The sequence below is a fragment of the Poecile atricapillus genome, chromosome 1, assembly GCF_030490865.1.
Source record: "Poecile atricapillus isolate bPoeAtr1 chromosome 1, bPoeAtr1.hap1, whole genome shotgun sequence".
Classification (NCBI taxonomy): domain Eukaryota; kingdom Metazoa; phylum Chordata; class Aves; order Passeriformes; family Paridae; genus Poecile; species Poecile atricapillus.
The window spans coordinates 78,754,540-78,815,487 of NC_081249.1; the positions used below are offsets into that span (position 1 = coordinate 78,754,540).

At 40.7% G+C, this 60,948-nt stretch overlaps 4 protein-coding genes across 5 annotated transcripts; 1 reads left to right on the forward strand and 3 right to left on the reverse strand.

The window, feature by feature from the left end:
• Positions 1 to 21,653: 21,653 nt before the first annotated feature.
• On the reverse strand, positions 21,654 to 26,186 carry FUT4 (fucosyltransferase 4). The gene has a single exon (XM_058849287.1). It carries the CDS (start codon positions 26,182 to 26,184, stop codon positions 24,973 to 24,975), a length of 1,212 nt encoding a protein of 403 aa, XP_058705270.1. The 5' UTR covers positions 26,185 to 26,186; the 3' UTR covers positions 21,654 to 24,972.
• A 6,620-nt stretch (positions 26,187 to 32,806) lies between these two features.
• C1H11orf97 (chromosome 1 C11orf97 homolog) lies at positions 32,807 to 37,644 on the reverse strand. The gene is made up of 4 exons (XM_058826570.1): positions 37,047 to 37,644; positions 36,420 to 36,524; positions 34,672 to 34,797; positions 32,807 to 32,940 (listed from the first exon to the last, which is right to left on the reverse strand). Exons 1-4 carry the CDS (start codon positions 37,120 to 37,122, stop codon positions 32,933 to 32,935), a joined length of 315 nt encoding a protein of 104 aa, XP_058682553.1. The 5' UTR covers positions 37,123 to 37,644; the 3' UTR covers positions 32,807 to 32,932.
• A 747-nt stretch (positions 37,645 to 38,391) lies between these two features.
• ANKRD49 (ankyrin repeat domain 49) lies at positions 38,392 to 40,626 on the reverse strand. The gene is made up of 3 exons (XM_058860520.1): positions 40,546 to 40,626; positions 39,786 to 40,056; positions 38,392 to 39,333 (listed from the first exon to the last, which is right to left on the reverse strand). Exons 2-3 carry the CDS (start codon positions 40,041 to 40,043, stop codon positions 38,875 to 38,877), a joined length of 717 nt encoding a protein of 238 aa, XP_058716503.1. The 5' UTR covers positions 40,044 to 40,056; positions 40,546 to 40,626; the 3' UTR covers positions 38,392 to 38,874.
• A 17-nt stretch (positions 40,627 to 40,643) lies between these two features.
• MRE11 (MRE11 homolog, double strand break repair nuclease) lies at positions 40,644 to 60,545 on the forward strand. Of its 2 annotated transcripts, XM_058860501.1 has the most exons (19): positions 40,644 to 40,868; positions 41,363 to 41,495; positions 43,892 to 44,052; positions 44,636 to 44,723; positions 45,633 to 45,774; positions 47,183 to 47,297; positions 47,841 to 48,026; positions 48,500 to 48,671; positions 49,374 to 49,454; positions 50,010 to 50,136; positions 51,876 to 51,976; positions 53,083 to 53,256; positions 54,266 to 54,328; positions 55,317 to 55,524; positions 56,430 to 56,513; positions 57,475 to 57,530; positions 58,000 to 58,070; positions 58,442 to 58,520; positions 60,212 to 60,545. In XM_058860501.1, the coding sequence occupies exons 1-19, from the start codon at positions 40,849 to 40,851 to the stop codon at positions 60,254 to 60,256; spliced, it is 2,106 nt and encodes a 701-aa protein (XP_058716484.1). In that variant the 5' UTR covers positions 40,644 to 40,848; the 3' UTR covers positions 60,257 to 60,545. The 2 variants fall into 2 exon arrangements, with proteins under 2 accessions (XP_058716484.1, XP_058716492.1); XM_058860509.1 differs by lacking the exon at positions 40,644 to 40,868 and having other exon boundaries at positions 43,911 to 44,052.
• Positions 60,546 to 60,948: the final 403 nt, after the last annotated feature.

Sequence of the window (60,948 nt, forward strand, 5' to 3'; positions counted from 1 at the left end):
TTCATCTTCAGCGGCAACAAACCATTACTTCATCCTTTTTTCTCATAAAAATCCTGGACAGTCAATTATTTAGCATTTAAATGTATTTTAAACTCTTGATGAAAACTGCTCTAGAGTGGAGTCCATCTCAAGTGATGGCTAAACATGCTGAGGGCAAAGGATGTATATTTTGTACTGTGAACTCACATTAAGTTTGCGTTATTTGAAATAAAGGTTAAGCCTCTGACTGACAATTAGTTACAACACCTTAATGATCCTATGTGGCTTTCATCAAAAGTGCTTCACATTCTGTGAATTACAGAGAGATGAGGAATGAAATGCTGCATTTTAGTTAATCATTGTCTGTATTTGATAGTTCCAAAAAGTGAAGTGTGATTGTCCATATGACTGAGACATGGGAACTAAATGTAACTTAAGCTGTTCCTTGATGATGGAAGTGTTTACACTCTCACAACAAAACTAAGTATTTTGGATATCTGTTCAAATGACAAAATAGATAAGTGGAAACTAAGCCGTGATTTTGTGCCAGGCTCTTGGATGCAGCTCTGTGTGCCTTTCCTGGGCTGTACTAGACCAGGGAATGAGGCCAGCACCGCTGTTCAGGTTCACCCATTCAGCTACCACAGCTTGCACCAGAAAGGGCAAGGGACTCACCTGAATGCCCACTTCTTTAAGGTGGATCATATCTGTCAAATACAGGCATTTGATTTAAATACAGCAGAGGACTGGTCATAATCCATGGCAACATTTTTTTCCGAAAATCAGAAATCTTATTAAAATGATCTGTTAGTGATCATTACTGACCTCTCTCCTGAATCCATCTAACTTTGACTTCAACCGTAGGATTTTGCTGCGACTTTATCTGGTACGCTGGAAACTCCACAATCCAATTTGTTCCTCAAATAAACAGTTACAGGGATCAAAGCTGATTCTCAATCCTCACTTCATTAAGCTAAGTAGATGAGCTCATTAAGAGTCTCACAACAAAGGCACTTTTTCCCAGTACTTCATTAAATCTGTGAGTCACCCCTAAACTGTCCCAGTGTTAGATGACACCACAACACTGCCAAATGAGAAGGTGCATTAGCTCATCTACTGGATATTTTCCTGCATGTATATATGTGTCTGCCCACATCTCCCTTGGTAGCACTGGGGTTTTCCATAACATGAGAGAAAAAATCAGGCTAAAAGGAACCTTGGGAGGTCAACTCCAAGATCTGCCTCAGGTGCTCAGCACTTCACTTGGGTCATGATGGCCTCCAAAGAGGGAGGGTGCAGAGCCTTTCTGTGTGGTGGGGTGGGTGTCGTCATAGAGAAAGGATTTCTCCTTACACCCATCAAAACCTCTCATATTTTAGCTTTTGCCTCTTGCCTCTCATCCTCTTGCCTTGCACTGCCATGCAGAGCCTGATTTGGGCTTCTCCATGCCCGCCCTGCACGCTCTGGAGGTGCTCTTGGCTCCATCCCAAAACCACACACTTTTGGGCAGGACCAAAGCCCCATGCTGTATAATCAGGCCGACCAAATGAGTCATTACCTCCTGCTATTCTGCAAGAATTTGGCTGTGGCTGGAGGTAATTTTGGCATCTGCAGGTTATGTTCCCTCTTCTTTTACCTATTTCCTGAAGTCTGCATCAGCTGCAAGTGTTTTAGTAAGGGTTTTGCCATCTTCCAGTTCAATGATGATATGATCTGTCTGAGGCAGTCCAAGGAGAAATTAAACCTCAGACTTCCCTAATAAGGAAGGCAGACACAGCAATAATAGCAGCAGTGTTAGCAAAGCCTTACCTCACGATGCTGGAATTAGGGTGGGTCACCAAGCCCATTACCCAGCCTTCTGCTCTGGTGGGATCTTTACCAGCATCCATCACATAGGAGTGATATCAACTGTGAAATAACAGACTTAAATTTGGAGCAACTTAGTGATAAACTGATTTTGATGACCTGCTAATGCATTGTTACATTTTCTACATTACAATTTTTATAATTCCTCATGCCACTTCCTGTACCTTGTACAATCCCTGGGTGCTGATAGAGGCTCTGAAGGAAATAAATTGGTTTATTTGGTCTGTAACTGAGGTGGGAATCTTGCCAGTACTGGAGCTGGACCCTGACATCCCCATGCACAGAAGTCAAACCAAAATGGACAGATTTCAATAATGAGGCCAATACTCATAGTGAGGGGTCACTTCAAATCAAAGAATATGACCCAATTATACTGGTGGTTGGACTTCTGCCAACTTCTTCTGCTGACAAACCTTTTTTAAATAATTAACATGAGGGAGATAAATAGTAAAGGAAGACAGTTTTCCTGCTGATGTGTCAACAACATAGGGACAAACTTTTCCTATTACTAATACACTGATAAAAAGTACAATATTGTCTAAATAATTGTCTAATTGTAAAACTAAACCACTTGCTTACCTTTGAAGATCAAGACACATTTTAATGTGGGCCTAATCCACCCTCAAGTGATCAGTTAGAAAAGGAGATAGAATAAACTTCTGATCTATTGGTGAACAGAAAGAGCTAATTAGTTTTACAGTATTCTCTCGTGTCAGCTACTTCACATAATCTGGCTGAAAGACCCCACACATGCAGATGCATTTGTGTTTATTATTTATTACAATTAAATCTTGATGTAAATTTCACAGAACCCATGGAGATATGGGTCCCCTCCCCATGGAGGCAGTCATGCAGGGCTCTGCTTCCACACACCTCTCTATGGCAAGGGAGGAACAGTTTTTCCACTGTTTCAAGCACATACAGTTTTTCTCCTGTAATGGGAAGAATTTATCAATTCTGACTGATCTGGTTACCCCACAAATTTCTTTTTCATATAAGATGACAGCTGGAAAACAAGATCCATGTAGCAGAGCTGAAGAAAACTGCCCAAATGGACTGTGCTGAATAAACCAGTGACAGCTCCAGACCTAATCCTGTCACGATCAAACAAGCTGAAAGCACTGGAGGGGGGACCTCTGCGATGGCAGCGCTTCCAGACCAGGGAGCAAATGCAGCATGCTCACTCTTACCCTTTTCTGGGGGGGAAACAAAGCAAAAGTACTTCATTAGAGGGGCAGCAGAACAGTGTCCCTGTAGCTGCTACCTACCGCACTTCTGCCCATTCCTCAGCCTCTTCACATCTACTCTAAAAAGCAAAGAAATGACTGCCCTGTTCCCAAATATGCCTTATACAGCTTTCAATCAGCTAATCTAAAACTAATCACAGCCCAGCCATGGGAGCAAACCTCCAGAGCCGGTTGCAGGGCAGCACGTAGCCCCTCTCCCTTGCAGTCATGCTGGTACCAGTATCCAAAATAACTGCTCTAAGTTTCCTGATCTCTGCACTGACAACACTCACTTCCCTCTCTGACTGTCCTCCCTAAGGGCCAGAAGTCAGGCTGCATTTTCTTCAAGTGCAAAACAAACAGATCCTGAGTAAACAAAAGGCAGTAGCCTCAGCTGTGCCTCAAATTTGAGTGTTGCTGTCTTGCCCCAGGAATGTCACCCTGTGCTCTGGTGCTTGTGATCTGAACAAAACCATGTGCAGTAAACACATCCAGCCATGCCCTAACATTGAAAATACCAGCCTGCTGCTCATCTTCCAAGATGAGGACCAGTGTGATACCACATCTGCCAAATACAATTCTCAGAAAACCTGTTTTGTGGTTGGGTTGTTTGGTTTGATTTTTCTTTTTTTTTTAATCTGGATTTTTGGGTTAACTAGTTCATTTGCTTCCAAGATGAGTCTATAAAGGATGCTGCAATAATAAATGTTAAGTGTAGCACACTTAACAGCAGCTTCTTCAAGTGGCAGCAGACACTTTAGCCACTGTGACCCTGGAAAATGACTGTCTGCAGACATACATGCCTTGTTCAAACATGTATATGCTGATGTGAGTTCGGAGGAAAGAGCACCTCTGCTATAAACACAGGCTGGAAGAGCTGGGGTTGTTAACTCTGGAGAAGAGAAGCCTCTGATGAGACATTACAGCACCTTAAGGGGGCTTACGGAAGAGCTGGAGAGGGACTTTTTGCAAAGATATGAAGTGATAGGACAAGGCAGAATGGCAGAGTGGAGGTTCAGATTAGATAATAGAATTTCTTTACCATGAGGGCAGTGAGGCACTGGCACAGGTTTCCCAGAGAAGCTGTGGATGCCTCATTCCTGGAAGTCTTCAAGGCCAGGCTGGATGGGGATTTGAGCAATCTGGTCCAGTGGAAGGTGTCCCTCCCCACCACAGTGGGGGTTGGAACTAGATGATCTTTAACCAATCCATACCACTTGGTGATGCTGTGGTCCAAAGTAGTTACCCCAAGTAAGCCCAGCTCTAGCAGGAGCTTAACTTGTGAAACGTGCTGGGTAATGAGCACCAGCAAAGCAGAGAGATGCCAGCACAGCACCTACTGATGCCACTCATTTGCCTCCTCCCACTTCCACAATCAGCACAGTTTCTCTTCACAAGCAACCTTCTCCAGCAGCAGACAAGAACTGTCCTTCCCAGAGCTCCTGCACCTGGATAAAGAGGCAATCCAGTGTCACTCCCTACAGAGCAGCAGCTCAAGCAGCCCCTCCAGCCAAGGAACTTCTATTCATGGAAGCACACACCATAGGTACAAGCTGTGTAACACTGAATAGCGGTGCCCTACACAAAATCAAAGACCACCTTTATTTTTCTTTATTAATGATACAAGGAGAGAGGTGTCCTTTCTCCAGCAGCAGGTTTTTCCCCCTATGTTTTGGAAGTCCAGATGTGTTATTAAAAAGAACACTTGATGGGCAGTTCCAAACTGTGGAGACACGCAGAAATAGACAATTTATGGTGAAAGTTAGGTTTGTGAACTTACTCTCTGCTCTTCTAAGATTTGTCACCTGTGAGAGCTTGTTCACTCGAACAAAACTGGCAAACAATCTGCAACATCAGACAAGCCTCTGTTTCTGCAGAAACTTATCTTTTGATATAAGAGACAAGAACTTAAGGGCACACTAACGTAATTGAGAAACAGCTATCAAAAAAGCAAGCTTTAGTTTTCAAAGAATCTGGTTGAATTTCACACAATTACTTGAGAAAAGCAACCCAATACTGGCTGATTAGATTGGGTGGCAGCTGCCAACAGGACGTGACCCCTCCAAAGACCCTCTTAGGACATTGCCTGTTTTATCAGCTGGTCCCTTCAGAGTGCAGATGGAGCAGCAGGAGGTAGCTGAGAATCACAGTGCTCTAACCCCATCTAGGGGACTGAGCCACGGCACAGCTCCTGCAGAGGCATGTGCTAGCTGAGAAGGGCATCGCTTTTGAGTAAAAAAGCACTGTTTGAGCCCCAAACCCCCATTTTCCCTGCCTTTTCCATATAATTCATTTTTCACACAGCTTATAAACCCTATTATACCTGCACTACATCACACTCATTTTGTTTTCAGTTTTCATTTAGTTTTACCGCGTTGTGCTGCTCTAGTCTTCATTATCCCTGCTTGTTGCCCCCAATAAGTACTGATTATATATAAACCTAAGTATGTGCTTTACAAAATCAAATACTTTATGAGGGATTACACTGGTTAAACATGATTGAAACAAACATTATTTTAAAAAAGCCAGTAAACCCATGAATTTGCTACTATAAGAAAAAGTCAAATCAAAAGTGACTTTGAAAATTAAATATTCAGCTTCTGTTCACATCAAGATTAGCACTGAGGAGTACAGTGCTTCTCCCTGTTCTTTCTGTTCATCCTAGACTTTACTGAGTGCTTTTTCAAACAAAGTACTTAGTTTTAGATGCATGGTCTGAGAAAAGTAGAATTATAAAATGGTTTGTGTTGGAAGGGGAACTCAGGCCCAGAAAATGTAATATTTAAGGTGTTCATAAAGCAAGTAAGTAATATTTTAATTTTATTTTTTTTTCTTGCCATACACACATGCAAAATTGCATGCCTATTTATTTGCCTCAGCAGGGTTAAAAGCTTCTAAGTTTTGTGACAGCACCACCAGGTGTTCCTGCTTTCCTGTGAAATTATTTCAGGCTGTAAAGCCAAGCAAGTAGCAGGCACTCTGAAGCCAGTTTTGAGTCTAACATTATGTAGTATTGGTGCAATTTCAGCCTCCTTGGCAAACCTTACACTATAGAGGCTTGTGTCTGCTTTCCCTTCAATTCCACTACATAAGTCGGTTTTAAATTAAAAAGATTTTTTTAAGATATTGTTGGTAGATTTATGTTAATTCTTATAACGGTATCTTCCCTGGTGAAACACAAGAAAATTTAAGAAGACTGAAGTGAGAATTAAAAAAAAAAATTTCACTATCAATATGTGCTACTTTACGAAAATTATGAAGACAGAAAAAATAAGGGGAAAAAATAACTCTGAAGCCACAATTAAATATGTAAATTGACACTGAATTAACATTCAGGCGTCTTCTGAAGGACTATGGAAACAAGACTTGGAATCAAGAACCAACTGCATTGAAAGCAAGCCCAAAGAGCCCTGCAAATCTGTCACAGAAGGCAGATGCCTGTAAAACACTTACTTTCAACGTTGTTAGAATATAACAGAGAACTGGGGCTGAATTGAAGAGTTCAGCACAGGACCCAAATTCCCACTGGCAGACATTGTAACAAGCACACACCATCACGGATCCTTCGTAGCTTCTGACATGATGGGTTTGCTGCAAGAGAACAGCATCCTCCGAGTGAAAATACTGCTTTGCATTTCAGCATCATCCTAGGGCAAATCTCTCACGTAGCAGCGGATTACATCCACAAATGCCCCTCAGGAAGCACAATGCCATAATCCCTTCAGTGGGGATTAGGAGAGGAGCACAGAGGCCTCTCCCCACCCAAACAGCTCCCACTGGAAAGTCAGCAACAGAGCACAGCCTGCCCAGATTCCTTACATGATCCCACTGCACCCCACTCTGATTTGCAGCGGTATTTCCCTGCAGGGATCCGACCCAAAATGTCCTTCAGGTAACTGCTGATGGGAGCAATGGGGTCTGCATTTTCCCTCTGCACCATTCCAGCACAGAAAAACCCTAACCATAGTCTTTCTAAAGATTCCCGTATAATTTGAGCAGATCTAAAACCATTACAAGAGATGAACAAAAGGATGTTCATAGTGAACAGAACACAGCAAGCATCTGTTTTCAAGGAGCAAAGAGGTTGCTGATGGGCAAACATATCAGGGTGCCCAATGAACTAGGGAGGTGCTTGGTGTTTGCCAGGGAAAGGTGGGTAAACACACAGGAGATCAATCACCTTGACTCTGTGTGTCTGAGGAATCCTGGTATTTCATCCTGATTCTAAGCAATGCTACCAGACAGCAAAGTTGTCAAGCAGCTGTGAGTGTAAATTAAAAAAAAATATATTTAAATTTGTATTTAGTATCTGTATTTAAAAAATACAAATAATGTTTGGTCAAAAAATAAAAAGCTTTCTCTGCTACTTTTTAAACAGGATTCTGCCCTCACTAGACTTACTAAAAACCTTGAACCAAAAAAACTGCAAATGCTCCATACAACTGTCTTGTCAGGAAGGAATTGAAGCATGGAAAGAAAATTGGATTGTCAAAAACCAGACACCTGAAAATACTCTCTTGGCAGAGGGAAACTCCTACACATGTTCTGAGCATCCTCTCAGAGGTAATGACTACCTATAACCAGAGATGAGAACTTTGCACAAGAGTGCTTTTGTATTTTCAGGAGCTGATTTAGTCACTTATGAGTCACTGGCAGCAAAAATGGCAAGACTGCCTCCTTCCAGTATTCAGCCACTATCCAAACCCCATCCCACAAATGCAGGGCAGGGCAATAAAAAAGTCTTTCTTCTACCCTGTTTATGACCTTTGCCACCTGACATTGTCTTCCTGACACTTACTGCTCAGTCCTGAACCTTACAGCGAGCCTTCCTCCCCCTTTCTGCCATTGGGAAACTCCTCCCTCCTGCTGCATGGAAAAAGTGCATGGGGAAAATGGGAATATAGAGAAAAACCTAAAATTATTCTTTTTAATGGGTCTAGTAGGATTGATGAAGTTTAGATACAGCTAGCATTGCTGTCTTCTGTTTCTCCTGGGTTTGCAAAATGAATAGCAAGACTGAAGGTTTTTTATAGCTAATTGTTTTTTATTTGCCCAGCAGAGTACTCAGCATCAGAATGCAAAATTAATCTTACTAAACTTGTCCCAATCAGTTTAATGACTAGTATGGCATTAAAATATATTAATTCTTTTTTTCAAAAATGCAAAAGACAAATTACTTTGCGAAACACTGCAAAGTTTTATGGAATAATAAATAATAATAAATTGGTTTATAAACAAAGGTAAATTATTTTACAAAACAAAAAGTGTTTCTTTCTTATACACATTGAAATTAATTTACTTATAGTACTCTTTGCCTAAAGCTCATAAATACAAATACCTTTGGTTAGAAAATACTATGTTTCAGCAATTTGGTTAGATATTTAATAACAGCATTATTATTTCTAGTATGACAATATAGGAAATAAGGCAGAGAATAAGAGAGAGAACAAAAGAGATGTTCCCTGCCCTAATGAGCTTCTAATGTTGTTTACCATTCATTTGCCTAGGCAAAGCAGGGCATCTGGAGCCAGGTTTGGTGCTCCCCCGTGGCCAGACCAGTGGAATCTCCTTTCTCAGGTTGCAGGACCCAGAAATCACTGGTTGAGTATGTCTGCAGACACTGTCAATCCATCTGTGAAACCACAAACAGTAGCTGGCCACATCTGTGCTGGGCCATGGCCACAGCACCACCAGGAAACACTGCTCCTCCTGGCTCCCCCATGTGAGCTCCTTCAGCCTTGCTGTGGCCTCACCTGCCTCACACCACCCAAGGGACCACCTCACCCCTGCCCAAAGGAGGGGAACAAGCCCTCCAAGCAGCTTCAGCTTGCCTCAGCACAGATGCCAAAAGCAGGCCAGAAGAAGAGAGTATGAAAACCAACAGTGTCTTCTGCTGGGGTGGGAAAGCTTGCTGCTGGCAAGGCGATGGGCAGGGAGAGCCATGGTACTTACACACCACCCACTGCACACAAGAGATGCCAAAGCACCCACCTCAGCAAGCCATGACTCTGGAGATGTTTGTGGTAGTTTCTTCATCACCTATGAATATTTTTTAGCCTCCAGATCAAATTTTATTAGATAAAATCAATTAATTTTGCATTTAGTTTTGGCATAAGAAATCTGATGTCTGGTTTACAAACAGATTTTTCTATCCAAGCTGTGAAACTAAATTAAGGAACAGTACAACAAAAATGGTTACAAAAGACATCTGCATCTGAGATGGTCATTTAAGACTCCTTTTATAGTCACTGGGCAGAAACAGTCCATGATTCATCTCAACCTAAATATAACTGTCTAGAGAAGCATGGATAAATTATGCTAAAATATGAGAAATAACTATTCTTCATGTATATTTTTGTGCAGCATAGAAGAAACACAGTGTTCATCGTATATTCAGTATAGTAATGTTTTTCAAGAGTTACAAGAAAAACAAGTCTTCCCCAAATTATTACAGCTTTTTTTGTCTTTTTTCTCTTTTTCTTTCTTTTTTTTCCAGGTAGAGGGATGTAGAGTGGACATTTTCATAATGTTGGAGTAAAAAAATAGAATTAATTAGAATTGTCATTTCTATGTATTTACACCATCCTAATTCTTATTGTTCTTGCTTTATCCATCTGGATCTGGCTTCTGCTGTGGCAGGGAGAGGTGGGGGAGCAGAGCTGGCTCTGCTGTCACCTCCTGCCGATCCATGTGAGCGTGGATTCCAGCTCCCACCCAGACTCCCACACTCTAGCTAGAGATATGGGACAGTAAAGAAGCAATGAGCAAGGAAACCATCAAAGTCCAGCTTTACCTTGCCCTTCATTGAAAGCTTTAATGCTCCAAAAGCAAGACGATGTAAAAGTGGCATCATGACAGAAGCGCAACAAAGCAGATGTTCAACACACAACGCTTCAGCTAAACCAGCAAGCTCAAAGAGGAGAAATCAACAGCAAGAGGAAAGATGTTAAAAACTCCTCTCCTGCCTGTCCTCAGCTGCACATAGACATTAATTACTACTTGCAGGATGGTAAGTTGTTGCACTTTACCTCCTGCACTTGCAAAAGCCTATTGAACCCAAAGCCCTTATCCAGTCCCACCTGCTCCTTGTACCCAGGAGAGCACATGCTTCTTTATGAGAGGCAATTTTAGCACCCTGCTACCTGCAGCCTGGTGACTCTCCCTCTACAGGATTCTGTAGATACACCTGTAGGCACACATGACACCAGGCTGGACCACAGGAATTTGTAGCATCATTGTGCTGCAGGAAACCCAAGATCCCATACTCTATACTGATACGCAGATTAGGAGATGGAGTTTGAGCTGTTTCCTATTGAATCTGAAATACCTTAAATCTGAGATCCCTGAGCCATCTTGGAAGAGTTACTGGCAGTTCTGGCAGGTGCTAGTGGAGTAGATTTTGCAATCTGACATTGGAAGTCAGTTCCTCACCTCTCAAAACCAAGATGACTCCAACCTTGTAACACCCAGAGCCTGCTGTCATGCTTATCTCAGTTGCTGGGTTTTTAAGGACAACTGAACAAACTGAGATAATCAATGAAAGGCTGTTGTAATTGTGATTTTTGTTCTTATTTTAGGTTTCAGGAAGTCTGTATGGCTTCTTGTTTGACACATGCAATCCTTATGTTGTCAACAGAGGTAAAACAGTGGCAGTCCTAAAGTCACTTTTTTACAACTCTTAATGCACACAGGTAGCAGGGGGCTTCAAAGCACAAGAAGTACAAAGTACATAGCTTGTCCTGGTTTCAGCTGGGATAGAATTAATTTTCTTCCTAGTAGCTGGTACAGGGCTATGTTTTGGATTTAGGGTGAGAATAATGTTGAAAATAATGCTGATAACTCACTGATGTTTTAGTTGTTGCTGAGTAGTGCTTACTCTTGGTCAAGGACCCTCCAGCTGCTCATTCTGCCCTGCCAGCAGGAGGAGGCTGGGGCTGTACAAGGAGATGGGAGGGAATACAGCTAGGACAGCTGACCCCAACTGGCCAGAGACACGTTCCATACCATATGGCATCATGCTGAATAATAAAACTGGGCAAATTGGCCAGTCTCTGCTTAGGAACTGGCTGGGCATCATTCAGTGAGTATGAGCAACTTAAGTGTGCACCACTTGTTTTGCATATTATATTTATTATTATTATTGTTGTTGTTGTTGTTGTTGTTGTTGTTGTTGTTTTTCCTTCCTTTTCTGTCCTATTAAACTATCTTTATCTCAACCCACAAGTTTTACCTTTTTTCCAAATGGCTGGCAGGTATATATCTGCCTGCCCAGTTGAATCGCTGCCCAGCTACACTAGAAAACTGATAAGCAAGTGAAGTGCAGTTATCAGTGTACACAGCAGAGAGAAGCCGTATCTTTTGAGTTTTAACAGAGACCATTGTTTTTGCAAGAGCATGCACACTCCAGCTGTCCTCTGTGACACTGTGACAATGAGAACAAAAACAAAGGAAATGGATATTTCTGAGCATTTCTCTATGGACACTCATTCGATTTAACACTTATGCAGTTAACTGCACATACATTGTCTCCACTTAGCACTTCAATTATACCAAAATAATTTAATTATACCAAAATAATATAAATAAGACTAAAGGAAAATATACCAAAAAAAATGTTGGTTGCTAGATGAAGATTTGACCAAAAAAAAGGTCCCAGGTGATAAACCTTTTTATCTCATTCTCTTTGCCTATGTTCTAAGGAAAACAGATTGCCAGTAAATAGTGATCTGATTACTTGCTTCTTGTCCCACCAAGGAAGGGCAGTGGAACAAAGGCTTCAGTGTTCAGGTGAGTCCTGGCCTCAGGTGAGACCCACCTGGCAATGCCTCAGCTCTTTTTTGGAAAGGAACCAGAAGCAAAAGTGACAACTATATCCGTGTACCCAACTGATGGGAATCAGCTGCCACTTTTAATGTAAGTACAGAACAAAACAGAAGCACTGTGGTAGCCTGACCTGCTCCTGGAGAAGGAGTTCTCTGTGTACCTGGGCGTTTATCCAACCAGGCCTTTTTCTATGTAGGCTTTGTCTCAGTTATCTGTGCTTATTTTACTTTAGGACTGGATCACAACAACAGAACACTAGAAAATTGCTCTCAGGCCATGGTATGAAAACCTGCTCAACTGAGATCCAGGGTGGCCTCCAAGCTTTTCTCAAGGTGACCCCATGGGCCTGAATTTCACTTCCAGAATTGAATTACACGTGTGTCTTTCACCCCTCTGTCCTAGACCACACTTCCATCTCAGATAAAATCCAAGACACTAATTTTTACTCAAAACATCCGGAATGGTCTTTGAGACGTGGTGAGATACTAAAGAGCCTGTGATTATTTTTGCTCAATGCAGTCTTATTTAAAATTGGCAGCAGCTTTTGAACTAGAAGCCCACCATTGCTGTAAAAGGACATTGTCTGCAGTGAGCTCCATTAGATGGTATATGTATAACTCTTCAGGGAACTTTTTCTCCAAAGCTGGGCTGAGGATCAAGAAAAGTTGTTCTTTACTTGGTAGGTCATGTTTCTTCTGTTCACTTTAGCCCATTGTTTTGAGGTTCTGCTCTGGATACCATGCATGTAAGAGCAAACTAATTCTCTATTAGCCTACGAAGAGAATAGGGAACACCACCTTCAAAGATGAGGAAAATCTCACTTTACCCAAAACATGCAGTAGCCTGGCCAAGCATGGATGTTGGTGCCTGCCACCATTGCTGCAGGTGTTTGCTCTGAGAGACAAGGCCCATTGTTCTGATACAGCACCTCCTGATATAAATAAGCCCACCTGCAGTCCACGTTCCGCAAATGTTCTCTCCAGTTCTCTCCAGCCTCTGTTCCAGGTGTTCCGGTTCTGGGCCCGTGCCGAGTTGTTCCCTCGTTGCTCCTGTCCTGCCGCGCCCGGGGTCGGGGATGCCCCGGCGCGACAACCGAAGTTAGGGGACTTCCAACATGGCGACCGGAGGCTTCCCGAAGCGGTGGCCGGGAAGGGGGACCTCCCGAAATGGCGATTGGGGGTTATGCAAATCAGCTGCCAAAAAACACCACCTCGGAAAAAAACCCGATCTATAGAGCATCGGAACACTGAATAAAGAAACTGAGAGCGATGGCCTAAGGTCGGAATCAAGAGATACTACCCACCAACTCCGCTTTCCTCGCCATGACCGCAAGAGACTCGCTAGGGGTGACACCCCTGGACTTTCGAGCCCAAAGGGGACTCTGGGTTTACACGCGAGGGCGGAGAATCCGGCTTGGCCTACGTTGCAGCCCATAGGCAGAGCCGCATTCCTCCTTTTCTGAGTCGCTTCAGGGAGCGCTGGCGGTGTGCGTGCTACCTGTCGGGCCCCCACCCAAAGCTGATTCGGATAAAGGCTTATCAAACAGGAGAAGAAGGTCTCCTGGCCCTGTTTTTATCACCTCCTCTTCCCCACAGCCCCCAAGATTGTACACATTTTGCTGTGTGCAGACACAAATACATCCCCCATCGCCAATGTGTGTCTCCGGCGGGGCAAGTGAAATGTTGCACATGATGAGCAGGGCATCAGGTTGCTGGAAATCATGGTGTGTCCCCTGAGAATCAAAACACAAGACATAACCATCCGACCTTTATCTCCTTTATATTAGAGAGGTGCATATAAGTGGTGAAGAATAGAAACCTCTCTGTTGCTCTGGGGCAGTGGGTTTCTCTGGAACTTTGAAACCCATGGGGTCATGCTCACTGCAAACAAAGGCAGACAATGCACTGTTGCTTCCTACAGACCCTGTTCGATTTGTGCTGTGGCGTGTGAGATTGCAAAGATCAAAGAGATGAAAAACAACAGGGGTATATAAACATATTACTACACAAACACAATGCAAATAGTGCACATGGAAAGAAAAGTTTGACCTTATTTCACTTTCTTCTGCTTTCAGAAAAGTATCACATCAGCACGGTCACTCTGGTTGGTGTTGGAGCAGTCCTTTTGTCGTGTCTCCTGTGACGATTTCTGTGGCCATGTAGGCAAATACAGCACTAACACGTAGGGTGATACACCAAGAATGCCAATGGAGAGATTTCCCTTGTGCTTTGGTGGGACATGGGTGAACATTTTTAACTGAACCAGGTCAAACTTTCTTCAGAGTTTCCCCTCTCCATCATGTTTACAATCTTCCTCTCAAAGACAATATGCAGAGGATGGGGACGAGAATGGGGTGGGAATGGGAATGGGAATGGAAAGTTGCTCTGCATCCTCAGAGCAGAAGTGAAAACTCTTACTAGATCCTCAGCTCAGCAAAGATGAAAGTGACTCGTCCCATAGATGTGACAGATCCAGGCTGCTTTAATACAGCAGTCTTCTCATCTCATTGACTGCCATTACACACTCCTTTAGTCTCTAGCATCAGCTCCTTCATACCGCTGTAGTAACTTTTTTGTTTATAGATCTCAAAGTACTCTACTAATGGAGGAAAATACCTCACAATCCCCCTAGGAAATAAGGACAATATTAGGTGTATTTACAAACAGAGGGGGTTTTTGCTTACTGTAATCAAAGTGAGGGGGAAATGAGAACAAGCAATGGTTTGGGCAGGTCCTGTCTTATTCCACTGAGGTGCTCCTAGGGCGAAGAATCAGGCTGTCCCAAACATACCAGCAACCTACCACCATTAATCACTACATCCCTGAGATCAGATAAGAACTGGTCATGAGCTACATCAGCCTATTTTGAGCACTGTTTTGTGTGAAGGACAGTTGTAAGCACACACATGAAGACTGAGTGGAGAATCTCACCTCCACAGCTCACACCCTGGGTCACCAACTGAAGGAGGAGGTAAATGCTGGGGAATGTATCATCCTAGAAACCAGCACTGCTATCTCCAGGAAAGCAACACTAAAATTACTTCCAATGAATCAGGAATACGTAAGAATTCACAAAAGGATGAAATGTACTTGTGCCTCCTGGACTACCTCTTACAATAGACATAGAATCATAAAATATCTAGAATATTGTCCTAAGAGCAAAGATCAGAAAATGAAATTCCATGTCTGATCACAGGACTTAGGACCTCTCTCTTGTTTTGTATCAGACTTTGTGGAGGCTGAAACAAAGATAAAATTTTGTGATGTTTTCAGTAAACCCAGGCCTTCCTTTAGCTTAATTATAATGTTGAGTTTTCATCATAAAAACCAAGTAACCTGGGATGTCAGTGAAATTATTTTCTTTTAAAAGAATGGAGAAGTACCTGTAAAATCAGATGAGAGGCAACCCTCTGGTTAAACCAGATGCATGAGATGTCACAGAAACAAATGCATACTTTCCCTTTGAAACAGAAGCAGCATTTCAGAAGGCTCAATATAGAAGGCTTTAATGTGCTGAAAATATCATGAGAAACAAGAGGCACTACGTAGTCAGACCCTTCAATGATAACAAAGTCAGTACTCCCTTGCAGTGGCATCTTTTTGTTATCTTACGCACCTGTCAGTCACCTAGGCCACATTCCTTCTGCATCTACATGTGCACAGGTAAATCTCGATTGCAAGTCTAAGAGAGTACTTCAGTATTCCTGAGAACACACAGCTGAATGCAGTAGGGGTGGACAGAAACAGGAGTCAAAGCAGATGCTTGTAATCTAGATACAGAATCCTACAGATGTACAAATCAGGTTTAATTTCAGTATCAAGTGAAATGTCTTCTAGGCCCAAACCTTAATGGCACAGCAGTCTGCTTTGCCTGTAGGATCTCTGATGGTGAAGCATCTTGCAACACACACACATGTGCAAAACGCAAAAATTATAGCCATGTTACTCTTTCATATCACACTTCAAGCTGAAGTCTGTGGTTGAGTCATAAGGAATCCACATATGCATCAATATAGCACATCAGAGATGAAAATAAATAAGCACTGGTTAGAATCTCTGGTTTCGTCTAAAGAGCAGCAAAAATGAGCAAGTGATGAAATTTGTTGTCCACCTTTCACTTGTATTCTGTCAAACCAATCCTGACTTAGTATATGGGCTCTCATCCAGTCTGTCTTGAAGATGAAAGGGCCAAATTCAGAGTCCTATGTGGAAGTGACAGTAGCTTCATTCTAACACAACAGGTTCCCAGTCCCAAAGTGGCCATTTATTTATAAAATTTCAGATAAACCATTTGAAATTACACCCTGCACTCTTAAGTTTTAACCTAAAGGTTGTAAAGTGACAATTTCATCTGAACTCATGAAATCTATTTTATTTCTTTGCTCATTTGCACATATTTTTGTGGCAGCTAAAGCTGCTAGACCATGCCAGATATGCAAAAGCAGCAGAGCGTGGTACACCAGTGCAGTAAATTTCCTGTCCCAGCATGATTCAAAACACAGATCCCAATCTAAACCAAGAGAGATGGACATGACATAGAGAAACTTAACTATTTTTAGAAGTCTTGCTCCAGCTGCTGCTGGCTTCATAGCACATACTCTGGTGTAGACTGATAAGAAGCAGAAATTTGCATAAGCTGATGACACTTTATATGCTCCAAAACCACCTGTGAAATCCACAGGATATATGGATGTTGATACAGCAATACAAGCAGCATGTGCCTGAGCAATATCACAAGCAACCAGAAATTTTTGGCAGCCTGCACATACTCCAGTAGTTAACACCAGGGGGGAAAAATAAAGCAGACTACTTTCTTTTTGGCCACTATGACACTCTGCCTGTTTAAAATAGCATTTGCAAAATAAATGAAGTTATTAATGAGAAAACACACAGGATATGGCCTAGATAACAGTCTTTCTGAAGTATCCTACGTCTCATAAAAGGTATACCTAGAGATATCCTGGCTACTTTGTGGGTTTGGCTTCTGGGCCTGATTGAGGATGTGAGGCCAAGGTATGACCTGCTGTTGTCTCGAGGCTTTTCTGTGCAGAGCCAACACAAGTAACACTGCTCAAGTATTAAGACAAGTTACAAGATGCAGGGAGACGTGGGGGGAGCTGAACAGTACGGTCAGGTCTGTCTCTGCATCCCCCAGGCAGGTGTGCGCCTGGGATCTGAGTTTCCAGCTCTCACACACAGAGCTCACTGTCCCCTCTGGGCTCTACACCTCTGCCAGAGGAAATCAGATGGCCTCAAGGGCAAGTTTCAACAGTCCAGATCCCCTAGCAGTTCAGTGGGATCAAGCAGGTGAATAAGCCATGGCACAAGATGAGGGAGTGCTCTGAGACAGTCAAGGACCAAATCTGAATTTGGAGAGAAGCAGCTGTTCAGAAAATTAGAAATAGAAATATCTCCACCCCTATTTCTACCACTGTCATGGGGAACATTACAGGGCAAATAAAATTTCTTCAATTTGGCTTTTAGAGACACTTCCCTTCTAGAAGCTCTTACATTCTTTGAGTATAATTAGCTTTAGGTAAAGCAAGAAGATACACCATTCTGTTCTACATTTCACTTTCCTTCTCTGCCCAGCCCTAGCCTGACTACCCACAATCCCAAAAGGCCACCAAAAAAGAAAACCACATACATACCTTTTGTTTCATGATGCCTCTTTTCTGTTAAGTATTAAAACCCACCAGACCAGGTTAACCTGCCCAAGCAGCTGAGCTGGCCAGCAGTCCCTCAAGAGGGAAATGAGAGCAAGGTTGATCCATAGCACATATGTGACAGGTAAACACATCAATCACCAGGGCAAAAGGAAGAAATAGAGCATTTTAAACTGTAAAAAGCCTATTCAGATACCTAAATAGCTTGTGTAGCTGTCCCACAGCCAGCAGACACTGTTTAAAGAGTCCATAGCTCGCTCAGCTAGTGAAGTTGGACAGTTGTGAGAGCTTGTCAAGTTCTAAGACCATTGGTTGTAAAAAAAGGTTGGCTAAAACTACTTCTGCCCTTGAGACAATGTTCAGAAAAAGATTTTTCCTACAGTATGTCACAAGTCATTAACCAGTGCAAGGAATGCAGCTTATGCCTCTGCCTCACACACCTACAAGAGGAGGAGTGAGATTCATCTTTCTTCTGAAACACTGGAGATGTACCTTAACTTGTTCCTCAGTGCCCCGATGGCCCTACTGATGATACTCAACCCAGCTGAAAGGATCATGTACCTTGCTTCTGTGCTCAGGGTAAAATTATTCTCAGATATGAAATCCAAGAGGAACCCTCCCCTAGCCCCTGTCCTGGTCAGATCACTGGGGCTGCCAGGGAGGCTGCTGCAAACTTTTCAACACATTTATTTTACAGCCTTAGTGGTGTCCTTGCTTTATTCTGTTCTCTTCTGGCTGCTTACCTGAGAAAAAGCTTATTGGGGCCTTTCTGGCTCGTTTCTGCAGCTTTTAGCCATGGGAACATTTTCAGACTATGGCAAAGTCTATGCCTGTGACCAAAAGAATCTCCTTTTGCATTCTGTTGTGAAGTGCCTTGCATTTCTCAAATGCCTTAGGCAATGGGGTTCAAGGTACATCAGTAACTTTAAAAAAAACCCACCACTTAGGTGACATTTCTTTATACTCACCATCTCGCACAGTCAAGCCCAGGTCTGCTACTCACTCATACTACCTGCAGTCATGGTGCCTTTGGGCTGCTCCAGAATGCCTCTCTCCATGACTGAGCAGGAGACCAGATTTCATCTCTGTATCAGTAGCCCCGTAAAACATTCTTTACTAAAAATGCAGCAACTCCTGCGGATTAATCCTCACTTTAATAAATATCTCAGTAGTAGCAACAAAAATGACTCAACTGTAAATACAGCACAGAAAACAGTCCTCACCACAGACACCGTAACAGATAGTGTAGTGAACCTGTTTTTTTTCATTAAGGATTCACATTAATATGCTTTATCAGAGACTGAACCCAGGACAAATCCTCCTCTGATTAACCTGACAAATTCTTTCACAGCACAGACTTACTGTCTCTGTTCATAGCCTATATCTGATTCTTTGATTCTGAGATAATTCATCAGTGGGACTGTTTGGGGATACACAATACAATAAGCTTCACCACTAGACAGAAAACTCACAGCATAAAGTCTTAGCCTTAAAAACTGATGAGATATTTCAGACCAGCCTGGGGACTCCAACAAGTTACTGCCTTAAAATGTGCTTATCTGTTTCATATTCAGCTTGTACTGCTTACTTGCACTTACCCCAGAACTCTTGCAAAATACAACCAAAATTTCCAGCAAACATCCATATATTAACTTATCTCCTCTTAGCTCTCCTCTAAAGTAACAAGCAATTAAAGAAGACATCCTTAGGTCTGTGCACATTTGAGAAGCAACATGCAAATGACAGAGAGGGGAAACCAACAATAAGGCAATCAAAACATACACTTGGGACTGGAAGGGGAATAAAAATGTTCAGAGCTCTGCTTTAATTCAGGAGGCCATTCCTATTCAGAAGCAGAGGTAAGCACCATCAGCATGACTATAAACCCATGTTTTCTGGTTTCAATTTGGGCTAGAGTCAGCAGTTCCAAGACCATTCTCTGCTTGTTCCCACTTAACAGTTCAAAATGTCTACACACGCTTTCCCACAATTGCATGCCTTTTTTTATTCTTTTTTTTAAATTTCAGTATAATTTTTCCATTTTGAGTCCAACTTTACCTTTAGGACAATTATTTAGCTGTATTTCATGTAGTCCTGTTGTGCTCGCTTCAAATAAATCAATAATTTTTATACTAAACAAAAATTTTTGGTGGCATTACAAATGTCCCACAATATATTCACAAACTGATAATCTATGCTTTCTATTTGCAATTATCTTTCTGCCTTCTGCTTAAAAGCAAGATGGCCAATTTCCAGTCATAGGCATTCATGTGATCAGGATCTCAGAGCCATAGTAAGCCACAGCTTGGGCCTTCCTAATACTCTGTGTTTTCCTGGACTGAGCTTCTCATAATCCAAAATATCTACAGTGTCTTTTACATCAATGGCAAATTCAAGGATGCAAATGCAGAATTTTCTTCCATAATACATACAGCCAACCTATGGGTTGATTAACTTCAAAAGATGTTTTGATAAATAGATAAAAAGTCAAGTTCCAAATTGGGACAATTTTTCATAATTATAAAAAGAATATTATTAAAATATTGAGCAATCCTAAAATAAAGTCCAGTTTTAAATCTGTTGCAAAAATTAAACCCATGCAATTATAAGGACCTGAAATCATTGAAGGAATTCAGAAAAGTATGCACTTCTTTAGATAATTTTTTTAGTTAAAAGGGGGTCATAGCTTCTTGATGATTCCTGAACACATTGAGCGCCTTTAGCACCAGCAGTGAGAAATCCCTGCAGCTCTCAAAGCACTCCTGAAAAACAGGTTTGACTTTTTATCTCAGATTATCTTTGTGGTGAGACTCTCAGGAACAACTGTCATTGTGTCAAAATTAAGTGTAAGTATTTAGCTCAAGGCCAACAAAAAAAAACAACAACTCTGCAGAATGCAAAGAAGGCATAGAAATTCTGGCCTGGGCTATTGTTTTTTAAATGACCACACAGAAGGAAACACATAATTATGCTAAGTGTTAAACTGAGTTGGTTACATAAACCAAGCTGGTTACAGGCAAGTTATTAAAATAATAATTTTTTTTACTGATTGAAAGCAGGCTGTTATACTTGGATCCTGAGTTATCTTTAGTTAAACACCACTTAAGTCCACATTAAGTCAGTGTTCTCATCACCAGATTTTAGATTGAGTCAGCTCTCTACAAATGGTTATTTACTCTCCTAAAACAAGCACTATTTTATATGACTGTTGGATAAAGAGCTCTGTGAGTTTAATCAGGCACCACTCAAGAGTCACCAAACAAGCTTGAACAAATGGTATCCAATATTTGTCAGAAAAATATTTACACCAGTTTCCCCAACCCAGTGTTCAGTGGCATCTGCAAAATGAGCAGAAAAAGGTTTCCCCCCACGAGGCTGGAGTAAGCAAGCAGTCATTTGGTAAGCTCTGCTTACAAAAGTTAAACGTGATAATGACACATCAGTTAACTTAGGGGGGAAAAGCAAGGTCTGTAGTTCTGACCCCTTCCTGGCTGGGCAAGGATTTTCAGAAATGCTTTCTCAATACTGTGCACCAAGCTGTATAGAAGGTGGATAAAGACAGGGGTATGCCATCACTTGTGCAGCAATCAGCATAAACACAAGCTTAGGGAAAACAGCTTTTGGCCCTTGGTCTTTTGTTGTTTGATTGAAGACAGCCATGAACAACTGTGAAAAAAGCTGCAGCTAAAAAGGTAGATATAGCACATGCTAAATACCAAAATAAACATAGTCTGATTTTGAAATTTAAGGGGGGCAAAAAGAATCCAACCACATTCAAATTCTCTGTAGGTCAAGAGAAAGTTTGTTTTTTATATTTTGTTTGAAATGAAATTTTTCCAACACCCAACTTCAATAAATGCACCTTTCATATAGAAAATAACTCAGCAAAGCCTCTCCTATGAAAATATTTTTCTTCTGGCAGAACCAGGTTTCATGCCTAACCTCAGATGGTCTGACTACTTTGAGAACAATCAGCCACTTTGATTTATTAAACAAACATGAAAAGACATTCATTCTCTTTACAAAGCAGCTTTCTTCAGTCTTCGTAACACAGACAACAGAATAAAAAAAACAGGGTTGTTTTGCACTACTTCCTTTAACTTTATTGTCAATCTACACAATTAATATAAAATTACTTCATTCCATGAAGATCAAGACATTTTACAATATAAAATTCCCTGAGATACAATATGAAATTTGAGGGATCACATAGTTCTCTATTCCATTTACATCATAATCAAAAAGTAATGGTAATTCTTCTCCTTATAAAACCCAGAAGATAACAATCTTCCTTTCTCTCCCTCCATCCCAATATTTTAAGGCATGGAATAAAAACTTTTTCAAAATGTATTCAAGGAAATTTTCCTACTTAAAATAGAAAATAGCTTACCCGATTTTTACAACTGGATTGTACACATCATCTGCAATGCCTTGTGGAGTCTGGTACCCAGTGTACAATCCAGTTCACTCAGGCAAACTTTATTATTGAACTAGAGCTCTACAAAATGTATTACAAAAGCCAGTCCTTTGCCTATAACAGTACACTCTTAGCTTGTGGTGTGGATGACCAAAAACCAGAAATTTATAGAAATTCTGTAATACTGACTTCGGAAGCTATAGGCCTGGGCTGAGTTTCCTCCCAAATGGAAAGCCACAAATTTGCAACATCCATGTAAGAATGATGAAAGTAGAAAAGGCTTCTCCTCTCCCAATGCAACTATTCTTCAATAATTATTACAAATCTGCTGTTTTCACTGTACAGTTCTTGAAAATCCTCAATGTACAACTTACAAATACTGTGCAATTCTGATCACTTTACACAAATGATGCTTTAATTACTTTGTAGCTTTTCTCTGAATTTTACAAAAATATTTCCTCAAAGATTTCTACTCTTTTATTTAGTGAGGCTGAGAAAAAAAAAAATAACATTTGTGATCTCTGGAAATTCCCATGCTCCTGTAGGCTCATCTTCTACATGCAGCATTACTAATGACTACACAAAAGAACTGTGTGCCTGGAAACTTTGACAAAATGCTAAAAAAATTAGAAGGACTGAAAAAAATGCACTAGTTTCAGCAGACTGATAAAAAGTAGTGCAATATTAAATATTACTTCATCACTTTTAAGATTGGGTTTTTGTATACAGTTCTGCAAACTGAAGAGAAAAAAAATATTATAAATTCAAAGGAAAAGAGGGAACCTATCATACTGACAGATATTACTGTTAATGCTATAACTAAATTGGAGTTTTTAAAATATCAAACCCAGTATTATGGGAGTAGTAACTACTGATAGAGAAACAGATGACCATGCCATGAAGAACACTCTTTTATTTTAGACAATCACTTTATACCTCTTGAAGTTAAAGTGCAGCATTAGGAATAATCCCTACTATATCCCACATTGCATAGATTGTTTCCACTCCCTTCCCAATAAATATTCTACAGCAACTCTGGCACTGACAACAAAAAAGTTCATCAAGTACTTTCAGCCAACCCTCCTTGCACAAAAGCAGAAGGGATTAATTGCAGAAGCCTGCAAGATCTGAACAGGTAAAACTGTGCAAATTATTAATGAACTTCATTATTATTACTTTTTTTCCAGTAATGGCTTGGCTCCGTGCTTACCTAATCAGGGGGAACATCTAACTAGAAATAAGTTACAGTAGACTGCCAGCTCATGCATCTTAAAAGCATTCATCCAACACACCATATTGCTAAAATCACATCTAATCCTTCCCTAACCTAAATATGACTCACAAATGCCAGTGAGGTTTCCTGTCCTGATGCCCATCTTTTATTTGCAACTGACTTTCCTCTTTTCCCACCTGTTCTGTGCCTATGATTTTATTCTGAATGCAGTCTCTGAGTAACTCCATGGATTAAAAAGCAGAGGAATGAATATCTAATTCATTTGTGCCGGTCTCTTGTAGGTTGCCTTTTTTTTTTGCCACCGAACTTTATAGCTGCAAAAGACAGGGAGGCTGAGCTTGGCCGGGATGTGTAATTGTAACTGAAGTTTCTTTCTGGCTTTGGCTGAGCAAGATTACATGTAACCAAAAAGTAACCACACATCTACTACTAGCATGGCTCCAGCAAACCGTAGGAGTCTAAAAGGGAGTAACTACTGTAAATGGTCCTGACAGGCACTGAGCAGAGGGAACTCCACCTTAAGAACCTATTTCTTGATTGAAAAACTGAGCCAGAAAAAGATCTCAAAAACCAAAGGAAGAGAAAATAGTAAATCCTTCCTTTTTTATATTCATTCCTCACACAATCTGTATTTTACCAACAGTGTAGATCTTATTCTATAAAGTAATTTTTGCTTGAATGGAAGTTATTTGAGAGTTTGGGGATTTTTTGGTGGTTATTATTTTAAAAACAACAAAGCAGCATTCTGATTAGTCTGTCCCCCAGTAGAATTTTTGAAAATGCATGCCATAACCCAAAAGAGTTGCTACACAACAGCACTGTCTACTGACACTTGAGAAAAAAAGTCAGCCTTTCTGTATATATATTCAATACAATAATAAAAACCCTGCCATTCTGAGCCTTTCCCTGCATTTTCCTTTATGGCAATAATTTTGCAGAGAAAAACACGCAGATACCTGAAAACATTTTCTAATTCCTGAATAAAGGGAGGATGGAAATGTTCCAGCTTTCTTCCCTACAGTCTGTGTTTTCCTGTACTTTAAGTCCTACTCTACTTTCATAGAGGATAAATATGCCTATAGTTTCAGCAGGTGTTAGGAGAAATACTTTACATCATCTGAGCTGTTTGTCCACTCAGATTCAGTTCCCTGCATATGCTTTTTTTTCCTAAGTGGAACAATTATTTGGTTCAAAGCATTATTAGCAGGCTGCTGCAATTTCAACATTGCTAGAAGGTGCTACTGTATCATAAGATTCTTACATTCAATACTTGCGGCTCAGAATTTGTCTGTAGATAGCTTTCACATGCACAAAAAACAGTTAAAAACATTCATTTTTGTCTTTGTATTACAGAAAACCAGCACTGAACTGAGAGCAGAGGAAAGTTTCATGGTCCAGGAAGTTGTCATAGCTGCCAAAATTGGTTTCAGCTGTACAACTGAGGAATTTGGCATCGGATATTTATGTTGAGCTGTGCAGAACTTTAGAAGTTCTGTAACTGTACAACTTTTGGAAATTTAACTTTGCTCTTTAGGAATCATCTGGCATAATGTCTCTTTGTACCTTTGTAATTTTCTCTTGAATAAAAATCTTCCTTTTGTAGGCTTTTCACAGCTTGTTTACCTGTATGATTCTCTAACTGATGTCAGCCTTCTGAGGCTAATGTCAGCTACCTGGGCTAATGATCTCTGTAAGACCCATCCTTCCCGACACCTCGGCACTCGGTCCAGGCTGTCCAGGCAAGCCTCACCCGCCAGGAACATCAGCTTTCAAACCAGCTGGCCAGATTTCGAACAGTCTTGATTTGATTCCCGGCTGCCCTAACAGCCTCGCAGACCTTGCAGAAATGCTCATCCCAGAACGAGGTGACGTGGACTTCGTATTTCTTCCTCCAGGCAAAGTACCGCCTGTAGCTGGGTTTGTTTTTATCGAGGAATTTCAGGTAGGTGGCCAGCAGCCTGGGGCTGGGGAAGTCGTCTACGTGGATGAAGGAATCGGGGGGGATGAAGCGTTCGTAGTTGGCTCTGCGGGGTCCGAGGACGACGGGCACGGCGCTGGCGGAAAAAGCGTTTCTCCAGAGCTTCTCGGTGATGTAGTCGGTGTGCTGGGAGTTCTCGAAGGCCAGGTAGAACTTGTAGGCTGAGACGGTCTCCACCAGGCCCCCCTCGGCCAGCGTCAGCCCCCGCGCCCCGTACACGTCGATGGGCAGGTGCTCCTTCAGCTGGCGGTAGTAGCGCACCCGGGCGTGCTCCTCGTTCCAGTTGCTGATGACCCAGGCCACCAGCCGCGTCTTGCGGGGCAGGACGAAGGGCCGGGGCGCCGGCGGGACGTAGAGGTACCCGTAGGGAACGAACACGTCCGAGTCGCGGCGGTAGGACATGGTCCAGTTGAAGAGCCCGGCCAGACTCCGTAGGCCGGGCGAGTGCGACGGCGACTCGAAGTTCATCCACACCCAGCGCTGGCGCGGGGGCCGCGGCGGGGACCCTCGGGGCATCCCCTCGGCGCCGTGCCGCACCAGGTCGCGGTGGTGGAACAGCACCGCCTGCGCCTCGCCGAACCGGCTGCGGTCGGCGCTGAGGCGGCAGCCGCTGATGTTGTAGCGCCGCCGGCAGTCGGGCAAGCGCCGCGGGCGGCCGAAGGGCTCCCACCACAGCAGCACGGTCACCGCCTCGCCGTCCGCCCGGGCCGGCTCGGGCAGCGCCGAGTACAGGGCGAGCGCGGCGGCGGCGCCCAGCAGCCCGGCCGCCAGCGCCCACCGCGGCCCGCGCAGCCGCCACCGCCGCCAGCAGCAGCCGCGGCAGCGCCGCGGGGCCGCATCCATCCCCGCCGCCCGCTCTGCCCCTCGCAGGGCTCCGCCGGCGCCGGGGCCGGGCAGCGCATCCTGGGGCTGGGGTAGCTGCCGCCGCCGCCGCTCTGCCCCCACCCCCGGGCCCGGCGGCGGGGAAGTGCTACTGCCACCGCCCCTCCCGGCCATGCCGGCCCGTCCTCCGCCCGCCAGCTCCCGGCCCTGGGCGCCGCCTCGCCCCGCCCGCCGCGGCCGCTGCCGCTCCGCCCTCGGGGACAGAAATGCTCGGGGCCCCGGCGGGGTCTCTCGGCTCTGCCGCGGCGGCCGGGCAGCTGCGGCCCCGGGCCGCTCGGTTACTCATGTCCGACTCGGGGCCGCAGAGGGAACTTGTGTCCCCGCGCTCAGGAGGCATCCCCAGTGAGAGCCCAAGCGCCAGCACGCACGGGAAGGGTTGTAGGGACGCTCACAGGGGGTCTCAGGGCGTCCGCGCCCTGGCATCTCTGGTGGGTTGACCCCGGCTTGGTGCCGGGTGTTTTTCGCAGCCGCTTTGTCACTGCCTTCATCAGCAAGGCAGAGGAGAGAAAATATAACGAAATGCTCTCTGGTCGATATAAGAACAGGGAGACATCACTCAGCAGTTACAGTTACGGGCAAAATAAAACCGATTTGAGGAAATTAACTTAATTTATTGCCAATCAAGTCAGACTAGGGTAATGGGAAATTAAACCAAAACTGAAAACACCTTCTCCACACCCCTCCCTTCTTCCTAGGCTTAATGTGTCTCACAATTTCTCTGCCTCCTCCCCAACAGCGGCACAGGAGGATGGGGAATGGATGCGGTCAGTTCATCGCATGCTGTCTCTGCTGCTCCTTCCTCCTCAGGGGAAGGACTCCTCACACCACACAAAAAGAGGATTCTTTCTGCTCTCTCACAGCTTTCTTAGAGTCATACGTGTTTACTTTAAAATCTCACAGTTATTTAAAAACTACAAAACCTCATGGTTACCAGAAAATTACTTTTTCCAGCTCTGCTTCACCGAGTTGCTGTGACAAATTACATCACATAGGCTCAAAACTTTTTTTTTTTCCCAAGTAATTTGCTTCAGTGAGCTGACAGCTTGTTGACTCACACAGTTCAGTGTTTGTGCAGAACTGAATGAGTTTCCAGCTCTGACATTGCACATGCTCATAGCCAACAGCTGTAGATCCAAGGTCCTCTCATACATATCTACTGAAGGCAGCAGTTACACCAGGCGTGAATTCTCACTGACTGGATTTCAGCACAGATTTTACATACCGCATATGTCAAGGCCCTGTGACTTTGTATTAGTAAGAAAAGTGTTTACTCAAAAAAATAAAGCACAGTTGTGTGTGAGGGTGGTGTTAGGTTAGAAACTAAGTAATGCATAAACCTATTGTACAAAGTCATTCCATACTGCGTACATAGTGCTTCCATAATCCATTCTGCAAGCACTCATAAAACTTAAGAAATGCCAACAGCTGTGGTTGGAGTTGGTATCTGGCTGCCTGCTTCAACAGAGTTGCCTGGAAGGGTTCTCCAGGGAATGCTAGTCCACCCTAGTGGATGAGGTGAATCATTGCCGGCACTAGCACCTGCTTTGATAAATAACTGATTTTAGTCACACTTTGCTACAGTAGAAATCTGAAAAAAAACCCAAAAAACCAATCCAGAAACACAATGCTGAGGAAGAGCAGAATCCTGTGAAGCCTTAAGCTGAATATATATTCAATCCAGAGCCCACCCGATACAATGAACGCTACATAAAATGAACACAATCCTTTGTCTGCATTAATCAAGGATTCAAAGTGGTCCAAACCCACAACTGTTGATTATTTTATTTATTCAGACATTTTCCCGATAGTATGAGAAATCTGAGACTTGTGAAAGTGAGTGGGAGAGCTCAACTGACTTCTGTGGAATTCTGATTCACTCAATAAATTTGATCATATCAACTGCAATGACAGCTCTTATTTTCCTTCAGGAGCTTTCAGAATTGATACGTGACTTTGGAGGCGTCTTTATCTAGTCAGGTTTTATTTCCATTGCTTGAAGATTTGCTGCTAAGCATTCCAAATTCAAAGCCTGACCAGTAACACTGATGATGCAAGGCCTGATCCTGCCTGTGGTAAGTCAACAAAAATGTTGGCATTAATTCAGCATTTATAAAATGTTTCAGGACAATGTAAAATGGAAATCTTTATAAGCCAAATGGTGACAATTTTGAAAGACAAACAAAACCCCAAAAAACCCCTTCCCTTGTGAGGACTTATAGCAAGAGTTCCCTAGTAAGTTTTGATTTTTTGCAGTCTCACAGTGAAACTTCAGTGTGACTTTCATCTGCATTTCAATGGCAACCATATTAAGACTATTGTTATACCAAGACAAATATGTTGAATTATTTAGCATTAAATCAAAAACATGCCTTTCTGTATTCCTCAACACAACATCAGCTAAAGCTCTACACTACATCTTTTAAAAAGCTATTACTGAAATCCACAGTAAGTTATGGTTGTGTATACAACTTAGATATCCAGAACTATAATAATGTTTGGTTTATTATGGCAAGTAAGAATTTAATCATTTCAAGATGAGAGGACAGTAGCCTAAATAATTTCTATGAGTAATATTGTCATATTAAATTAATTTTCCTGTTACACCTGCCTCTGTGGAAACTAAATATATGTTTACATTTACATGTTTTATGTAGTTCACTAGTCCAAAAATCTTTATAGAATTTATATCTAGAGCAAGATTAAATGTATATTTGAGATATATTTTAGAATTTTTACAAATTACAGGCCCGACTGTTTTGTTGCTGCTGTCTTCAAACCCTCCCAGTATGGGAAATGGCAGAAATACCCTTAATTGGATTTTCATCATAATCACTACTGAAAGAAATGACAGTTGTGCCTTCATCCACAAGTCTAGCACACTCCTAGAAATCTTGGTGTAGTAAATTTAACAGCCAGATGTGATGTGTTGCTGACCTCACTATCAGGACCAAGGTTGGAAGTCGGGTGTCCTCAGGTCTGTGTGTAGGTCAGATGTCTCTCTCCCCTTTTTAATGTTTCATTTCTTATCTAGAGAAATAGATCCCAGACTGGCAGTAACCCATGTCAACTTCAGTTTGCCTCATTTCTGCGATAATACACAGCACATCCATGGCACAATCACATCAGCTACTTTGCGCTGGCAGGGTTTTGTCAAGCAGTTTTGTTCACTCTGACTCAGGAAAAACTCCATGGACATCACTGAGAAGTAGAACATGATGAAGGCTGAATAGTGTTGCCAGATGCCTAAAGACCTCCCACAAGGAACACATCTGGTGTTCTCTGCTTTGGAGATAAAGCACTCCAGGAGATAGCCCCATGGACTGAGGACCACCCAGACTTCTTGGCACTGTATATGCAGCTTGGGATGGCTTTAACTGCTCAGAGGAAATCACAGCAAGTAGTCACGTTGCTGATAGTTAGGAATTTAAAATAATATGCTGTGTGTTAGTAATGAAGCTGTTGCAAAAGAAAAAATATTTTGCTTATTTGAAGGTTGAATATTTGCCATCACTTTCAGCAGTAAATATTTTCACCTGGAACTTCCCAACTGGCTTCCTCGTCTACTCTGACTCACTCTGTTTTGTCACACTTTAGAAATATTTAAGCCTAGAAAGTCTTTGAGGCTATTTGTCAACTGTTTCACAAAGGCAGTTTAAAAGGTACTGTTAGACATGATTGTGTTTTCAGCCACAGCTATCAACCCAGACATTCTGTCAGCCAGGAAAACCTTGTGGAGTTTTTCATCATAAGAAAATGTGATCATCTTCAAACCATAGGAGGATGCTGTCTGGTACCAAAATGACACTACAAATGATGTTGAAGTCTCCTCTTCATAAATAGTCCCCATGGTTTCAATGTGAGTTTTGCCAAGTAAGAACCCAAATTATCTATGAAAAGGTGTGATAGAAGTTTTGTTCTGTATAAATGATACACATTGTATTTCAGCGTGAAGTTTAAATGCCTGTAATTTGATTACCTAGTGTTTCATATGCAGGATTATGATCTTTCTGCTTGGAAGTTTAAAATTTGGAAATACGATGAGAGACAGAAGATCCAGTTGAAAGCTGATGCCTCAACAGTTTCTGGACAGACAAACTAATGTTTCTGCATATGCAGCAAAGTCAATATTAAAATATTCTGCCAGCTACAGTTTCACTTGTGACTGTGAGCAATGTTAAATTAAAACTATGCAAAGTTGTTATTTCCAGGTCAAGGCACAGGCATGAGTAAATGTGCTGTGCACACTGTGAATGAAGGATACTGTCTAGGACACTCTTCAGTCTTCCACTGAAGCACACAGCTTTGTTGTTGACCAGGGCAGACCAGAGTAGAAATCAGAGAGAAAACTTTCCTAGCAGTCCCACACGACCCTCAGACACTTTAACACACGTGTAGTACCAGCAGGCCAGAATTTGGCTCTGCAGATATTTGTAAGCAGTTATCAATAATTTCAATCTTCCTTGGGTTTTCTGAGCACTGGACTTCATCTTATGCCGCCACAGTGGCAAGAGACAGTGATGTGCAAGCAGCAGTGATGCTCTCATTTTACACAGTGAGCATCTCCCGAGACAGAGCAAGGATTTGTGGTAAAACTTCTCTTTGGACACTTTCAAACATCAGGGATCAGCATCATATCTCAGTCCAGGAGACAAAGCTAGCCCTAATTTGAAGTAAATCTCCTGAACCACATATAATCTAGTTATGGGGCTCTCAATACCAACTGCTTTAATAACTTGACCCCCTCCTGTTGTGTTTCATTACTTAATAATGTACATGTAGCCTTGGAAAAATGTGTTTAATCACTGGTACTAATACAGGCAATGATGTAATGATATAAGCAATGATAACAATTGTCTTTCAAAAGAGTAATGTTGAATTTGGCAATGAAATAAAATAAAAAAGGAGAAAAGGAGAGAGCTGAACAGTTAGACAGTAAAAAGTCACCATGATAAAATGGGAGCACAGTTAATTACCTAACACCCTATTTAATGAAATATTATAAAGATATTATAAATATCAAAGTAATATTAATAACATTATTATGCAGTATTATATCTAAATAAATAGATTTGTTTTATTCAAATAAAAGAGGAGACATGTAAAAAGGTCACAAACCTGAATATACCAGACTAGGTAAGAAATACCACAGCCTCATAATTGAGGTAATACATTCAATAGAAAAGAACTAACAAGCATTTATCTGTTGTAGAAGGTCACACAAAAAGGAAGAGGAAGAAAATGAGCACCAAATGCTGCACCAAAACTGAGCTAATGCAGGAATCCAAGATTGAGCCAGAAAGTCTTCTCATTTGCAAAATTTTAGAACAAGGTTATGAAATAGAATGGGAAAGCATAGAGAGGAGAGTAGGATAAAAATGAAACTAAGCAGAAGCAAGATGCAACAAACCTAATCAAAATCTCTGTCTGGAAATCAGTGCTTTTCAAACATTATTATGTGATTCATAATCAAATTTGCATCTAAAAAGTGAGAACAGTATTTTCAAAAGGAGCTACTCTTCTAGTTCCTCAGGTACAATATTCAGTACAATAACCTTTCTCATTTAGAAGTCAAATGGAAACACTGAAAAGAGTTGGCTTGAAGCCAGCTGAGGGGCTGTTTTGGTTTTCCTCTTTTTCTTTTCTCACTGATACAAAAATAAAATCAAACTTTTAATGTCAGAGAAAAGATCCAGAAAACCAGAGAACAAATGTCTGATTTAATTCACAGATAACTGTAAAAAAAACCCAAAGGAAATCAAAGTCCAGTTTCACAAAGTTGTCACTGAGACTTCCCTTTTAAAAATATTCAATGTGTTATAGATACTTCCAGAGGAACTGAGAGCTGACTACAGGGGTGACTTCTGTGAGAAGTTTTAGAAGCTTCCCCTGTGTCCAACACAGCCTATACCAGCTGGCTCCAAGACAGACTCGCTGCTAACCAAGGCTGAGCCAATTAGCAATGGTGCTTCTGAGATAACAAATTGAAGAAGGAAAAAGCTACTGCACAGAAGCAATTGCAACCAGAGAAGAGAGGAATACAATGTGTGAGAAGAACAGCCCTGCAGACCCCAAGGTCAGTGGAGAAGGAGGGGCAGGAGGTGCTCCAGGAGCCAGAGTAGCCCATGGGGAAGACCATGGTGAGTCAGCTGTGCCCCTGCAGCACACACAAGTCCATGGTGAAACAGCCTCTAGAGGACTCCATATCTTTTCTGGTTTTATATAGTATGAAGGATTCACATTTGTTGCATAAGTGGCATGATAATACGAAGCAAAGTAATATTAATTTGGTATTACCTCACTCTAATAACGGTTTAAGAGTGAGAGTGGCAGGTTATTTCTGATTCCATGCTGCCTCTGTGGTTCTTTGGTACTGTGATAGCTCATATATGGAGAGAGGCTTGTTTATGTTAAACTTTCATTAAATCAGGCTAAATAACGAATCACAAACTCTTGCCTTCTAAAATGCTCCGTTTAATGGATGAACTCAGCCTAAAGCATTATGAGACATTTCTTCAATTACATTGAAATAATCTGCTGGAACTTAGAATCCCTTTGCAAAAAAAAACTATGAAAATGTTGACTTTCACAGTTGCACGTTTTTCAGCAAGAACATCTTGTAATCTTTGGATTGTGACATTTTCATCACTGGTGGAAGTATGGATTGGATTTGTCTACTTACAACAGTGGATTAAAAAGTAGTATGAGGATATGAATAAAACAACAAAAAGGAAATAGCTCCATATTCAAGTAGAACTTTATTAAAAATCCTATAAATAAACATCCACATTTCCAAAGGTAGCTAGTTATGCTGATATTTGATTTGACTCATCAAAGCAGGCTCAGGGCTTCACAGCACTGACATTCAGCAATCTGTAAAAAAAGACAATATCTGCTCTAAGGATGGATGAGACATCATATAGTGAGCCCTCCAAACCATTGTCACTTTTAGGTAAAGGCAGTGAAAGGAAGAAGCAAAATGCATTTACTTAAGTAAATTCATCAATATGAATGTATTTTTTTTCTTTTTCTCTCTTCTATTTATATCTCCTGCATATTTTCCCTTCATTTTTTGCAGTTTCTATCTCTGTGCTCCTGAACTGTATTCTCCTCTTTTCTGTTTCCTTCAGGAATTTCTAACCTTCTGTATGTCTCCTCTTTCATTCCCCATAACAGTGCTTCTTCCTTTCTCTTCACTGGTTCCTCTCCCTCTGGCACTAAAAACAGGGGGCTCATCTTGTCTGATCATCTCTTCCCTTTTGTCTATTTCTATAGCTTATACCCACTCCATCTCCCCACTAGCCTCTCCTTTCTTCCCAGATCCTTACACAGAAAAGAGTACATGAATGGAGACAGTTTGGTGAACACAGGAGCTGAAGCCAGATTGCTCCCAGTTTTTCTCCCATTATGTATCTTTTGTGCCACCTCTTCTCTCATGATGCCTGCCTGACCACTGCAAAATCGGCAGCATAGCTAGTGAGGAGGGCACCACTTGTCTCCAGCAGCAGTCCCTGGGAATGAAGGTACATCCAAATTCCCAAAGGAAAATCAACAGATTTTCAACACTTACATCAGTCTGAGTAACCTGCTTTGTTTTAAAGCTCTTCTCTCTTCATGGTTCAGAACAGAAAATGGAGATCATGATCTTTGAAAACTCTGCTTGCCTTCACTAGAAGCCTGAAGTACATGAGCTTTAAAATGACGCCAACATCTCAAAACTCTGAGTCCTTCTGTAGTTGTTAGGTCTGCTCTATAACTACAGCATTCCTGCAAGTAAGTAACTCTAAAGTAAAGGCAGCATGGCCAAAGGCTGCACTGGTTAAACACTTCTTATGCCAGTAATATCATAATCCATGCTGCTTTTGTAACTAAGATGCCACTATCTCCTGATCTCACAAGATCAAGATAGGAAGAAAGAGGTGCTAGTCACGCAGATTCCTGTATTTTTAAATCACTATCCCCCAAGAATGTGGGAAGGAGCTTCATGAAATGGCAAAATATGCTGAATTCATATATTCTGCAAGCTCATGGCACTAAAAATATTCCTCTTAAAAAGCAAACAAACTCTGTTTCGTTAGAGTTTAAAGAGAGTAACATTAGGAAAGAATGTGGGCACACACTAAGCTAAAATCTATAAAGAACAGGTCTGCTCTACAGAAGAACCACACTCTACAGACTGTAAAGAGAGAAACATGTTTCCCGGAGCACCAGCTGACCATTGCAGGCAAGTACTAAAATGCCTGAAAGAATACCTAAATCAAGCTCCTTTCAGGTGGTGTGCTGGAGGAGTGCTTTTCCAAACAATTGGATTTCTTAAAGCTGGATGCTAAGAACAGTAAGGTTCATAATGAACATAAAACTGACACCATCTATCAGCAGGAACCAAGTGATTATTCCACAAAATAGATGTGGAACCTTTACAAAAGGTTTCAGAATATGAAATAAGGTGACTCAACCCAGCAATCCTGAACAGATTTCTTCTGCAAAGATTTCAAAGTCTGTTGCCTACTTACTAAAGGAAGAGATGGGTTAGCTCTGCAGAAAGATGCCCTGCAATTTAAAAATTAGGTGTTATTGTGAAAGTTTCTTATTATTGACTCTTACTTTTCGTTCTTGCATGTCTTGAGTAGAATTGAGGCTGTAAAAGTAAATTGTTGCTGCTCTGTGACTCTGGTTTCAGGCTTCTAATGGAGAAATTGTTCTTCACATTCCAAACTCCTTCCAGAGCCACTGTTAACAATTTGACAAAATAATAGCTTTATAACTGATTACTTCATCTTGTTCTAGAATTAATATAAAACTACACAATAATATTTTTCCATAGTTAACGAAAAGAGATTGACATCTTCAGAGAGCAATTCAGATTGCTAAAGGTACACAACACTCTCTTCTGTTTATAGAAGCTCTTAGGACTACTCAGGCACCTAACTGAAGGAGGATACAGCTTATAATAAATAAGGAACAGCAGTAATACCACTGATGCAGTCAGCATCCTTTTTTTGGTCATACTGGAATATTAAATGCCCTCATAAAAATATAGAAAACAACACTACCCACTCCCCAAACAAAACACAATCCAAACCAAAAGCTAACCAAACAAAGAAAAAAACCAAACCCATCACCATCAGAACAAAATTAAAAGCTAATTTACTTTGTGGAAAGGTTACAATTTACTGGCCATCTAATTTATTTTAAACAATACACTTTAGTAGTCTAAACTCTGTAAATCAGTACCATCCAGCCTGACAACTGTTGTCTATTAGAGCCCAAGCCACTTAGTAAGCATCTCTAATTGTCCAAACAGCTGAAAAAGAAATTCATTACTGGCTGAATAATCTGTACACCAGCATCTGTATTATCATTTTTATCATTTATCATTTTTTTTGCTATGCCTATAACATTATGCTGTACATACAATTTCGGTACTGAGCTTGCTATAAATCCATATTACACAGTTGAGCAACAAAAATTTGTGTGGTGTTTCTCTATTATCTTGAGTACTTTAAACCTTTGTAGCATACATTTCTTTGGGACACTCCTCAAAAGTCATGAGAACATATAAGGTAGTATCCATTTATTCAACCAGACTGAAATATTCCTGACAATTTTGATCCATTGGCAGATGGATGCAGAAAAAATAATTGTGTTTAGCTCTTAGTAACATTAGGCACATGAGCAGATTGAGCAGACCAGTGTTAACATCTGCAACTCAGCTCTGTGTTCAGGACCCCTTCTCAGTCAACAGGAAAAGAACAGGCACTTTTAAAGCACGACACATGCAAGGACAGGTGTCTAGGACAAGTCAAAAGAATGTCCAAAGTGCCTTCTTTCCTCTGCTTACTACACACAGAGGCTACCTAAGTCAGTCATTTGCAGGTGTGTGCTGTAATTCCCTACAGAGCCTAACCACAGTAATAATAATTACAGGCTCAAATGGTCTTTACATCTGCTAGGTACTGATTACATCACCTAATTTAGGTACTTTTTTGTCTGTGAATCCAACTGTTTTCAATTCATTTTGAGTGAGTTTAGAAATGGGTCTCAATCAACACAAGAGAAACAGTATTCTAAAAACTACACCATTTCTTTCAAATAAAAAGGTAAGAAAACCCCCCTACTGCTTGGCAATTGTTTCTGGTTTATTAAACTGATATATCATTTGGATGTTCTCACACGTCTCATAATTTCTTTCCAAATAAAAAAAAAAAATAGAGAAACAAGTAATATATGCAATTCTGCTGTTTCTAAATTTTCTGCATGCTATTACATAAGTGTCCTGTAATTTTTGCCAGTTCCTCAAAACAATCACTTTTCCTGAAAAACACTTGCCATTTGCTGATAAAGAGGATTACCTGCAGCTGGATGTTTAACATTGCATTCTTCTTCCTGAAAATGAAAGTGCTCCTCCAATATTTCTTTAACTCTCCTAGGTGGCTCAACATATACACATTTCTGCCCTGTTAGTAAAATATATTACAAAACAACCAGTTATTACAAATGCCCTGAATGCTGATGTACTTTGCTGAATGCAATTGTCAAGCTATGCTACTCTGCACCCATCTCGAATACATTGTGAACCAAATCATTTACAAATACGCGGTAGTGTACAGCCAAGCCCTACTCCCCAGTGCTGAGCACTTCCTGAGGACAGGAGGATGGTACAGGACAGCACCCTGGCAGGTACAGTGCTGGTAGCCAAAGCCACCCTAGGGCTACTCGGGAGACAGCCACTGTGCCTCCCCGTGACAGACGTCCCAAGGCAGCGCCATAGATGGAGCGGCATCCAAAAGATGTCCTCGCTGCAGGAAGTCTCCAAGGAGCTGAAGAGGGATGCGGACACCCCGTGGCACCAGGGCCAGCACCTGCCGCGGTGCCGGGGGACATCAGTGAGGAGCCGCGGGGAGCGGCTGGGCTCCCGAGGGGACACGGCGGGGTGGGCCCGGGCAGGGGCAGGGGTGGCCGGGGACGGCCGTGCTCACGGGGCTGCTCGCCGCGGACGTCGCTGCTGGGCTCCCCGGCCGCCGCCGCGGACACCTGCCGGCCCGCCGCCCTCATGGCCGCCGCGCCGGGGCGGTTGGGCCGGGCTGTTGCCGCCGGGGTTGCCAGGCTGCCCGGCGGGCGGGGCCGGCTCGGCGGGGCTGCGCTCCGAGGGTGCCGGCTGCCCAGGCACGGAGGAGGCGCCCAGGCAAGGTGCGGCCAGCCGCCAGCCCCAGGGACAGCAGGCCCTGGCCGCCGCTTGGGACACGGGGTGGGGGACAGCTCTGGGTGTCATTAACAGCTGCTCCTTCGTGTCACTCAGCAGGCCCGCGGGAGCGGGACACGCACTTCACAAACTGCGTACCACTGTGGGCTGTCACCACGGGCCTGCCCTACCATCCTCGCCGAGGCAATGGCGGACTGAGGGGAAGAACAGAGTCCAGTTTAACTGATGTATATCTACTGCCACTCAAAAGTACTCGTTTGCTCATAAAACAGGGCATCTTCAGACACTGCTTATTGGACTGAAGTGGCCTTGTAATCCACGTCTCTTTTATTCCTTTATGCATTTCAAGATATATTCATCTTCCAGAGATGTCCTGAAACCAAACTTTCAAAAAGAATAAGCATTAAAATCACGTTACACCATTCACAGTTCAGAAGCTGTGCTTCCATTTTCCAACAGAAAGTGCTGAATATTACACACTGCTTCTAAAGGGGGGGGTTTCCAAGACACTCCTCCACAGTAGCCCAAATGTGGGCCAACATACCCCAACCCTGCTGCTACTGCTATGATTGTGCTGTGTATGTGTTAGTGGAAGGCGCTTGGGGTCACTCAGCACCGTGTCTGCATGGGACAGTGAAGCGTTATCTACACTACTGTGACATTACTTAAGCACTTAAATTCAACTTTCAGTTCAATTCGTTTAACAGAGAAGCGACTTTCTCCACTTCTAAATTACAGATGGTGAAGTTGAACCTGAAAATCATACTGCACGCTCTCACCATGGGGAATTTTAGTCTACTAACTCAAAAGTGCAAGGAAAATACTAAATTACCTGTAACTAAATCAGGCACAACAGTATGCTGGCTGTTTATCCTCACATGGTTGTGGCTCATTTTTTCCAACTAATACCACATTCTTGACATTAAGTCTTTATGCAACTTAAGTGCAAGGGAAAAGTAAAATAAGACCTTGATAGAAAGTCACTTCCTTGAAAAGCACCAGGAAAAAAAATAAACCAAAACTACTTTCTTATCCTATAAATAATGTGTTTGATTTATGAACAGGCAATCACATTGATAAATGTGTTAAATGGGCTTTCAATTAAAAATATGACAAAATACTTTGGGTTAAATATTTTATTTTATAATAAGCCTTACATTAGGTTCATTAAACATTTTGTGTATCACCCAAATAAGTTACATTCATTCTGAGCTTTCATGCAGTTTTTAAAAAGTTAAAATTTCTCAAAAAATAATTTTCAAGTGAGCTGCATAACCAAGCCAGAATTTTATCACATCAAGTAAATATTCCAGTTTTCCCTCCTGCTTTGACACTTCAGACAACTTACAAAGGCCTCTCCAAATCTGCACTAATTAAATAGAAAGTCACAGAAATTACTGACTTTCTGACTACCTTGACTAACAGCAGTAATGCTTCAAAGCACGAGCGTGACCACTGAGCTGTGCTGCAAGAAGTGACATTTTGCCCGAGGAGAATACTGAAGTATCTTACATTAAAACGTCGTTGCAAAGACACAGACCACCACCGATGGGCATGCAGAACACTAAAAAGAAAGAGGCAGAAAACCTCACATTCACAAGCTTTTAGGGGGACACAGCATTTATGCAGTCTTCTACTATTTCAAAAAGGTAGTGATATATATCAGTCCTCCTCGCAATGTCAAGGGCAGTTTCATCCAAGTTGTTCTTCAAGTCTGGCTTCACATAGCGATTCATCAGCAGGAGCTCAAGGGTTTCCCTGCTGTTTTTGTTTCCTGCAGCAATGTGCAGGGGTGTCAGCAGACCATTTGTCTGCGCATTGATGTCTGCACCCTGCTGAAGCAGGAACGCGGCCACTCCGGTGTTGTTCCACTTGCAGGCGCTGTGCAGGGGTGTCCAGCCGTCCACAGTCTGCGCGTGAACGTCGGCCCCTTGGGCCACCAACTCGTGTGCAACATCCAAGTGCCCGCTGTAGGCAGCTCGATGGAGAGGAGTGTATTGATCTTCATCACGAGCGTTCACTGGAGCCAGCTTTTCCGTCAGGAGCCTCTTCACGGTACTCAGCTGTTTAAAGAAAACAGGGAACTTCATGTGATTCTATGAAACAAGATGTATGACTTTGACGGTCCTCAAGTTTAATGGAAAAGCAATTCCTGTCAGTGTCAAAAGCACTTTTAAAATCTCAGATACATCCTCTCCACCCCTGTTAAAAGGCTTATTTGCCACAAAAAGTCTAGCATGCTTTCAGTTCACAGAAGTTAAAGAAAAGTGATGTTACTTGAACTTTGAACAGGAATCAAAATTTGTTCTAAAAGCCAATGGATCCAGAGACATTTTAGTGTGTATGGGCTACAAAGGGGAATGTTTTACATACAGTGGCTTGCAAAACCAGATCAAAACAGCTCAGAGAAAGAAAAAAAAGTATAGGTAAATTTTTGTTTGTGGATGAGACTACACACGTGAGCTCAAAATAACATTCTTGTAAATTATACATATGAACAGAGCAAGTGCCTTACCCGATTATTTTCAGCTGCCCAGAGTAGCAATTTCTCTGGATTTTTTTCCATTTTCTTTTCTTGCATTTCGTACCATTCCTCCGTTCTCTCTTGCTCATCATCATCATCATCAGACTGTCCTGACCAACAGCTCTGAGTTCCTACAGGAATCAAATGCCTGTGTGTCTCCAGCAGCTCAAGTTGGTTAAAATGCTCTGTGAAATCTTCAAACAGCTCGCTGTCATCATCATCTTCATCAGCTTGCTTGTCTTTACTCATTTTCAATCAGCATCTGTGAGCAGCAGATGTACAACCATTTTTATGCTAACTGTAATTGTTATCGGTGCACTATCAATAAAACTATCTGATGGATGATGTGGATGTCAACAAACAGCAAAACTCAAGGGAAAACTCAGTGATGCTCCACTAACCCAGGCTTTGCCAGCTCTGCCAGAACTCACAGATAATTCCCACGCTAGAAAAGCACCGCGTTACCCCGATCCCCGAACGGCACCACCTTCAGACAGGGATCGCTGGAACACTGCGCGGGGCTTTGCCGAGTGCGCTCGAAACGCTGCTCACTTTACTAACAAAGGGCCTGGAGAGCAGCCCGGACTTTGGGGCAGACTCTCTGCTCCGCCCCCACGGCCCGGCCCGGTACGGCCTGCAGCACCGCTCCCCTCCGCGGGGCCCACATCACCCGGGCAGGCCCCACCGCCCCGCAAGAGACCGATCGATCCCCGCTCGCCCCGCGGGTCCCCGCTCGGCCCCACTCCGGTACCTGAGTCCCCAGCGCCGCCGGGGCTCAGGGCGGGGCGGGGCCCGGCGAGCGCTTCCGGGCCGCACGGCCGCGGACGTGACGGAACGGGCCGGGCCGGGCCGGGCCGGGCTGGGGGCGGTGCTCGGCCCGAGCGGCGGCGGGAGCGGCATCAGCGATTGTTCGGTGTGATCGCACCTCGCTGTGCTCTCGGCCCAGCGCCTGGTTGGGTCTCTTCGCGTACCGTCTGTGAAGAGAGGAGCTGAGTCCCTGAGCTGGCTGCGCTCTGCCAGAGCCTTCCCGTGGGGAAGGAACCTCGGCACGAGGATGAGCGCCATCAACTCACAGTAAGATCCCGCTGTCTGCAGCTCCCTGCAGGCCTGACACATCAGGCAGCAAGTGTTCTGTATGTCTGGGACGAGCTGGGATCATCAGTTGTGTTTTCCCTCTGGCCCTTGTGGTCATCATGCTTGCCTTCATGTACGCGCACATTACCAGTGCAAAGAGAGAATTAGACTATTCAACAAGTATTTTTAAGAGCAAAAAACATACAAAGGGTTCTTTAGTTTTTAATTACATACTTCAGAGTGGGGGTGCTTGCAGCCTTTTGCTGGAGCAGAATGGGATAAACAGATCTTCCAACAGGCTGGTTTGGTTATGTGCTCTTTGCAATATAAGTAGTGAAGTATTTTGAGAGTCTTATAGGACTGTTATTTGGTAGAATATTATGGAAAATCTCTGTTTTTCATTACTTTGAACAGATAAGCTTATCTTAATAAAGACTCTGTAGAAATTCCCTATGTGTATTGCTCTTTGACACAAGTTTTCCTGTCTTATTCAGGGATGATGAAGATACCTTTAAAATACTCATTGCTACTGATATTCATCTTGGCTATTTGGAGAAGGATCCAGTTCGTGGAAATGATACATTTGTAACTTTCAATGAAATTCTGGACCAGGCTCGAAAAAATGAAGTAAGTGCTACTTTTTGGTGAGGGAAGGACTGAGGCTGTTGAAAATATGGCCTAGTCTGCCAGAAGCTGTAAAGTTTAGTACTCTCTAATAATACCGAATCAAATGGCTGAACTATTTGTTGCATTCAGTTTCATTTCTGATTTAGTAAAAGGAATTTCTGTTTCTTTGTGAGAGCATTCTTACTGAATCATGACTTTGGTTGCATTAGCAGTGATTTTGGATTGCCTATGTTTCAGTGGTATCCATAGAGGGTTTGTCACAGCAAGGAGGAAGAGTAATTGAGGTTAGCAAGAGTAGTGATACACAGTCTTCTGACAAATCAGTAGAGATTTGTTAGAAGCTTTTGAAGTGTCGTGCAGTGCTGAGTCACTGAAGTGAGCAGTTCTGGTGCTGAGCAGCTCCAGTGCCTGTACAATCAACAGCAGAATCCTGTGTTGGGGTGGACAGAGAGGCTGCCTGAACTGGGGTGACTTCTGGGGAGCCGAGAGCTGCCAGGAGCCTGCAGCAGCTGATGGGACGTGGGTGGGGTCAGGAGCAGCCAAGAACCCCCCCACACCTGTAAAAAGAAGCTCCTGTCAAATAGCAGCAAGCAGGAGCACCTCCAACACAGCAAACAGACATGCTGTGGTGTGACTTTTTGTGCAGGAACATCACTTGTGCCCTGCCAGCTCCACCAGGGAGCAGTGGTATCTGTCTGGCAGAAAGCCGTGGTCTTTCTCTGCATCCACCACATCTGACAGAGCTGCCCAGACAGAATTCCCTGTCCAGACACAGCTCTGGCTGAGGAGTGTCAGGGAGTGTGTATGAGAGAGAGAGAGACTACTGGAATCATACCCTACTTTCCTTGGGGCAGATCTGACAGGCAGACAGGACACATGATCCAGGGGATTCTCTATCCTCATTCCCTCTGGATGAACTCACTGAATTAAGGGATAGGGGGTAATGGCAACAAGTTCCTGCCAAGCACAGCAGGTGCATCTCCTCTGTGACTGCCCCACATCCCCACGTGCCTGGCATAACTGCTGTGAGGCTCTGCAAATGGAACTGAACAAGGACAGTGTTGTCTAGAATAGAGATGCTGCTGAGGTTGTTGCCTGTGCTCAGTATCAAAACTCCTTCCATGAAGAAAAAAGATGGATAATAGTTATATATTATGGTTATAGGAGACCCCCTTCTGATGGGAGCAGAAGGCCCAATATGCAGACTGGCTCCACTTCTTAGGGAAACCTGCTGCATCCCCGGGGCCTGAGTTGGTTGACAGCAGCTGAACGTGATCCAGCATGTGGCCAAGAAGCACTTGCACCCTGGCCTGGATCAGCAGTGGTGTGGCCAGCAGGAGCAGGGCAGTGACCGTCCCCCTGTACTGGACACTGGTGACCTCAAATCCTGTGCTCAGTTTTGGGCTACTCACTACAAGAAGGACATTGTGGCTGGAGTGTGTCTAGAAAAGGATAACAGAGCTGGGGAGGGGTCTGGAGCACAAGTCTGGTGAGAAGTGGCTGAGAAAAGGAGGCTCAGGGGAGACCTTATTGATCTCTACAACTGCCTCAAAGAAGCGTGTAGCCAGGTGGGAGTTGAGATCTTCTCCCAAGCAGCAAGCGACTGGACTGGAGAAAATGATCTGAAGTTGCACTAGAAGAGATTTAGACTACATATTAGAAAAGATTTCTTCCCTGAAAAGGTTGTCAAGCACTGGAACAGGTTGCCCAGGAGAGTGGTGGAGTCACGATCCCTGGAGGTATTAAAAATATGTATGGATGTGGCACTTAGGGACATGGTTTCATGTTGGACTCAGCAGTGCTGGGTTAACGCCTGGGCTTGATGATCTTAGAGTTCCAACCTAAACCATTCTATGATTCCATTTTTAAGAACAGGATGTTTATCAATCAGATTCTTTGTAATTTTGATGAGTTTTTTTCCTAATGCTTTACTAAAAGCTAAATATATGCAATATATGCAGAAACTGCAACTAGTACCTTCTCAAAATAATGTGGTGATAGCTACTGGTTTCTTTGCACTAGGTAGTGCAGCAGGGAGAAAATAATGTAGCTTTTCATGCCTGTCAGAAAATGTTCAGGAGCCAATGTGGAGACCCTTATTACAATAGTACACTAATCCTTCTTTTTACCAGTATCAGTTGTTTTCTTCTATGACTCTTCATAAATGGGTCTTTTTGGGTTTGATTTTGTTTTGAATAATAAATTAATTGCTTTTTTTTTCATTAGGAAGTTAAATACTGTTTCTGTTACTACTAACTCCTTTTACCTATACTTCCTCATATTTGAGGAAGTATGCGGAACTCCCTAGAAGAAATAATTTAAACAATTTGCTTAGAAGTCTTTCAAGGTAATACAAAATGTTGTATTAAAATAATAAAACTTTTTGTTACATACAGGTGGACTTTGTTTTATTAGGTGGGGACCTTTTTCATGACAACAAACCCTCCAGAAAAACAGTACACTCTTGTTTGGAGTCACTAAGAAAATACTGCATGGGTGATCGTCCTGTTCAGTTTGAAATTTTGAGTGATCAGGCAGTTAATTTTAATTACAGCAAGTAAGTATGTTACTATAAATAATCATGTAAGGCTTGGTTTGTGTGTTGGGTGAGTGTGTTGTGATTTTTATTTTATATCCTCCATGACTAAGCCTGTCTTTGTGGGACAGTTTACAGAATAACTTCACCTGTCATCTAATTCTGTAAAGGAATGTGTACAATATTCTGAGAGACTTCTGAATGTGCTGTGACTCTTGATATATTTATGTAATGTATAGTTTCCATTTTGCAAGTACAATACAAATAAACCAATTCACATGAGTTGTTTTGGTAAAATTAACAGAGTTCCTTGTGTGTAAGCAAAGGTTGCACAGCCTAATCCACTACTACTACACATTTTTTGTACAATTCTTTTCATGGCTTGTTCTTAAAAAATAGGTTTCTTTTGCTACCCTATTCCCCATGGAAAGTGCCATTCCAGACCATGATTAAGAATCCTCTTATGCTTAAGCTTAAGCTTAGGCTTATTCATAATCACATCATTCTGATTTGTGCCACATTATTTGTGATGAAGTTAATTTGAAGAGAATTGAGAATCATACGCAAATTTGCAGATGTAGTCTAACTTCTTCTTTTTGTTCAGGTTTCCTTGGGTGAATTATCAGGATGAAAATCTCAACATTTCTATTCCAGTTTTTAGTATTCATGGCAATCATGATGATCCCACAGGGGTAATTATTATCATAATTGTGCTGTTGCATTACAAAGATATAGAAATAGAAACTTGTATAGAAATACAGTTCTGGGAGATAACGCAGGTTATATTCAGTTGCTCCACTCTTTGTGTAAATATTTTGTGTATCTTTAGGAATTCTCTTAATAAGTGACAAGTTAAGTGTGTGACATTAAAAAGCAAATGGAAATAAGAGATCCATATGAACTGTGTTTAATTTCTTAATTTATGTAGGTTTCTGTCACTGAGAACAAAATCACTTTTCATGACAAGAAGTGGCAGTCTTTCAGGAAGTTTCTAAAACATTCCATCGGTAGAGACTGAAAGCTTTTTTCTTAAAGAAGGAGAATTTTGATATTTTGATTTGTGCATATGTAATTGATATGCATCATGTATTTGCAAGAAGGATAATCTAATAATAGTGAAATGTTAGCTTAAAAACAAGCTACTAAAAGTAAGTGGGAAAAGGATGTTTAGAAAGTATTAAAATGCATGGGTTGAATTAATAATTTTGCATTTTATATCAAATAGCAATGTATCACAGAGTTGAGTGTTCTAGTAGCAGTTTCACTTTGAACTTATTATATGGTAGTTACCTTAACCATGTAATTTTTGTGGTAGTTTAGAGATTGGCTGGTTTGAATGTTTTTTTGGTTTTGTTTTTCTGAATGATTTAATATTTAATTTCATATTGTTCAAATGAAGTATAACTTGTAAGGAGAAGGGATTTGCTTCTGTACTCTGTGTTCTGTACTAGCAAAACCCTTAATATATGTTATAGGGCTTTTCGGCTGCAGAAGTTACTTAAGGAAAGGTATTCTCTCTTACTTTTGAGACTTTCATTTAGACATGAAACACTTAATGTTCTATTCAAAGTTTTGTGTTTGTTTCCTAATTTTTGTTGTAGGCAGATGCACTGTGTGCATTGGATATTTTAAGCTGTGCAGGCCTGCTGAATCACTTTGGACGTTCAACTTCCGTGGAGAAAATAGATATTAGTCCCATTTTATTGCGTAAAGGTAGAACAAAAATTGCTCTATATGGCTTGGGTAAGTATTTGTCTGCCAGACCGTGACTAGACTGTTCATGTATTACTGAAATTTAATAGGTCTAAATAAAGTTGGAACAAATGGCTGCAACTAATATGAAGGTCTAAGTGATTCTAAATTAAAGCATATCAGTTCTGTGACAGTGTCAGATTTTGCCTCCTGCTTTGTGTCACTGACTTCAGATTTATCTCATTTAGATAAATCTTCCTAAACTTGATTTTTGTACTTTTATTGCTGTTAAATGAACTCTGCTTAAGTGAACCATAGTGCCAGTCTATCAGGTCAGAGCAATCACACTCTTAAATTCTCTGTTGTGTATTAAGCTTATTTCATCCTGCTCAGGCAAAACTTAACCACCCTATGTTCATGTGCCATTTTGGTTACATTTAAAAACATAACCTATCTGAGCAGAAATCTAATATCTTATGTATCTGTCTGAAGTGGTTGATAAGTAACATTGGCCATGGGTAATCTCAGTTTCTTTAAAGAAACTTAAGAGTTTCATACTTTAAAGTGGTTCTATGATAAGTTTTCAACTTCAGATTTGTTCCTTTGTATTTTCTCCACTGAATTCCCCTCTACCCTCACTTCTTACTTAGAATGGTTATTTTTGATTGCTTTCAGTCTAGAGAAGTTGACTATTAAGATCTTATTTTTTTCACCCTCATTTTTTGTCCAGTCATGAGAGCTTAAACACTTAATTCCAAGCAACTTTTATAGCTCTAAATTAAGTCCTAGTTGGCCATGATTTTGTGTGTTTAATGATATACTTTGAAAGCTTCCTAGATGTTTGAAAGGCTAATAGTTAGTGGAATGTTCTAATATCAAAATATAAAAGTTTTCTATACTTAAGTTGTTACTGGGAAATGCAACAGCTTTCTGAAGTACCAGTGTTGCTGCATGAAGATGTTCATGACGTGTTTCTTTGTGTTTGTGCCAGAATTATTTATACCTTTTTGACTTTCTCTAATTCAGAGAGCATTTATTCTTATACAAAATACGAACCCTCCATATGGGATTTATTGGTATCTATCATGAGCCTGGCTAAGGATAGTTTGGGGGTTTTTTTCCTAGTTAAAAACATCAAGGAAATAATCAGTGTCTTCCAGGGATGGGATATGCACAACTTTCTTGGGCAAACTGTTCCAGTGCCTCACTACCCATACAGGAAAGAACTTCATGATAATATCCAAACTAAATCTGTCCTCTTTCAGTTTAAAGCCATTCCCCTGTATAATCACTGCTTTCCCTTCTGAAAAGTCCCTCTCCAGCTTTCTTGTAAGCCCACTTTAGATACTGGAAGGCTGCTGTATTTTTGTTTCTCATGCTTTTATAAATAAAGAAAATGTTATTAAATACAGACTTGATTACCACACACTTTATTTTTTTTTCCATTTGTCCACTTCAGGAGCTATTCCAGATGAGAGGTTGTATCGTATGTTTGTCAATAAGCAAGTAACCATGCTGAGACCAAAGGAAGATGAAGATAGTTGGTTTAACTTGTTTGTGATTCATCAAAATAGGTAACAGTACTGAATGAATTACAGCAACTTACTGTGTTACTTCATTAAACTGCCTGGAAAGGAATAGGTGAGCGAGCCAGCTGTGTTAGTTCATGCTTCTTGTGAGTAGCTGGTTTCTTAAGATTTTTACAAGTGAAAACATTGTTTTACAGCTCTTTTTGGGGAAGAATTGTAAAGGAGAAGGTTTGAAATAAATGAGTTAGGGGAGTTGGGAGATCTCTTCCCAAACTCCTATAGTCAGAGGCAGTGGAGGATTTGTAGTGTAATATAGAAAAAAACCCAAAAGCCAAGTAAGAAGAAAAGAAGGGGAGCAGAAAAATAAAATAAATAAAAGGAGGGAAGCAGAAAACAATGAGCTATGTAAGTTGCCATTTTGTTTAACCAAACACTAAACATCTGGGTAAGGAATAAATGTGAAGAAGACCTGACATGAATGTCTGTTATTATTGCCAGAGTTCCTGTATAATTTTAAATCACACTGATGTTTTTCTCCTGCTTCACTCTCCCCTCGCCCATTCATTATTCTTCTCTTCTCTTGAACAGGAGCAAACATGGAGCTACCAACTACATTCCAGAACAGTTTTTAGATGACTTTATTAATCTTGTTGTGTGGGGTCATGAACACGAGTGCAAAATAGCTCCATTCCAAAACGAACAGCAACGTTTCTACATTTCTCAGCCAGGAAGTTCAGTGGTGACATCTCTGTCCCCTGGAGAAGCCGTGAAGAAGTGCGTGAGCTTTTCTTTTTGTTTTTGCTTACTGCTTGTCTTACATGTCTCAGGTGTTCTGTTGAGAACAGAAAAAATACTTGTACATAGTATGAAAAGACTTTAAGATATTTAAGATATTACTATGTGGATTAGCTTCAGAGTGTGACATCATAAGGAAAGTAGATGGAATGAGTATAACTGGTATAACTTTTGCTTTGCTTACAATTTAATCTAACATTTAAAGCAATGAACTTAGCTAAGAGGAGTTACATAGTGATAAATTGGAATACAAGGAACTGAGTGCAGATGCTTGTATATGGAACAAGCACAATCTAAATTTAATAAAATGGAACAGGGCCAACCCTGAACTACAGATCTTCCAATAGCTTTGGAAATTTTGTCCCTGAAAAACAAACATGAATTTGAAAACAAATCTTTATACCATAGTTCTCTTAAGTTTATTTTCTAGTAAGTTACCTTTCTCCTTCTAGACACATTGGTTTGCTGCATGTTAAAGGGAAAAAAATGAAAATGGAGAAGATTGCTCTAGAGACAGTGCGAACTTTCCATATAGAGGATATTGTTCTAGCTGATCATCCAGATCTTTTTAATCCTGACAATCCTAATGTTACTCAGGCAATACAGGCATTCTGCATGGAAAAGGTAACTTGTGATGCTAACAGTTTATGGATAACAGTGTATGGACAGGGGATGGGATCTATGACTGGTTTTGGGACTGGAAGATGAGAAATCTTGTGGCTTGCCACATATTAAAACAAACTTAGACAGTGTTTCCATAGGAAGCTAATTCCATGACATTCACTCTACAGCCTTGGCTTCCAGATTCCTTGATTGGGATGACCTATTAAAGTAGGCTGGAACTGCTTTTTGGATGTCTATATGATTTTGTACAAAAGCTTGCACATGAGAGTGGGGCAGTGTTGGATGTGCACTTTGGAACCAGCATAAATACATTGACCTAAGCCCAGAGAGCTCAGCCATGCAATCTGAAGTGGCAGAAGTAACTAAGCAAGTTTATTAATTGCTTCGCTCTTCCTGCCTTTCCCTGGAACTAGAAATTTAGCAAAGTATAGTGGCTATAAAACATGAGAGATCAGTGGTGTAGGTACTGCTGGACTACATTGTATCTGAAGGATAAGCCTTTCATTGCCATGTTTTTCTCACTCATTCTTAATGGCTTTTGGTTGCATACTGCTACATATGTGTTCAGGAATGACAGCACATTCTGTAATGATTTATTTTGATAGCTCCCCTTGCAACTGGATGTATTATAAGTTATGCTTGAAATGTTCAGGCATTTGTAAGAGAAAAAAGTGGAACTGAATGTATTATTCTCTTTCGCAGGTGGAATTGATGCTGGACACTGCAGAAAGGGAACGCTTGGGAAATCCCCGTCAGCCAGAGAAGCCTATCATAAGATTAAGAGTAAGAAATTGTTCAGCTTGGATTGGTTTGTTTTTAAAGGTCACTGTGAACAGTTTCAAAGCAAAGTCATGCTTTTTATGTAAACACATAATATATACATTTTTTTGCTGTGCACAGGGAAATATAAATAACCTACCATACTTCTGTTTACCTGTGTAACCAGTACTCTATGGTATAGGATGAGATTGGTCACAAATGTACTTCACTGCTGTTCTGAGTGAGGGCATCAAAAGTGGCTATTTACTGTGAAGATTTTTTTAAGTCATATTATCCTGTGTGCGTTCCTAACCCAATCAGAAACTGATGTGAAGGCTAACAAATGAAACAAATTAAGAACAAGTTAAAAATATGAACTGTTTTTAGCTATTCTATTAATGTTATTATTAGCTGTTATTAGCCATTAACTATTCTGCATAGGAAGGCATTAATTTTAGGTTGACTTATCTTTTACTATCAATTTTTTCCTTTGAAGCATAACAAATTTGTTTTGAATTGTGTGGCTTTTTTTTTCATTTTTGTTTGTTTCATTTTTAAATTTGTTTTTTCCTTACTTAGGTTGATTATGCAGGTGGCTTTGAGCCATTCAGTGTCCATCGTTTCAGCCAGAAGTACATGCATAGGGTGGCTAACCCAAAAGACATCATACATTTTTTCAGGCATCGTGAACAAAAAGAGAAAAAAGGTGATTATGAAAGAAGGAATCACTGGCTTGCCTCCCTGGCTGTATTTTGTTGCCCAGCACTTGCAAATACTTGCTGTCTACCATCTAATGTGTTATAGAAGGAATTAAGATGCATTATCTTATTTAAATGTATATATTGCACAATTATTTCTTTTCTATTTTTCAGTTTGTCAATAATTCTGATATTCAGCACAGCATCTTTTGACAGTTATTCATAAACAGTTCCATTTTCCTTTGACCTCAGGCCTTACTGAGTTGCTTATAGTAATACATATAGCTCAATGCCAGACTGAGTTACTCTATGGTTCTGTGATAGTTACCATGAAAGGCATTAAGTGGCTCACTGCTGAGACGACTTAGAATAAGATGATTGGGTTTCACCACTCTGAAGGAAAAGAGATGAGGATAGTGCTTTTTCCCTTTATATTTTAGTTTTATTTTGTAGTAGTTCATTTGTTCATACCTAAAATAGTAATGAAGGGTATGGGCTTAAGAGGTGTTCATATATTTTTAAAAAGGTCCAAATGTGGGATAGCATTTTGTTTGCCCTAATTAATCATGTGTATGAGATGCTCTTGGCTTGTCTCTTCCAGGTATGTTTCTATTCAAATATTTGTGCAATACCAATAATAGCTGTTACTGTTGCAGCATTTTTCACTGTTGCCTAGAATTTTTAATAAATGGTTAATAGATGTTGTCCAAATACTGGATTTGTAATAGTTGCTGATGAACATTCAGCTTGTAGGAGCATAGCTAATGAACATTCAGCTTGTACAGGAACATGATGTGCTAAAAAACTCCTGCTAGTTTGCATTAGTGCATTGTCCAGTTCCAGTGACAGTTTTTATGAGTACTATCAGTTCTATAAAGTTCAAAACATTGTTTCATGAATAAAAACTGCTTTTAGTGAGGCATTTTAAAAATTATGCTGTATTTATCTTCGTTTATTTTGCTTTGGTTTCCTTTTTATAGTTGTGAAATCTCATTAACATTTTCAGACTACACAGTTGCTACCACTTCTGCCACTATGCTTCACTAATTTACTTTTCCTACTTAATGGGCTTGTCAGCTTCAGGAAGGGAATATAAAAGTACTGCCATGGCTTTTGCATTGCTTTATTAGACAGCTCTAATACAAAGGAAGTGGCTAATGAAGCACTCAGTGTTTTCATTACATGTGCACATTGTGGTTCAGTACAGATGATGTTAAGACTTCAGGAATTCAGTCTGTAGTCACTTTGTTATTTGGGTGGTATGTGCTAACCTAGAATGATTATCCCTCTCATCCTTCTGCCGTTCCTACCTTGCTGCCTGAGAAGGGGGGATGAGCTATGAGCATTTTCTATTGAAAATCAGTCAGCGTGCTGTGGAGGAAATTCTGTTTTCTAGTAAATGGGTTATTTATAGAAAACTCTTGTGCTTTGATGATTTTCTTCCATTTGTGATCTTATAGAGTTCAATTAGACAATAACCTTCAGAACACAGTGTTCAACATATAATTCCAGACATTTGTTAGTTAGAACTCTTCCTATCTGCTAGAGGTGGAGTTGTCTGCACAATTAATATGTTTCTCCATATTTCCAATGGATAGATTCTAAAAAGAACAAAAAGCTTTACATATAAAAGTGACCACAATTCTTAGGAGGCCTGCATTAACCTTTTTCTCTAATACTGTCAGTGGGATGGTTAATAGTTAAAAGCTGTAAATGTGGATGATGCCACCATGCTTTTCTATTCTAGACATTGATCTTAATTTTGGAAAACTGGTTAGCAGACCTGCTGAGGGAACGGCACTGAGGGTGGAAGACCTTGTAAAGCAGTATTTCCAGACAGCAGAGAAGGTATTTTTCTACCTTTTATAATTCCTGTTTTTAATGTCATATGATATTTTTTATCTTTTTTTTTTTTTTCTTAATGGAAGTAGTGTGCCCTGAAAAGACTCTGACATTCACCAAGAAATGAATTTATTTCCCATAAAACTGTCTGAGAATTACCACATGAAGTGTGTGTCTTAGAGTAACTGTTGCGTATAGGTTGTGTAGGTATGTGAACACACACGTTTGAGAGCATGATAGCTCTTCATGTGAACTTGCAGTGTGAAAGTGATGTGTCATGTACTCAAGTACAGTAGGAAAATGTGAAGAACTACCTTAATTTACTCTAGGGCCAGTATGAGACTGTAGCATTTACTATTACAGCTGACTTAGTCACTTGTTACTTTTCAGTATATTTGTGTTCTCAGATGTAATGCACTTCGGTGTTTCATTTAAAGCAGAGCAGGGAGAAGGAAGATCCCTGATAATTTGCTTTCTTCCCACCCTGTTGTTAAATCTAGTTTATTTCCCTTTCCCAACACCAGTGCAGTATCGTCTAAGAGATAAAACAATAATCAGTGAGCCAGGTGCACAAATGCTTGATATGGTTATCAAGCATAACTTGCAGAAGCTATTTCAGTTGTAGAAAGTCTTTGGAGCAAGAATTCTTGAGGTAAAGATCCCTCAAACTACATCATCCTGCCTAACCTTAGACACATGCTAGGTGTCAGTATTGGGACAGCATTAATCATGTTCCTTTGTTATACTTATTTTATTTAAACATTTTATTTTATAATAGCTAGAAAGTTCATTCCTCTGGGCAGCATTATTTCCTGGAAGTTTTTATTTTAGATATTACTAGCATTGTGGTTTCTTTACTGTTCCTTTTGCTTTGACTAGTTTGAAAAATGCTCTGTAAAGCTGGTATGACATGCTAGTAGCAAGAGAGTTGTAACTGGTTTATGACAAGTAACATTTGCTTATTGCTGTGCTTTTCTCTGTTTTAAATACTCAGTGCACATTACTGTTTTTGCAACCAACTTAATGTAATATTTATCTGAAACAGATGGAATATTGCTTACTTTCTCTAATGGCAGATGCTTCTTAACAAATTATTTTTCACAATTCTAAAGAAGGTACAGCTTTCACTTCTAACTGAAAGAGGAATGGGAGAAGCAGTGCAAGAGTTTGTGGACAAAGAGGAAAAAGATGCCATAGAAGAGCTGGTGAAATTTCAACTAGAAAAAACGCAGAGGTTTCTCAAGGAGCGTCACACTGATGCAGAGGAAGGAAAAATAGATGAGGAGGTAATGTTCTGTTAATGTTGATTCCCCAAGAAAGGTCAAGACAGTAGTAAAATCAGTGCTCAAACATGGTTTAATAAATTTGCCTGTGTGTGGAGCATCTGCAACACTTGCCTCCAGTCATTTTCTGCAATTAATAAATGAATAATTAATTTATGATGAAGTTTCAAATACATGATTTCAAAACTTGTACTGAAAATTGGGTGTAGGTTGCACACATGTTCGTAGAAAAAAATCTAATACATGTAGCACATCATATTTACCACTATTGTGAGAAAGATGGTAGATATAATCTCTTCATAGCTTTTTCATATTGGCTTAGGAGTACAGGAACGGGACAGGCATAAAGGAACTTTACCTTCAGGTGCTCTACTTGCTTCTAACTGCTTGCAGCTTGGGGTATCCCAGAGATAGGCCTGGTTTATGTGTATTGAGCAACCTTTGAAAGGCATTTTTGTCTTTCGTTGAGCTTCCATGAGCCCATGTATTCAGCTGTAATACTCAACATTGTAGAAGAAGTTATTCTGCAGCTTATCTGTGCACTGTTTAAAGAATAATTTGATGGGGAAGGAAGGTTGCACCTACCTGTTTTCTTACTGATTGCTTTAATTCATGAAGCGTTGAAAGAGACCATAAACATTGACTCTTCTCATCATAGTTATTTTCTGTCTCGCTTCTTCATCTCTACCTCTTTTTACAGTTATTCATATTTCAGTATCCCTTATTGTCAAAATTACTATACTCTCCTCTTAAACACAGTATCTCCTTCATCATGTCCAAAGCTTTCTTCTTCCCCAGTGATGTAGCTCCAGTTATTAACAGAACGTTGTATTCTTAAACCATAGGACAGCACGAGAGGCCCCTAAACAAACTGTTCAGTTATTCCTGGACTCTTCACTTCTTACATGAGCTTGACTTAATGATTCAGTGGTTAAAGCTTTGCACCTTCTGTATTTTGATTATTGTATTATATGAACTGTTATTTTGACAGGAGCTGTTTTTTTTTATTCAGGTGCGAAAATTCAGGGAGAGTAGAAAAAAGAATACCGAAGAAGAGGATAAGGAAGTCCGTGAGGTAATTACTCTGAATTTTGAACATAGGCTGAAAAATGGAGTGGTGACTTCTGCATATAAATGCAGTCATTTAGCAATGCGTCAGCAATACTTCAGCATTGTCCGTGCCAAAAAGTGCCTGTATGCCTTTAAAATAAATGTGGTTTAAATACTAGGATAATATGTGCCTAAGCTACTGCTCAATTTGGCTTTTGAGGTGTCTTTTCTTGTAGAAATTTGTGAACCTGAATGTTCATTATTTCTTGCTTTTAACTGAGGTTAGACCAGGCAGGTGGCTTGCATAGTTCTTTCAGCTTAAGCTCTTTTTGATCTCATCACCAGTGGACACATGGATGGACTATATTGAGTGGTATTACTGGAGCAAATGGAGCGTATCGGTGAACCTTTAGGTACTGTGTCCTTATCAGCAATCTTAAATCTCAGGTCTCCCACATATTCATACTTCAATTGCATATGTATTTCCAAAGAAAATTGCCAGCTACTGCTTGCATGGGTGCTCCTTTGTCTTTGCAAGTTATGTGGGACTGGAATGAACTTTTGAGATAAGGGATACCTGGAGTGAGATTCAGTTCTCATAATCTGGGATATCAGCACCTGAGCTAGTTGTCTTAAGCACCCACTGTCATCAATGAAGTTCAAGTCATTGGAGCCCATAGGGTGCTTCCTCTGAGCAGGTACATGTAGCTGATAAAGGATTACCTGACCTGTTCACCAAACTTCACTGACAGTGTGTTGCATTAACGAGCTCCATTCTCAGACCTTAGCTAACTACTTTGTATGTACACGTATAATTAAATAAACAAAGTATTTTCACACATATCCTCACTTTCCATAACACTGGACTTGTTAACCAGTCCTAAGCTTCAATGGTTTAGAGTTACACATTTTTTTGTAGTTATATAACATATGTATTTTACATAACTAGGATCTAATAATGGTATGTTTCATGATTTAAGATTATTTTTTCTGTAATTACTGTTCCATTTCAGGCAATGATCAGGGCCAGAGCCCACCGGTCTGAGGATGAAGTTCTGGTCGCAGCCTCCAGTGATGAAGATTCCATGGATATGGAATCTATTAGTCCAGGTGATGGCCTTTCTTCAACACTGAGCCGAGGAAGGGGTCGGGCAAGAGGTAGAGCAAGAGGTGCAAGAGGACAAAATTCAACAGCAAGAGGTTCGTCTCGAAGAGGAAGAGGTAAGAAAAACTTCGCAGTCTTTGTACTGCAATTCATGACTTTTTTTCTTTAAAAGGTGACTCTCTTCTGGTGCTTTCATCAAGTGGAAATTTGGGGCTTAAGAACTCCTACTGGAAAAAAAAACTCTTCTCAAATGCATGTGGTATCCTATTACATACAATTGATTGCCATCCAGGGCTTAAGTTGTGACTTTTTCACTGTGATTAAAAGAAAAATATCATTCTTCCCAGCTGTGGAAACATAGTATACTCCTAAAAGATGCATTATTGGGAATGTCTGTATAATGAAGTGCATGAAGAGACCTTTGTTACTGCTAAAGGTAATGCTTTTTATCAGTGTAAAGAGGAGATATAGATTGTTTCTATCCTGATGTAATTTACAAGAGACTTCAATGTTTCTATTGACTGAAAAAATGGGGAGTGTATCTTAAGCAAAAAGAGTTAAATAGCTCCTGGACTGAGTGTGATTGTACACTTTACAGTGGTAATGGTACTTCCATTGTAGATGTACTTGCAGTGTATATATATATATATATATATAAAACTTCTTTGAGTTGTCTTAGTAATGTGCCCAAATGTCTGAGAGCCGGTTGAGTTGAAACAAAGGCTGTTGTCTTGGGTATGATTTGGTTAGTGCTTTTAAACTAGGTATGTGAGCCTGTGCTCCAACACTGTTGTGATCCCATCAGAGCAGAGCCCTGTGTGTTAAGAGGTTGTGTCTGTGGACCTTTGAACACTTGACACAGAGCAGTTCTGCATGTAAGGAGGGCTTTAATTCAAGGAGAAAGTGTGGAGTAAAGAGGATTGTAGATTTTTTAGGTGACTTCCCACTCAGTAATGATAGACTAAAGAGGAAAATAAATTACTGCTGAACAGATTTGCATTTTTTTTTGTTATCTCTACAGGAACCACTAGCCAAGAGTCAGCTTCTGGCAGCAGATCCTATAAGCCTGTATCTATGCCTGGCAAGAATATGTCTATCATGGATGGTAGGCCTGTGACCCATCTGTCACTCTAATCTGCTCTCTTAAGTTGTAGTGAAGGTGTTTCTTTAATTATTAATTGCTTTAATTGCCTTTTATTCTATTAGTCCATTTCAGCTGTGAGAGATTCTTTCAGCACTAATGAAATAGAATAACTTACAGTGATGACAGAAAGAAAAAAGAAAAGGAAAAAATAAGAGTGATATTCTTCTGCCATGGGGTAAAATGGAATGTGTTAGGAACTTCTGGCTAGAGCTGCAAATAGGAAACATATTACATAACACAGTTTCTTAAGGAATAAGAATGAGACTTTTTTAGGCAGAATGTTCTTCAGGGGATAAAAAGTTAAATTTGACTGATGTTTACAAGTTAGTAAGCTTTACTGCAAATCTATTTAGCCTTACATTGTAGTGAGTTTTGGAAATGCCAGTTTTTACTAGGGAAGAAAACTTTATCTTTAAGCCACCTCCATATGTGACAGTAGCTGTTCCTTGCTGTAGAGGAAAGGCTCTGAGGAAACAGCATAGGTAATCTGAGAATTAAAGAAAAAAATACCCCTCACTAATCTACACATAAACCCCCCATGAAATGCCCCAAGGTAGACTGAATTTTAAATTAATCAGCAAATTACCTTAATTTTAAATTGGTCAGCAAATGACCCGAAATATTGCAGACAAATGAATTTTAGCAGATGTGTTCATATTGAACCTGTTAGGAATTTCAGTTACAGTAGTATTTTTCATGTCCTCTTAACCAATGTTACTGATGGTTTTTCAGCCAGACTGGGAGGCACGAGCAAGGGCTGACAGACTCAGTTTATGTTTTGGGTTGATTGGTTTGTTTGTTTTACAGGGTGTTTTGCAATGGAAATGCATGCTAGTCAGATCTTAAATAAAAAGAACTATATAACATTGTTTACATTTAATTGTGTGAGCATTTTAAAAGTGTTACATATGTTTTATTCCAGCCTTTAAGTCTTCGAAAAGAGACCACTCTTTAAATTCGTTCCAGTCTTACTCTGAGGTAAGCGCCTTGTTTGTTGGATGAGTGAAGTCGTACTGTCTTTTACTGTTGATATGAAAAATAAATACACAGTCAAAACATTCGCCTAAATCAGCAAATGTTCCCAAGCTATCAGTCCCAGCATTAAGTTTCTACTTGTTAATCTGTAGACCTCTTGTATCCTTTTTTGCTATGGTGTTTGTCTTGAGAAAAGCCGTATTTGTGACCATAGTCTAAGATATGGGGTGTATATACATGAGTGCTTTGGTAGGTTCTGCCAGGTCAAAGGTGTGAAGAATAAACTTGTGCCGTGTTTGCAAATTTGTGCAGTTCTAGCCTGGAGGCCTCTCGAGTGTGTATTATTCTAACTTAATAGGTCTATAGTTGGGAAAAAACCAAAAGTTCTGTGCTATTGTACTGACACATTATGCACTCTCTCTGTAAGGAAAATTCTGTGGAAAAACTTTATACTTTTTTTTTTTTTTTTCAGGATATTATAGATGTTGATTCTGATCCAGAAGATACTTCTTTTGTTCCTTCTTCTTCCAAAGTAAATCAAAGGTCAGTATGTTTGCTTCATTAATGCAATATGGGCCTTATTTCTGACTGGCAATCAGTGGAGTCCAAGGATCTGATTGACTACCAGATTTTTAGGAAAGTTGTAACGCTGCTTAGAGAATTTATGTAATTTTTTACTTGTTAATATGGGTTATCTTCCTGTAAGAGAAAAAATTAGATTACTGATTGAGGTAAACTTGATCAGAGCTTTATTGTTAATATGTTATTTTAAGAATTTGTATTGTTTTACTTATTGTTATGTCTACTTATTTTTACTTTGTGTATTGGTGGTCCAACTCAAAGGGGAAGTTATTGGAATGTCTGGTGACTGAGAACATGCTGATACAATTTTTTTTCTCTTTGTATGTTTCAAGGTTGCCAGCTATATCTTCACTTAGTAAAAGAGGTTCACAAAGCCAAGCATCTAGAGGAGTTGATTTTGAGTCAGATGAGGTATGGTATATTGTTGGGGTGACACTGGAGGTTCAGTTGTTTTCCCTGGGACCAAGATTGACGAGAGAGAAACTGTTTTCATGTTTGGGCTTAGGATGTTTATTCTTCCTTCTCTATATTACATGTTTGCAGACAGTGAGGAGCTATATATACCAGGCTAACAAGGTGCAAAATAGCTGGAGAAGTATCTCTTCAAGGTCTTTTAAGTATCAACATGCCCAATAATGAAATGCCAAGTAACTTGTTAATAACCCAATAACTACACACCTGTGTCCCACAGTGCAGATTCTCCCATCCAATCCCTTAATTAAATGGGGAATGATCCCTTAATCCCAAAAACCCTAGAAGAAAAAAAGAAGGAGAAAGGGACAATGCCCTAAGTCCTCCATGTTGTCTCTTATTCACTAACATAGCTCAAACCCTCTAACTTACACATCCACATTCTCAATTCTATCTATTAATTTTGGAAGCCTTTTCCATGGCCTCAGGTGAAACACAGTGTTCTCTTGAGTGTCAGAGCCTGTCAGCACAGATACAGGAATATTCTCTTTGCCGCTGACTCCAACAGTATATAGTACTATTTTTTTGTTTTATTTCATGTAAGTTTCTATAGCTCACTGTTTTACAGCTATTTGAGTAATGCATTTCAGAGTGAAATTCAATTTATTTTTTCACTAACAGGGACAAATTATTGCAACCGACATTGATTAGACTACCTGCATAATTATTAGATATTATTAGAAGAGACCTCAGAAAAATACCCAATCCTTTTTCCCTTTAATTTTTAATCAGTGAATTGTCATTACTGAAATGTGGACCTGGAATTGCCTGGGAAAGAAAGTAATTACAATCTCTTCTATTACTTAGCTATATCCTTTCATTTACTTATATATTTTATTCTTGCAAAAAGGAAGATTTTTTTTTTTCTTTTTTTGCATTTAGAAACAGCTCTTTTCCAGGGCATTTTATTGTTGCAAATTATCTAAGTACATTTTTTAAAAAATTTAAAACACTGCCTTCAGATCTAATATGTCTGTCCTTGCAGTACATCTTTGAACTGCTAGGAAATGTTTTTTTCCACAATTGAAAAAGTAGATCTTTTTACACAGTTTTGCACTGAATAGACGACACTGTATTGTGTCAAGCACTGTGCAGTTTGTTTTCAGTCTGTCATGCATGGTCAGAGTCCATTCCTTAACAGTGTCAGATGATGGCCACTTCAGATAAAATACTATGTTCTTGTCCCTGCTCCCCACTGTGCTATCTCTTCTCATATGTGAAATAAAAACCTACATGTTTGCTTGAATATGTAAAAAAAGACAGTATTTTTGATTCATTTTGATGCACATCATCATTTACAAATATCAGTAAATGATGATGTGTAATGTGTATATAGACATAATCTTACTGAGGCATGTGCTGCCCATTTACAACTGAAATATAGTTTGTTCCTTATTTCAAAGTAGCCGTTCTGGTCATATTGTCATATACTTCTGTTCTCTGCACATGCATCACATGGACTTTTAAGTCAATAAATGACCTCTTTCATATCAAAACGAACAAAAACAGATCTGTCAGAAAACATGGAATTGTATGGCCAGGCTTTCTAGTTTAATCTAAAGATGACTGCTTTTTTTATGACTTGGAATGCCTGCTAGTTTTAGTAATGTGTATCTCTTTGCAAATTGCAGGATGATCCATTCATGAGCCCTGCAACATCAAGAAGAACTAAGTGATTTCTGGCTCACTATGCAAGAGAGTCTGTGGAAGTTTGTGGAGAAAATGGAAAGCAGTTTGCAAGACTTTCTCTATGTGATATTTCTCTGTAAATGATGGCTTGTCTTCCATTTTCACTTCTGTAAAATGGTTTGGTTTAGGTTGGTTTTTTTTTCAGCGGCACCAAATTTGGTATAATATTTGTTATGTTGCTCAATGCACTAGGCTAGAAGGCCTCATACTCTAAAGTGCTGCCTGAAAGTGTAAGTTCTTTCTAAAACTCTGAAACTGTTCTTTTTGGGAAGATAATAAAAATTACAGTTATATCTTTTATAGAAAACTCCATCTCTTTGGTTTGAATTTTGCAGAGAAGTAAATTTATAGTAGTCTGCAGGTATGAATATGGACACAGTCTCAGCTCAGTGGAATTGTACTTGCAATTTGCTGTGGATACAGTTGAAAACTCTGAATTCAGAGTCGTAGTTGGACACAAGAATTCAATTTTCAGTACTGAAGCTGTAAAATGTCTTATTGATTTCAACTCTACCAAGAGAACCTAAACCCAATATTGCACTGCTATTAAACTTCATAGTATGTGGAATCAATTCAGCCCTGTAATTCAAGAAGTAGGAAAGGGGACTCTGTATTTTGATGTTACACACATCTTAGGAAAAGATTTTAGCTGAGTAGATATGAATAATAGGAATCATAT

Bases quoted from the DNA above. Each gene is read 5' to 3' on its own strand.
- FUT4 (XM_058849287.1), bottom strand. From the start codon at position 26,184: ATGGCCGGGAGGGGCGGTGGCAGTAGCACTTCCCCGCCGCCGGGCCCG.
- C1H11orf97 (XM_058826570.1), bottom strand. From the start codon at position 37,122: ATGAGGGCGGCGGGCCGGCAGGTGTCCGCGGCGGCGGCCGGGGAGCCC. The intron at 36,525-37,046 runs GTGAGCACGGCC...TTTTACTAACAG, and splicing joins CGTCCGCGGCGAGCAGCCCC to GGCAGAAATGTGTATATGTT. The intron at 34,798-36,419 runs GTAATCCTCTTT...AATTGTTAACAG, and splicing joins TGTTAAACATCCAGCTGCAG to TGGCTCTGGAAGGAGTTTGG.
- ANKRD49 (XM_058860520.1), bottom strand. From the start codon at position 40,043: ATGAGTAAAGACAAGCAAGCTGATGAAGATGATGATGACAGCGAGCTG. The intron at 39,334-39,785 runs GTAAGGCACTTG...TTCTTTAAACAG, and splicing joins GGGCAGCTGAAAATAATCGG to CTGAGTACCGTGAAGAGGCT.
- MRE11 (XM_058860501.1), top strand. From the start codon at position 40,849: ATGAGCGCCATCAACTCACA. The intron at 54,329-55,316 runs GTAATTACTCTG...GTTCCATTTCAG, and splicing joins AGGATAAGGAAGTCCGTGAG to GCAATGATCAGGGCCAGAGC. The intron at 58,071-58,441 runs GTCAGTATGTTT...GTATGTTTCAAG, and splicing joins TCTTCCAAAGTAAATCAAAG to GTTGCCAGCTATATCTTCAC.